Raw genomic sequence first — 52,517 nt, 5'->3', positions numbered from 1 at the left:
CCAGACCCAGTGGATGGACAGCCTCTCCCTAGGGCCAGGCTGGGAAGAACAGTGTGGTGACAATCACTGAAAGCTCTGCTTTGGGAGTACGAGCACAGAGCAGAGCTGGATGAATAGGTAGTCCCATTTCTGTCAGAAGCCCTTGAAAGGAATGAGTTGTCAAGACATTAGGTCCCATGACATCCTGTGCTTTTTTCAGGGGAGGCATGTTGAGGAATGGCTTCTGATCTAAATGTTGAAGTACCAAAAGCAGCAATTTATAAATATTTAACCATTTTATCTTTATTTAGCATGGCTGCAGGCTCTGTTGTAGAACAGCTCACAGACATTAAGATAGTCCATGCAGTTAATTGAAGGAAGCCAGCCTAGGCTTAATGATTGGCAGTCAGTGTAAATTCTTTGTGACTTGCCTGAGTTCATGCAGGAAAAAAATGTCCGAGAAAAAAAACTAGAGCACAAGTTGCCCTCCTGGTACTTTAGCCATAAAACAATGCCATTCTTCCCCTTCCCCCCTTCACTTTCTAACCAGAGGAAAGCTGGAGGAGAGCCTCCAAACAAATAATTTCTGTATGAAAAAGACCTCTGGACACATGAAACTTTGTCAATGCCATAAATAGTTGAACTCCTGTTCTTAAGTGAGGCTTGCAATATTTGTAGCTACTGAGATCTCTGCTTCAGCTTGCTTTCTGGGAGACTTAACACACCTCACTCTGTGAATTCTGGGGACATAATGACATAATTGTCTGCTGAAGTGTTATTGCAGCCAATTTATATCCTACTCAGTGTTTTGCCCAAATTATTTTTATGTATGTGTTGAGGCCCCTAACTTAGCCCATTATACTCCTGCTCCTGTTACACTCATAAAAATAGTTTCCACTGTTGTGGAAAATACTCCACTGTTGTGGAGTACGTGCATCTGAACAAGACCTTGTGTGTGCTTTCACTTTAAAATTAATGCCAGGCTGCTTCTCCAGAAATGGTCATTTTGGAGATGATGTGGCACCTATGAGAAGAAATGCAAATGTGGGTCCCAGCCAAGATGAGTTACTGTGATGATTTTCAGTTTTTCTGGTGTGAAGGCAGCATGTGAGCCTGTTGTGGGCATTGCAGATCACTTCCACAGAAGTGAGATACACAGGAACAGGCAAGGTGAGAAGGAATGACTTCCCAGCAACTCAAAGGGGAAACTACTGCTTCCCCCACCCCCTTGTTAAAGAGTAATTTCATAATGTGATTAATGCAGCAGGACTCAGACTTCACAAGAAGGTGCTTCAGTGACTAAAGAGCACTCTCTTGCCAGCTGTCTGTGGTTTTCTTCCTACAGCCAGGGCCTGCCTAGGGGAGATGAGAAAATGACAGCACGGCTGTCTCCTGTCCCGTGGATGCAGCACTACCTGCTCTGTGCTGACAGGACTCTGAATGCATTGGTCAGTAGGTAGTGTAACCCATGTCTTAATATCACCTGCAGCAACTGAGGAGCAATGGGAGCGTGGCAGTGCTCTCTGCAGCATTTCAGCACACACCATTAGGAACAGTTGCCTAACATGACCCTGGCGAGAGAGCGAATGGCAGCAGTGCAGCCAGTTTAGAGACCTCCCTCCAGCTGTGCCAAGCAGGTGAGTCAGCAGCACTAAGGCAGGTTGTTGGTATCGAGGGTGGATGTTTTCAGTCACCCTGCCCCACTGTCAGAAGAGTTGTGTCATTTCCATGTCACCCAAGTGCAAACTGCAAATTTGCCAGAATGGTGAAAGGATGCACTGAAAACATGTGTTTGTGTGCTCGCTGACAAAACAGCCCTGGCTGGGGCTTTGTCAAATGGGGTCGTGTTTATGTGACTTGGAAACAGCGAGCACAGGACAAAAGAAAAACCAGAACATGGAGATACTAGAGCATTCATTAAAGGCCAAGATATAAGAGGTCCTTTATCCAGGAATCATAATACAGTGTTGATTGTTACCCTTTCAACATAGTGAATGGTAATGGCTTCTGTTAAATATTTTCCAAGTGCAGCTGTTGGAATGAAATGAAGGAATAATCATCATTGTGCTGTTGGGAGATGAATTTTACCTTCACACCTGTTAATTTGTGAGATGATTGGCAGGAGATGTTTGGGGAGGGGCAAAATCTCTCTCACCTTTTTCATCTTTTTTTTTTTTTTTGCAGTCTACAAAGACTCCCTGAAAGGCACTGAGTCTTTTTTATTCCTTTTTCCTCTTTGCTCTGTAGAAACTCACACTCTTGAGGACTGTTGTGAAGTGTGATTGTGTTGTAAAACACTTTTCATCCCTCCCTTGCAAAGCCCTGACTCAGAGAAAGCTGTAGCATCGGGGTGGATCTGGGCAATGCTGCTTTCAGCGCAGCCAGGCCTGATGACAACGTTTACAAAGCACAGCAGTAAAAACCTCACTGGTGATCAGTATCTTCTATCAGCTGTGGAAGTCTTAGTGTCACCACTCTTCGCTGAGCATTGCCATACAGCCCTTGGAAAAAGGGGGGCACAGCTGAAATGCAGAGAAATATTGGTGTCATTAACATGTTTAACTGAGCCTGGAAGGTCTGGTCTACATCAGGCGTTTTGGGTGGTGGAAGTGTTTTATTAAAAGGTAGAAATTGTGCAGGGTTTAATGTTTTGGGTGGGGTTGGTGTTTGAAATAGCACAGATTACTATTCAGTTGTGTTTTATTACTAGTTTCTTTAGTTTTGTGCCCTACAGTGCTTTGCAACTGTCTACTGCAGCAGTTTTCTGTGGAGCTGTGCAGTATGGAAAGCTCTGACTGAAGTGTCTTAGGCCCTTTGGGGGCTGTGGGGATGGAAGGCTGTTTAAACAATCTTTCAAAATGACCTGAAAAGGGGGCTGGAAATGCAAGCTAGGCTTTGTATTTTATTTTTTCTCTTCACCTCCCCCCCCCCCTTTTTTTAGCTCTGCTACAATGTATGTAGAAAACCCTGGGGGGGATTTCTAAAGCATTTCACTCAGTATGTTTCTTTGATTAAAAACTGGCTTTTTTCCCCTTGAGCACAGGGCAACATTGATTTTATTTATTTATGTATTAAAATTGTTTAATAACATGACCTATATCCTGCCCCCTTCAACCTGCTAGAGTGCCTAGTCATCTGAGTTCATTAGCAAATTAAGAATACAAATTAAACTCTATTCCATGTCCCAAGATACACATTTTCTGTATTTTGTAGAATCTTTGGTTTCACCTTCATTTTCAAAGCATATGCATATAACTAGGCATAGGATCCATTTTGCATTACACCACTGTGCTCTTGGCAATATGTTTAACATGTGACACAAACTTAGCCTTGACTAAGATAAACTATTTATTTTGAGGCTCAATTTCCATTTTAGTATTTATATATATATATATATATATATATATATAAAAGGAATTTTGGTTGGTATAATAGGAGTAGATACTGTTATCAAAGCTAAACCTATGTAAAGAATCTGTTCCAATGGCAATTAAGGTGCTTGTGGTTCATGATGGTATCTCCATGCTTATACTTCTTGATGCAGAAGCTTTAAAATTCACTTTGGTGCAGAGATCTAAGAAAACTACGCAAAAAACCCCACTGCTGCTGCTTGAAGACAGCTTTTGGGGTGAAATGATAGAGGGCAGGCCAAGACAAGGTGCTTGTTAGGCAACAAGCACCCATTCTCTGGGGTTTGTTGGCTTTCCCTGGCACTGGGGGAGAACAAGTGAGACCTTGAGACTTGCAAGAGGCAGAATGCCACAGACCATGACAGCAGGGCCAGCCAGGGCTGGCTGTGCTGGGATTGTTTTGATCCCTTACCCCTCCTGAAGCCTCACCTGTGCAGTCGTTTATGAAAAGTGACAAGGACAAGGACAATGGGTGCAGTTTAGCAAAAAGTTATTACTCCGTGAAGGAGGATGGATATGATATATGGATATGATATGATATGATATCATATGATGGGATTGTTTCAAAGGCTCATAGGGAGCACAGCTACTTTGGGGTGGCCCTTTGTGATTACAAAGGCCTCCACCCTCTTCACCCCCATCCTGAAATGCCAACCACCCATTCTTCCTCATCCCATATAAGAAGGGCAGGGAACTCTGGAGCAAGTCCAGAGGACCATGGTGGTGATAGGAGGACTGGAGCACCCCTCCTGTGACAACAGGCTGAGAAAGTTAGGGCTCTTCAGGACTGGAGAATTTTGTGTGAAGACCTCATGGTAACCTTCCAGTATCTGAAGGGGAGCTGTAAGGAAGCCAGAGAGGGACTGTCAGGGTCTGTAGTTGTGATAGGACAAGGAGTAATGCATACAAACTGGAATAGGGAAAAATCAGGTTAGCTATTAGGGTGGTGTCCACTGGGAGGCTGGTGAGACACTGGAGCAGGTTCTCACCCGGAGCAGCTCTGGCTAGCCCAGCCCTGGAAGTGTTCAAAGCCAATTTGGATGCGTCTTCTGAGCAACCTGGTCTAGCAGAAGGCGCCGCAGCCAGCGGCAGGGAATTGGAACTAGACTGGAAAGAGTATAACGTCCGCTCCAGCTCCTTCACTATGGTAGTGCGGTCCCGCCAGGCTCCGGGACGGCGCCGTTCCCTCTCCTCCCTCCCGAGCCCGGCTCCGGGCCCCGCCGCCCTCACGGCCCGCGGGCGGAGGCCCCGCCCCGCGCGCGCGCCCGCCGCGCGCCCGGCCCCGTCTCCTCCCCCAGAATGCCCCGCGCCAGGCAGCCTTTGAAAAAGCGGCGCGGCTCGTTCAAGATGGCGGAGCTGGATCAGCTGCCTGACGAGAGTGAGTAGGGACCGGTGCCCCCGCTCCCGCCGCCCCCTCGTCCCGCCGGGACACCCGCGCCGCGCCTCGCCGCCCGCTCGCCTCCCTTCTTCGCTTCCTCCTTCCCGCCGCGGGCGCTGTGCGGGGCCGGCGCCGGAGCCTCCTCCCTGGCAACCGGGCCGGGCCGGCCCCCCTCCACCCCCCCCGTCGCCGCCGCCCCTCCCGGGCGAGGCCCCGGCCCGAGCGGCGGGCGTAGAGCTCCGTCCCGAGGGTGCGACCCCCGCTGCCCTCGGGGGTGCTGGGGCTGGGCCCCCCGCCGCGTCCGGGCGGCACCTGCCGGGCGGGCGGGGCGGGAAGCGGGAGCCGGGCGGGGCGCAGTGACAGCCCGCCCTGCCCGCGGGGGTCGGGGCAGTGCGGGGGAAGGAGCGTCCTGCCCCTAGGAAGGGGTGAGCTGCCCGGCGCTCCGGACCTGGCTGTCGCCCATGAGGGCAAGGAGGACTCGTGAATTTGTAGCCTGTACCGTGCAAGGTGCGAGTAGCTCGGCGGGGCTGGGGGTCAGGGCGTGCACACGCAGTGTCTAGGGGGCACTGATGAATGCGCAGGGAAGAGCTCCGAAACCCTGTGTTGTGTTGTGTGTCAGCGGCAGAAACCTGGCTGTACAGGAAGACCGCATGTAAACATGTGTTTTCATGCACCTTGAGTGCTGTGTCCAGCTCAGGGCCCCTCCCTCCTAGAAGGACACTGAGATGCTGGAAAGAGTCCAGAGAAGTGCAATGGAGCTGGGGAAGGGGCTGGAGCGTGAGTCTTGAAAAGCAGCTGAGGGGGCTGCTGGTGTTTAGCCTGGAGAAGAGGAGGCTCTGGAGTGGCTTTATCACACTCTACAACTCCTGGAAGGAGTGTGTAGCCAGGTGGGGATTGGCCTCTTCTCCCAGGCAACAAACGAGAGGGCATAATCTCAAACTTCAGCAGGGGAAGTTTAGATTCAACGTTAGTAGGAATTTCTTCACTGAAAGGGTGATTGGACATTGGAATGAACTCCCCAGGGAAGTGGTAGAGTCACTGTCCCTGGAGGTGTTTAAGGAAAGACTGGATGTGGCAATTAGTGCCGTGGTCTAGTCGATATAATGGTGTTTGTTTAAAAGACTCGGTGGTCTCAGAGGTATTTTTTAAACCTCCTTGATTCTGTTATCTCCATAGGGTTTGTTTGGATGTTGTTTTCAGAGAGCACAAGGATTCAATAAGAACTTAGTGTAGCTAAAAAGCAGAGATGTAGCTGTATATGTGGATTCATGCACAAAGTACTTAAGTGTTACAGAAGAGGAAATTATTCAGTGTAAAACATGTCTAGATGCCATCTTGATATGTCCTCTTAGAAACTGTGACTGACCTCCTGCCAAGCTAAAACTAGGGCATTTACTAGTTTCAATAGGTGTGTACAGAACAGGGGAGACATCTTTTGGTGGCACTGTTTTGTTCAGCACCATGCAAGTTCATCAAGATACCAACTCTTTCCATATCCAAAGATGCTCAAAAACAGGTCACTTGGAATGGAAATCTTGCTTCTGCTTACTCAGTGTGGGTCTTTGTTACAGCTCCTACAACTGTCAGGAGAAAAATTGGTTAATGTGCCCACATGGCCGGTGTCACTGTGTTAACTGAAGAGATTTATGGAGGATCATCATAAATTATGGATAGAGCTGACACTCTCAGCTTGGTGCAGCTCAGTCATGGAAGCTGTGCTGCATTTAGAAACTGATTAATACAAGTCATGGACCAATTGACACTACTGTAATTAATAATTAGCAGCCGTTTATTGCTTATTAAATGAACTTTTCCCCGTTCACTAGAATGGACAATGTTTAAGTTACTGTTCCTCCATTTGCCTTGCCCATTTTCCAGAGGAAATACTATGTGTTTCAAGAAATTATTGTGAAGTATGAAAAATAATTTTTTCTCCTCTGGCTTTGATATTGCCTGCAGTGACCTCAGGAAGGTTTGACAGGTCTGTCATTTCACCTGTAGCAGATAGCGAAGTAGAGTGTGTGACTCAGTTTCCCTTAGGATTGGGCTGTGCTGGTGACCCTTGTCAACAGTGTCCGTGCTTGGCAGGTGAAGCAGACACGGTGTGGTTCTTTGTGAAGGCAGTAAGCTTCTGCTGTGCTGACCTTGACCTTAGGGTTTTTTGTATTTACCTAAGTTTGATGCAAGTTGGGGGCGTTTTTCATCAGACAGGAAGCTTTATGTTTTCTGTAGCATTGCTGAACTGCTAGAACTGTGTGAGGAGTGGTTGCCTTGTGCTTCCATTCCTATTCTATCCAGCTTTGGTGATCTGGATGTTTTCAAATTGCAGTAATTACTGCCACACATAGTTCTTTCGTTTCCATTCTTATATTTAACATGAAAATGTAAACTTAGTCCTGACTAATTTAACACTGACTTCATGCAGCTCTCAGTCTGCAGCTGAGATATATAAAGGATATAATATATATAAGGGTTATATATTATATATATATAGTATGTATTTATAAAGGATAATAACAGTAAGCGTTGCAAAATTGGTTTTGGGATATTCTTGTGGTATAGAAGTGAGTTCCAAAAGAAGTTGGAATAGTTCATGACTAAGAGACTGAAATTTGTGCATCACCCCTGTGAATTTTCTCCAACATAGTTTATAGTAGGGTAGCAGACCATACCTGAGTTTTCACATAAAAAGAATTAGAGGTAAACACAGTGCACTTGGTGACCAGAGAACTGACATTTTACTGTATGGTAAGAACCACACAGTTTTACTTTCAGATTGGATGTCTGATGAAGTGGAATTTGTCCCAGAGTATTCTAATAGCACCTGCTTGTCCTCTGGCAGGTTCTGTAATGCAGCTGGGCAGTGACTGTTCCTTAACCCAGGAGTGAGATGAATGTAATGCACACAGTTGTCTCTCAGGATACATGCTTGTTTTATCTGCTGAAGTTATCTGTTAAAGTTTATCTCTAAAGCTGTTATTCTGACCATATAAAACAGTAAGAGGGTTCACGCTAACAGCCTGAAATGGTGTGTAAGTTCATGTGCATTTCTTGTAGTTTGAGGCCTTTCCTGTGCTGCCAGGGGAGAGCCCTATAGTAATTTGGGATGCGGGTGAAGAAAGAACAAATCTGTGGCAAATCCTCTGCCTGAAAAATTCCAGAATATTAAAGGTCCCAATTGCAGAAATACTTCAAACACTAATAATTTGATTTATATTTTGAAGGCAAAAATTTGTTTCTGCAGGCTTTTGGGTTGGTGCCCAATGAGTGACTAATTTTAGTCAATGCTTTTTTTTTTCCTTCTTCTTATCTCCTGGTAACTTTGGAGTGGAGGTAAATGGTGGGCAGCCTTGGTGCTGCAGACCAGATGGCTTTTTCTCTGTGCCTCAGAAGAGGGAAACAGTGGATTGTATTGGAGCATACATAATGCTGCCCTCTCTCCTGCTACTGGTAATAGCAATCTGATTTGTGGGCTGCATGTTTCTAAAGCTTGTGCAGTGAAGCTGAGGGCAAGCTCTGATGTGAAATGAACTTTCTGCTGAGGTGAGGCTCTGCTAAAACAGGCAGCACGTGCAGATGTGACTGAAGATTGTCCTGGTCCTGCTGGAGGCAGAGCTCTGCTGAGAGCAGCACAGGCAAAGCCACATCTTAGTGCATCCTTTGGCACGAGCAGGTCTGAGGGAGAAGGATGCTGGGATCTGCTCTGTAAAAGAGAGAGGGAGATGCTATTTCTAACAAGAAGGTGATAACTCGGGGATCGGGGACACCGGGCCGCTGCCAGCAGCGAAGCACCGGAGTGCGCTGTTCCTGTGCTGTGTGTGGGCAAACTCAAACAAGCAGCAGGTGAATTGGAGAAAGAAGGCAGACTCCAGGGGTAATGGGTGTCAGGGTTCAACTTCTACAGTACAAATTCTGAAGTCATTGTCTTGCCAAATACCATGTGTTGTTACTGTTCATAGCGGCTTGTGTTTTAGGACAGGCAGAAAGGAAATGGGATAAGGATCTTTCTGCATGGGTTTTTTATCACATGGGGGGAGTCTGCAGCATAAGGGCAGCAAGTCAAGCAGAAATTGTTGTCTTTACCCCCCAGCACAACTTTTTGCTGTGGTTCATGGGTCCTCTGCTCTGCTGCTTTCCTAGACAGCTGCAGGAGGTTGTGGCACACCTCTGGCGCTTCCATTTTCCAGCTCCAAGGGGCCGTGAGCCCAGCACTGCTGTGGCCTGGATGTTTGAGACAAAAAGTCAGCAGAACTATGTGAGATTGCAGTATTTGGAAGAAGGCTCAAGGTTAGCTTTGTGGCTGCTATGCAGTACTCACAACTAATAATTTTTGGGATTATTTGTGCTGCCTGCCTTTAAAATTGTATGTTACCATGGTATCAGTGTATTGTCCATTATGAGAACGCAGTTTCAAAAAGAGGGACTTTGTTATTATGGTTATTGTCTACAAAAATCCTGTAGAAGGGTTCACATGACTGGAAAACATACTTCCATCCAGTAATTAAATTAGGATTTGGAAATACACGTCAATTTATTAGTGGCCTCATAACATGAGTAAAAAATACTGATTCATGCTTGAAGTGAAGAGTTAGTGTTTGTTTATTTATTTATTTATTTATTTATTTACCTCTGCAATGAGCCTAAAGTTTTGGGGTAGCTTTAAAAACTCCCCAGAGTCTCTTTTCCCTCTGATGGGTGTTTTTTTACTTTCAGAGTTTTCCTGAATAAGCCTTCCTTGCATTGGCCAATTGTTTGAGATGCTTCCTTTGCTGAAACAACTTGTGCCATGCTTGTGTAGATGAATGATCTCTTGGAGGATTAATGACTCAGTCTATAATAAAGGCTCATGTTTTTTTTCCCTTTTTCTACATGAGTTTCTTCTGTCACACCATTTTTAGTGCTGGCAATGCAGATTAATTACATTGGTTTTTGAGGTAGTCATGCAGCCAGTGTTAAAATAACTGCTCACCTGTGCAAATTTAGACAAAATAGTGTAACGAGCTGGAGAGGAAAGGCTTTACATCATGTATTTGCTGATCTGGATCCTAGAATTTTCTATATTGATTTAGATATGCTTCTTTGTCCCCACACATTAATGAAATCAGTAGCTATAGAACATCCCTGTGGTTACTCGGAACATTTATTTACAAAATTATCAACTGTTACAGATTCATTATTAAACTGAAAACACTTTTACAAACATAATATGCACGTGTGTGTGTGTGTGTGTGTGTGTGTTGCTGTTTAGATTTTCAAATCAGCAGTTGAGAAGCCACATTTAAACTGCTTTACTTCATTTTTGTGCTGAGAATGTTCATCAGGGCATTCACAGCTGCCCATATTGAATCGTGGTCAAACTCCTCCCCTTCAGCTACAGCTCTCAAATGAGGGGAGGCAGTAGGTGCTTGGTTTTAAACTTAAACCTGTCATTTTGAAAAGGGTAAAAGCTTTTGCACTTTTCTCACACACCTCAAAGCTTATCTCCATACCAGAAATACTTTTCTGAGAGTTCATATGGCCTCTAGAGGAGGTTTTTTAAAATTCTTTTTATTTATTGCAATGCTCTGTGTGTCCTCCCCTGAGCTGGGAGCAGGAGGTTGGGGCTGGAGGAAGGATTCCTGGGGGTTGTGTGCTCAGAGGGAGCAGCAGTTCAGGACTGGAGGAGCTGTCCATGCACAGGAACCCACACTGACTGCTTCAGCAGCCTGTGGGTTTCTGAGCCAGCCAGACATGAAAACATCAGGGTCTTTGTCATGCCAGGCTTGGCAGACCTGAGGTGATTTTAACTTCAGTGGCTTTTTATCAATTTGGTTTTATCTGGACTTCCTGAAAATAATTTCTTGCAAGTGGTAGAAAACACATAAATACACTTATTCCTGACTCTTATGAGCTTATGAGCTTCCTGTTACAACACTGTTTAATACCTCATAATCTAGAACACAGTTATTGTTATTGCACATCTGTGGTGCACATATTTTACAGAATCATTGGGGTTTTGTTTTTTAGAGCCAGGAAAGGCCATTATAATCATCTTTGAGTCTTCATTAAACATGCTGATATACTTGTATGTGGAATTTCTGTGCATCAGTTTCAAGCTTCCTTTTTAGCTCTTTTTAAAAATGTATTGAACTTGTTTTAAGACCTTGAGTTACAGGGAGCTCAAGGTGCTTTTTCTTGGTATAGTTACATAAAAGCTGTTAAACTTTGCATTCATTGCTAACCTGAGTTTTCCAATGTAATCTTTTACAAAATAGGTCTAGTTATGCCTTTCCTTAGGAAAAAAAAAAAGGCTGCGTAGCTATTTACCCATTTAAATTATGTTCCTATGTAGATACTAGTGATCAATGCAGATCTTGACCTTCTTTGGGAAGAACAAGATTGGAGAGTCTTAACTTTCTCACAATAAGACATGCCTTTAGATCTTGAAATTTATCTCCTAGATCTCTGCTGAATCTTTTCCTAATTTTACAGACTTAGTCAAGTGTGAGCAGTGTGTTCAAGTAATTAATTTATTAACAACATCTACAGAGCACTACTCGATAGGGTAGTAAGACAATGCAAAGGTAATTTGCAGTTTGCACTGGAGCAGTGTGCCAGTGCAGCTTCCTGAAAGCAGACCTTTGAATTCCTGAGCCACTGCTGTGCTGAGCTGCCTGTGCTTCCTCCCTAGGTTAAGGGGGTTTTTTGCTGTCAGTAATAAGAAAGTCACCTTTGAGATCCTCTGAACCTGGAGGAGCTGGAAGTAGATTTTAGTTGTAATAACCTGTTTGATTCACAGGCCTTATTTCTTGCTTTCCACCCATTTGTTTTTTAAGTGTTTCTGGAAATGAAGTTTGTGTCATTGTCATAATAGATATTTACATTCAAGTGTGTGTGTGTGTGTGTATTCTACTTTAATCTCTGTTTATAAGTAAAATGCAGGTTAAAAAGACTGCTTGTGATTATATGTTTGTTATTCAGAACAGGAGTATACAAGATTACTGGCATTTAGTGTGAGGCTAGTATGTTGTAAATCTAATCATTATTATAAGTAAAATTTTGTATAGTTTTAATAAACTCAATCTATCCTGCATCACTTTGCAGTTTTTATAGTTCTTGAAATGCTTCTATCTGTATTAAATGTTGGCTGGTTTTTATTGTAACACAGTATTTCTTAGCTCATCATGCTAGTTTCTGGTTTAGTAGTATTGACAGTACTGCCAAACTAAATGGAAAAAAAATAGGGAGATGTACCATATTCGTTGGAGTTCAGTGTTGTTGCAAGTAGCTCCTAAATCAGTATAGAAGAACTTGACAAGAAAAGCCATGTTGTGTCATGTTGTTTACCTTTGAGGTAAAATGAAGCTTATGGACATCTCCATTGTCATTTTGGTATCCTGCATGTATTCTAAATCTTTAAGCTACAGAAGTGTTGATGTTATTTTTCTGTACTTTGTTCCAGTAAAATAGTTTAATTCAACTTTTGAACTTCCATAGATCAGGAATATTTTATTTGGACACTTATATTCCTACATAAAGATGCCCTGGATACATTAATTACAGGTCAAGTGAAAACAAGTGAGCAGCCCTATTCTAACATGCATTTATGGAAGATTAACTATCCCATGTGGAAAACTCCTTGGCAACTAATGCTGTTTTGGAGTGCTAATCTTGTAAAGCTAGGAAATAGCACTATAACCTTGTGCTGGCCCCATCATCACTCTCACAGGTGAAGCATCCTGTAGTTAGCAGAGCATCTCAGGAGTTCTGCTGTGAGATTGACACCGCTCCAGATAAAGCTTTGCTGCCTCTTGCTGAGTGTTTCTTTTCCATTGTTAACAGTGTTCATACTCACCCTGGACTGGATTGATTGAACTTGATTCGTATCAGCAAGACAATGAGAAAAAGAGGAAAATGCTTGTATGCTCAGATGAAGTGCCTGAGAGCTCTCAGAATAGTAATCTATTCTGCAAAGGCAGCATCTCCTCTGTTTGACAGTCCTGATGACCCTGCTCCCGTGTCTCCATCCCCACTGACATGTTCTTAAACTGTGTGTACTTACTCCTGCAGGCATTTCCCACCATCCCTTATGTAAATTTGGAACACAGTAGTTCTTCACTGTTCTTAATGGTACCTTTCAGAGCTGTTCATTCTTGGTTGATAGTGGACTACCTTTGTATTTATGCAATCACAGTGTGTGGTGTTGGATTTTTAGCATAAAATGTAAAAAAAAAAATAGTGATACCTTGAACATACAGTTTAGTTTCAAGAGCTGAAGTCTTTGTGACTCAGATCATCACAGAATCATGTTTCTGTACCAGTCACTGATAGGTCTCCAACCCAACAAATAAGATACATAAGAATAATATACATAAGAAAAGAGATGTGAAAGAGGTGTGCCAGTATAGCCCAGGTGTGGCACCATGGTTTTGACATGTAATCCTGGATGTGGTTGCTGTTGTAGATTTGAACAACTTGGGAGATACTGGAGTGGAAGCTCTCTAAGCCCCCAGTGACTCAAAGCTAGTTCTATTTCATATCTTAAACTGTTTTTTAAGCTTTTGGGAAAGAAAGAAATAAATAAAACTGTTTCATTTTCCTGTCTTTTTTTGTATTGACATTTTGTTTTTTAACAGATGTCATAATAAGATAGCAGCAAACAAAATGCTATGATGAAACCTAAGGGATTAGGGATTTTTTTTTGCTGTTGCTGTACCTGTATTCAGTGGCCCTGCCCAGTCCTAAACACTCAGTTCTCTGGAAAGGCACAATAATTCTTTTGGCTCTGTGATACTTCCTGGAATGTATTTTTCTTAGAGGCAAGTATCTCTGGCACTGTGAGGTTAGTGAGGTAAGGAGTTAGATAAATTGCAGCTGCAAGAAATTTCTGGAGCTTTGGTGTCAGAAAGCTCTTGGAGCAGCAATTTCAAAGAGAAGATGAAGGAGAGAGCAGAGAAAGAGAGGGGGAGTAGTGGTTGTCACACAGGAACATAACTGGAAAGATAAAATTGATTTGAGAGAAAAGCGTGAATCTGGGGAGGCATTGTCATGCAGAAATATATTGCCCTATGCTAATGCAGTTGTTTCAAACAGCTCATTCTTAGAGGCACATTTGAGCAATTCCTGATCATGAAGGCCCACTGTAGTCAGGCCCATTTTGTTTTTTCCTGGCCCAGGAACATTGCAGAGGTTCTACAGGTGCAGTGGAAGGGGAGCAGTGAAATTTTTATGTGTTTAGTATACTGTTTGAACAATTTGAGCAAAGTAATGATCCTGCCTGCATTTGAAATCTTAATCTGCTGCCTTTCTGAATAAAAAGATACCACCAGGGGGCAACTAGTTATCCCTCTTCTTCCTTTTGAGTATAAACTACTCCTTTCCTGGAAATCTTGGGCACTGAAAAGCTTTGAACTGGTAGGAGGGGAAAAAAAAAAACCAGAAGGAAAGAAGTAGTGTTTATTAGTTTTCTTGTCAGTTGTAAAATACTTTTGCAACTGCCTGAAACTAGCAGCCACATGGGAGAAGTTTGGGCAATGAAGTCTGTTGAGAATTTGCTGTGTTAAACCCAAGTGTTTAACTTCTGAAGTTGTTGTGTAGGCATGAAACTAAAGGAAAAAGCCAAAATATGAATATGCTTTCAAGATTTATTGGTAATAGACATATAATTCTATGCTTAGTGCCATGTAGGGTGTGCTGGGTTCTCTCATTCAGCTGTGGAAGATTTTAATATTAAATTCCACTTTCTTCCTGAGAATTAATTAAGAATGAGCAGACTCTGCATAGGGTGTATGGTGTGAAATAGTTTGTGATTTATGTGGACTTTTTGCTATATTGCAGGTTCTTCAGCAAAAGCACTTGTGAGCTTGAAAGGTAAGAAATTAATATGTTTTTTTTACTTGTACCCAATCTGACTTTCAGGTGTATTTAGTTTCTGGCTTTGGAAAGTTCAAGAAAATCACAGGCTTTTTTGTTGAAATATGATTTGGTTTGTTGTAGGTATTTGTAGTTCTATAGAATAATATTCCTTGGCAGTTGAAACTATGTATATTGTGGTGTATTTAGACACTGCTCTTCTGGGTGAAATTCCTAAAATGTGTTTTTTTTTTCAAAAGTACTGCCTGGGCATCAAATTTGATGAGAAGATTGGGGTAATCTTTCATCTCTTGAGGATGAGGTACAGGAAGGATTCTTAGTGAGACCTGTACATGTGACAAAATTTACTTTAGGAAGGCATGTCACAATTTTATGGTGTTCTCTGTCAGCAAGTTGTGGGCTAAATCAGAAACCTGCTGCTTGTATTTTTTTCTTTGAAATTATCTTCATGAACATTCATACAAATTTTGAATACTTCTAATGTGCCCAATAATTAAAGCTTATTTATGTATTACAAGGCTTTTGTTACACCAAGAAGAAGGCATGGTCTGTTAAATATGGTGTAACTAATGCAGATTTGTTGCAATAAAATTTTATTTTCTTGTTGGTGTACACCCACTTAATTTTCCAGAACTAGAAGGTGTCTATGCCTTGTAGAGCTTTGCTTTGGCCTTGTCTCAATTACAGCCACAGTTCAACTGTTGAGTTGTGTCAACCTGACAGTGGAAGTAACTGATTCCAGCAAAAGAGGTTTCAAGAAACCTAAACATTGTCATGAGTAAAAAATACTTGTTTATGTTTCTCCTTGTGGTGAAAATCTCCTTCAGTTTTTTAAAATTAGTGTTAAGAACTATTTAATAAAAATACCAAAATCTAAAATCTGTTTGTTACTGAATTCAAAGTTGTTGCAAGTAAATATTTTAGTAATTGATGGTGTTATACTTGGTTTTGGACAGTAGTTATGTTAAAATATGCATATATATATATATATATATATATATATATATATATTAATGATGTACTTTCTTCTCAATAGAGGGAAGTTTATCCAGTTCATGGAATGAAAAATACAATTCTCTGCAGAAAACACACATTTGGAAAAACAAGAATGCTGGTTCTGCAGTGGAAATGGTAAGAAGCAATGAAAAGCTTTGGGACTCGTAAAATACCATACAGTGAGTCATATGTAAAGATCACAAAAGAAGGCTGAGATTTATGGTTTTGTAATGCCCAAATGTGAAGCTATATCCTTCACAAGCACTTTACACAGTTTGCGTAAGAGAAGAAAACATATTTTATAAATGAATAATCAAACACATTAAATTGCTGACCTCGTTCACAATAGGTCGAAATAATTTCTTCTCTGTTTTTTTTTTTTTTTTGTAAAACAAGTGCTGTCTGAAGTATTTGTACTGTGTCTACCACCTTGAGCTTAGGAATCACCAATTCTGATCAACTATTTTTGTATCTCATGAAATATCTCGCTTCTAATTATGGCTGAGAACTGAAGCATAAAGGAAAGGAAAATGCCATAATGCACTTCCATCATTGTGCCTTCTGAGAGGCAGATTTTAATACAAGTAAAGCACTGTCAGTGAAATTTGTGTATTCTGAGAAAATTTCATAGGAGGCCTTACATTAAAGAACAACCCAAGGTGGGGCTATGAAGTGAACCTGCAGCTTCCAATGGCTTGTTTGGTGTTTGGGTTGACCATTTCAGTCTTGTGGTTTGTTTTTGCTTAACTGTTCCTTGTCCTGTCATCTTCTCCCTCTTATTTATTTTGGTAGAATTCATAGAGATGCATATATACACTCGTGTTTGCTATGTGTTAATGGTAGAGAACATAAGGTCTACAAAATGCTGTTCCAGACAGAAATCAGAACTATGAAGACCCTTAATTCCTGCAGTTCATGTCACAGTTTTCAGATGCTTCCCAGGAATGCCCATCATCTCTCAGAAACAAGCCCTATTGCTAACTTAGAAGATCATATGTGCTAAAGACCTGAAGCGATTGGCTGTAATATCTGATGTATGAAAACTTTGTCAGTCTTTAGTTGTGGTGGCTGTAGGCGGTAAAAACACAGAGTCAAACTTTGAATGTAGCCCAGTGTTCTGTAGAAAGGTGGGGGAAAGATCAGAGCATAGTCTGACATGCTGGCAGTGCCCTAAGATGTAATGGAGTAGTTTGAGTTGGCTAAATGCTGAAGGTTTTGAAGACACATTTTTACTGTTGGTTGAAAAATCTTTCCAAAAATGCCTGACCTGGTTGGCCACTGTGGATGATACCTCTTTGCAACACTTGTTATTTTGCCCTGGTGTGAGGCACCGACAGTCCAGAGTAATGAAACACTCCTCTCCTTTTGGATAGTTCTTTGGAGCAGAGTTTGGCAGCCTCTGTTGAGGGTTGTAAAACAGTTTGCTTGGTCTGGATCATGATGATTTGGTTGCCATGTCAATATGTAGTTCCTCTGTCCAGTGTGTGCCTTTCCTGGTTTGTAACGTCTACCAGGAATTAATGTCGTCTTCTGTGTGCTGCATGTGCTTAGGTGTCTATCACATACAGAGCACTTCTGTTACTTAAGTACACTTGTGTAGTTCTTTTTACAAAATATATATAATTTAGAGTAAGGCACATTTCCTGCGAAAGCCCCATGTTCAGATGGCATGGGACAGACAGATTTTTAGCTACCACTGATTTATTTAATAGAAAAGTTCTCTTTTCAAGCAGTTAACCAGTCACAAATGTATTAAATGTCTTTCTAAAGTGCAAAAATACTTGTTAATGAAATTTTATTTAACTATGTTGATTTATTTTGTCTCTGGTTCTTGTGCTCGGCCACAGAACCTTCATGGAAGGAAAAGGAAAAGCTGATTCCCTTCAGTGCTCACAGCCAGTCACAGGTTGCTCTTTTGTCCTCAGTGAAAGCAGGAATCTTTTGTCATAGGGTCACATGATGAGGAATAACTAAATTAATTTTTTTCATGATACAATTCTTGTTTTCAGTCAGCCTTCTAATTCTTTCTGAGCTATGGCAGTACAGAAGTAACTTTCACTTAGCATAAATTCTAAATTATTTTTCTGAGATTGTCACATAACTTATTCAAGATTTAATTTCTTCAGACTCAAACTTCTTAGCATTTTGCTGTGTCGATACTTTCAGTGAGTTAAAAAACCAACAAACATGCATCACTGTATGATGAAATTCTTGCTGAAGTTTTGTGTCAGTGAGAACATACAAAACAAATACAGTGTTTGAATAAACCTTTTTTGATCCAAAATTCAAAACAAATTGTTTAACAGATATACTACTTATAACCAAGGCAAGCTAAGATACACAAGTGTTCAGACACCTAACTCTAATGGAAACAAGTGGGAGTTAGGCTCTAAATACTTCTGTGAAACTGGGCCAGCAGTGCAGTAATGGTTATAGTTAGCACTGGAAAAGCCTGGAATCTTGAAATGCTAGGAGGCACTATTTATTGTGTACCGTGTGCCTGAAAACCAACAGGTGACAAGGGAAGAGACCTTTCTTTTCCCTCACTGTGAATTCTGTGCATGAACAGAGAAATCGGGTTTCTTGCTTGTAATTCTTAATTTTGTTCCATACAGCCCTTCAGAAATTCAAAACGGAGTCGACTCTTCAGTGAAGAAGATGACAGACAAATAAACACAAGGTCACCCAAAAGAAATCAGAAGGTTGCGATGGTTCCACAGGTACCTACATAGATGTATGGAGATATTTTTACCAAAAAGGGGAACAATCCTATCTGCTTTAGTCGAAAATTGGAATAGATTTGCTTTTCAATTTGCATTTTTGGTTTATGAATCTTCTTGTGAAGAAAACTCTTGCTAGAAGTAAGCCACAATTCAAAACAAATTAATATTGTTCTTTCTTACAACTGCTTTGCTCCTCTTTATAGGAGAACCTCTTCTTTGTGATCTTGGACATGAACACACAGAGCTAGAAAGGATTCCAGACTAACTGCCTAAGATGCTCCTGCAATCAGTCATCTCCTGTAGTCAGCATAAATTGATTCAGCTTCAGTTTAAAACTGCCTAAGTTTCTTGCACTGATTGCATAATTGAGAAGGCTGCTATATAATTTAATGTATCCCAGCAAGTTAGGGACTTGCTCTATATTTGTAGCCTAAGTGTTTTCATGGCCAGCTTTACCTTCTTGATCCTAAATACTGTTTCTCAAGTAATGCTAAAATTCTTAGTTCAAAGAGCTTGTTTTATCATCCTCCACTTGATTGTCCACTCCTTGATACAGCACGAAAAAGCAGCTAGCAGCTGAAATTTGTCAGCATTTATTTGCTATGATAGAAAGGATAACATCTCTTAGTCTCAGTGAATTGGCTCTGTAGCACCTTTGTCATCCACATCACTTCTCTGTGCCATCACCTTATGAGGCTGAATTTACCTCACTGAAAAAGTACTATTTGAATACTGTTCTGATTTGCCTTCTGAGCTGTGCTGTGCAGTGTCTGATGTCAAAGGCTTGGCACTCACCGTTTAGCTGTGTCTCTTCTGTCAGAGGTGAGAACCATGGCATTTCTCTTCATTACCATGATTTCTTAAGCGTAGAAAGACTTGGTAATGTTCTAAACCCAGTTCTTTTGTGCTTAAATGTCTGATTCTGGAGGTCCAATGATTGCCAGATAAATATTTGCGAGGGACTGCAGCTGTTGTAGTTCACAGATCTTGCTGTCCCACCAGGCTTTGTTTCCTAGTGTTCCAGTGGGAGAAAGGGGACCTGTATCTAGTGCAGCTGCAGCTAACAAGGTGCCTACCTTATGCTTTATCCTATTACTGCTGCTACTGAAGTCCAAAATACTTTGAATGTCTGGGGAAGGATAACAAGTGACAATGGCATGGGGACCCAGCTAAACCTATAGTCTCAAAAAGCTGTTATTTTTTTGCAGAAAACTTTTTCTTTCTGTCAGCTAAGACAGCCATCCTTAGAATAAAATTACAGGATTATTTTTTAATGGTCTTTTTTGAACATGGGTCTGTCATTATGCAAGACAAGTGTCTTTTCTATGATTTATCAAAAAGCTTTCAAATGTAGTTAAAACTCGATTGCTTGTTTCTCTTGCAGTTTTCTAAGCAGACACTCTGCTCAATGCTTTGGCTGTGTTAAATTCCTCAGCTTAAGAAGAGTGAGCAGGAGTAGAAGCTCTAGTGCAAATCAGGCAGGTACTGTTGCTGGCATCTGACCTGCAACACCAGTTATGCTCACCTGAGTCAGTTGGTGGGGCCTCAGAGATTTGAAGTCTGTATATATTTTAGTACCATGCTGTTACCAATAATGTAGTTTTCAGTGCTGGAAAATGTTTCCATTAAAAGAGCTTTGTGTGTAGATAATGGTATTGATCCTGTTAAAATTTGCTGTCTATTCTGTTTGATTGCATTGTTGATAAAATGCTGTAAGGGTTGTTACAGATCTACAAAAAAAAATTACCATGAAGCAATACGTGCAGACTTTCATCAGGAAAATCTGGTTTATTTGAATACTGAGAAATACTAGATTCTGTTTAACTCTCTCTTTTTTTTTTTTTTTTTTTAAAACTACAAAGAAGTTTAGTACAACAATGTCCACGCCAGAAAAGAAAGTATCACAGAAGATTGGTTTACGACTTCGTAACCTGCTCAAACTGCCCAAAGCTCACAAGTGGTGCATATATGAATGGTTCTATTCAAATATAGATAAGTATGTTTGATTTGTATAATTATCTCTTATTAGTGTAGAAAAAGTAATTTTCTGAAATTGATCTGCATAGTTCCATATATTGGTTAGATTCTCCAATTTTGTCTTAAGTTACTAGTTACTGCAAACTATTTTGTTTGGTGGTGATGGGTGTTTTTCTTTTTTCTAATGAGCAATGTTGTGTGCTCTTTGTTCTTCACAACTACCAACTTCAGAAAGTCTTCTATGGAAAGACTTCCTTCATGTATATAATTTTCTTTTTATCACCTCTGCCTCTGCCAGATTTTATTCATAATGGTTTTAGCATCTGAAACATGAAGATAACAGAACACTTAGACTTTTCTGAACCCTTGCAGCAGTGTTAAAGGAGATAGGAAGGACACTACTTCTTCAAAAAGTGCTGCTTTCCTAAGTGGTGTAAATGTTGGTAATTACATTTTTTTTTCCCATCATCCTGTTTTTATTATGATCACTAACAGATCACTTCAGGCTGTGACTGTTCAGCTCTTGTCCAGATATCAGCATCCTTCTTGGATCTCCTAATGTATTTCCTGGACTGTTTCTGCAGTTTGTGCCTCAGATTTTGGCACTTTTCTCTTAATGCCACTAGCACTGTGGCATGAATAGTTTAAGAGAAATAATTTAATTTCTAAAATTTAAAAAATATTATTGATGAATAGAATCTTAAAATCTACACAGATTGACTAACAGATGCAACACAAGTATTTATTATTCTTAAGAATGGCTTCAGAGTTAACAAGCATTATTTTCCAGAGTGTACAAACAAAATAATTACTGTTTTTCCTTCCTATTTTAATCACAATTGTTTTTTTTCCTTAACTGAGAAGGCAGTCAGCAACAGAAAAACATTTTGGCATATATTCATCAGAAGTAGAAAAATTTCATGTCCATTTTAATTAGTTTTAAATTAATCATCTCTAGGATTTAATTCCTTTGAAATAAGTAGTCTTTTCATGTTTTTCCCTCCTTACTTGAAAAAAATTGAACAAAACAGAGAACCCCAACCCTTCTTATTTCTAGGAGTAATTTTAATATGTGACATTTTAAATAATGATTTTTACAACAGACCAAGAACTTCTAGCTTATTCTTAAATATTGTCTATGAAACTTCAGGTCTATCAGTAGACTAGAATTTGAGTTTAGCAGGTAATTCTGAAATCCTCTTTGATATTTATCCATGTATGCAAGTGTGGTTGGTTCTTGACTAGACCAGGTGCTCATCAAAGCTGTTCAGTCACTCCTCAGCTGGACACAGGAGAGAAAATGTAACAAGAGGGTCAAAGGCTGAGATAAGCACAGGGAGAGACTACACCACTTAATGTCATGGGCAAAACAGACTTGGCATTGGGAAATTAGTTTAATTTATTACCATTCCAATCAAATTAGGATAATAAGAAATGAAACCAAACCTTAAAAACACCTCCCTTATTCTTGAGCTTTATTCCCAGTTCCCCCATAAGCACAGGGGGACAGGGAATGGGGGTTGTGGTCAGTTCATCACCTGTTGTCTGTCTGCTACTCCTTCCTCCGGGGAGGAATCCTCCAAGTCCCATGGGAGCCAGTCCTTTACAAAGTTCTCCAAAGTGAGCCCTTCCCACAGGCTGCAGTTCTTTACAAACTGCTCAAGTGTGGGCTCCTTCCATGAAATGAGCTCCTTCAAGAATAGACTGCTCCAATGTGGGTCCCCAATGGGGTCACAAGTCCTGACAGAAACCTGCTGCAGTATGGGCTCTTCTCCATGGCTCCACAGTTCTGCCAGGAGCCTGCCCCAGCAGGGGCTTCCCATGGGTTCACAGCCTCCTTTGGGCATCCACCTACCCCAGTGTGGGCCCCTCTATGGGGCTGCAGGGACATAGCTGCCTCACTGTGTTCTGCAGAGAAATCTGTGCTCTGGTGCCTGGAGTACCTGCTTCCCTGACCTTGGCTTGGTGTCTGCAGAGCTGTTTCTCTCAGGTACTCTTACATCTCTGTCCTGCTGCAGTTGCACAGGGGTTTTTTCCCCTTCCTAACCCTCTTACTTCAGAGGCACAACCGCCATCGCCAATTGGTTCAGCCTTGGCCAAAGGTGGGTCCACCTTGGAGCCAACTGGCATTGGTTCTGTGGGATATGGGAGAAGCTTCCAGCAGCTTCTCAGAGAAGCCACCCCTGCAGCCCCCCTCTCCCAAAACCTTGCCTTGCAAATCAAACACAGCTTGTAATGCTCATAAGATATGACCATGTTAAGGGATTATAATATAGTTTACTAAGAGACTGCCTATCTTTGAAAGGAAATTTTTGGTATCTCTTTCTTGGAGTGATATGGTCCAGACTTGATGAGAAGCTTAAAAAAGTTTAAATTGTAGAGCTGTCAACTGACAAAATATGTCTCACTGTACAAATCTCTGAATATTTTAATCAAGTTATTGCATCCAAAATTGAAATAATCAAATAAAATGCCATGTCTGCTGTAAGTTTTTGAAATATTTTTACTTCTACAACTGTCATCTGTGGTTATTAGATTATCAAAGCTGTTTCAGTTGGATTCTCTATATGCTACTGCAGTGGACTGTTTGCTGTAAAGTCCCATTGATTTTGGACATGCAGAGACTTCTGAAGTGCTACTTATTACTATAGTGATCACAGGCCCTCGGAAGCAGATGCACCTGTAACTTGCTTACACCATTTTCCAGAGCTTCCAGTCTTGTGTATGCTGTGGGTTTAGGGTTTGCCTGCTTAAGGACAAGAGTTAGTAAGAACTGTCAAATGCAGGTTATCTTTCTCAAAAAAAAACAAAAAACAAACCCACAACTAAAAAAAAAAAAAAAAACCAAAAAAACAAGCTAAATAGTTCTTCTTCATATAGACACCTTATGTTAGCACTAGTAAATATGGATGAAATTATACTGTTGTATACTCTTCCGTGTCTGTTTCCTGAGCCTCACTGCTCATTCTTTTTGTTTTCCTTTCCACTTCGTGCCACAGCTGCAGCGTCCTACTGCAAAACTATTCTCTTCCATTCTTGCCTGAGTCTGCTTATATCTGTGCACCTTTCCTCTCTCCTGCCACCCCAGACACTCAGTTGAAAGCAGTGTTGCTTCCAAGGTCCTCTTTGTTCTGTGCTTGGGTTTATTCCTCTCCAAACCCCAGTGCCCTGCAAAGTGTGGAGGAAAGCAGCTTTATCTAGGATGCAGTTATCCTTTTCTTCTCGCCAGGAGGGATCAGTTTCAGTTGCACACAGTCTTCTATGATTAACCTTCTATTAGATGGGCATACCTGTTGCTGCTCCCTTGTCTCCCCAGCCTAAGAAGGATGTGGTACTGCAAAGAAAAAGGCAGTCATAAAACAGAGATAGAGATGGGTCATAGCATCAGAGAGAAATTCCTGAGTTGTGCAGGTCTGTTCTCTGAACTGTCACTTCTTTCCTACTGATCCTCTGCTTCACCATGGAGTCATGGGATGATACAATAGAAGTCTCACCTGTACAGCTGTAGAGAATGATGAGTTGGTTCAATTTCCTGTATTTTGGAAACCTCTGCTGAGTTACAGTTGAATGAATTGATGAGAAAAGGTACTGTCTGTTTCTCAGTGCCTCATTGTCCTTCCCTTTATTCTCAATATTTCACTCTCTGGTTTCCTTCAGTGTGTTGCAGTATACTCATGACACTGAGCTGACTCTGCTGAAGTTCCATTTGGTGCCTTTATATACATTACAGACAAGGAAGAAAATGTGTATTTCTCTGTAGTAACTACAAAAAGGATCATTTTTAAATGTCAGTGATAGTAAGAGTCAAAGAACAATAGTCCTGGAAACTTCCTGATTTTGTTTTTGGCTGAATTAAAATTTTTCTTTGAATAGGAGTGTCTTGTTCATGTGACTAATTTATATTAATTTTTTTTTTTTTACTGTTTCTGATGGTGGATGTTTTTTGGAATCTTGTGACAAAAGTTTACTAATGTGTTTAACATATGACTAATTATGTTTCAACAGGCCACTATTTGAAGGAGATAATGATTTCTGTATATGCCTGAAAGAATCTTTTCCAACTTTGAAAACCAGAAAATTGACAAGAGTAGAATGGGGAAAAATCAGACGATTAATGGGAAAACCACGGAGGTAATTTTTTCTTTCTTTTCTTTCAGACATTACTTACATGTAGTTTTGATGTTATTGGAATTATTCCTTTTTTAAAAAAATGCATTCGAATAGTAGAACAAAACAGTATCTTAAGAGTAGTAAAACTCATTTTATTGAGGTGCTCTCTGAGCACCTCTCTCCCCCACACACCCTATTCCTTAAATATATGTATCCATGTAGGTTTCATGAGCCTATGCTTGAAATGTTCTCTTCCTGCTCCAGATAACTGAGTGTCCAAGCTAGGATGTGTTGAGGTTGTTATTGTATCTTCTATACTGCAGTGCTTCCTGGCCTGGAAGAACTGGCCAATTTTTCACTAAGTATTTGGTTTTTTGTTTTGCTTTTTTTTTTTTTTTCTCCTGGCTATAACTAGCTCTTCATGGGGAAAACAAGTGTACATTTTCACCTCATTTATTTTATTATTGTTTTTAAACGATTTTATAGGTCTTCAACTTTTCCTAGATAGGCTATTAAGACACATGAAAGATAAAGTTACCCATAAAATATTGTCCATTTTAGAGAAGAAGCCAGAATTTAATGAAGGATATAGGGTATTTTTCCTTATTTAAAATTTTTAAGGGCTTAATTTTTAAGCCCTCTGATTCAGCTCAGTCTTTTCACAAAACCTACACAATTTAGCCTAGGGAAGGCTATGGGATGATCTCATTTTTTGAAGAGAAGGGATAGAGAAGATGGGGCCAGGTTTATTCCAACATTATCTGGAGATAGGAAAAGAGAGAATGGGCACAAGTGAGGTCATAGAATCTTCCATCCCTAGATGTACTCAGAGAACCTCTGGACATGGTCCTGGGAAGCCTCCTGGAGGTGACTCTGCTGGAGGGTGTGGAGGAGATAACCTTGAGAGGTCCTTCCAAACTTGACTACCTTGTCATTCATTATACAAGTAGTGTTTCATAGATTAATCAGTCTTTTATTTCTGTAAATGGCAAATGCTGCATTCTATAAATGCAAACACTGTAAATGCAGAAGTACTGAATCCATTTCTTCTTAGATCACTGAGTCAGATTATATTTTGCATGATGGAGACCATTCACCTTCTGTACCTGCAAACAGAATAAGTAAAAATCACCGGTCAAGGGAAGGCAGCAGAGCCAGATTGAAAGTAGATTCTCATGGAAAGTTGAGCTTAACTTAGCTGGGAGGGTTTTTTGTTTGTTTTGTTTTGGGGTTTTTTTGGCTTTATTTTTATTGTTGTTGTTTTGTTTTGTTTTTTTTAACATGGCTTTGTTTCCATGCTCCCTACTGGGAGAGAAATGGTACTTGGAGGATAAGTCATTAATTTATCATTTGACTTTTGCCAAAAGTGGTTACTTCTCTAGAAGATCAGCTTGCCTCATTCAGCAGTCTGGTGGACCATTGGTAAAGCTTCAGAGTCTTGGAATGGTTTAGGTTGGAAGGGACCTTAAAGATTGTCTTGTTCCAACAGGGATTGGGGTCAGGGCATGCTCTGGGCAGGGAACCCTGTCTGCATCAGATTTCAAAACCCCATCCAACCTGGTGGGTTGCAAACTTCCTTTTGTTTTTCAGGGTTTCTTTGGGTTGGTTTTTTGGTTTTATTTTTTTAAGCCATAGGGAGAGTGGTTTTGAGTTTGATTTGGGGTTTTTTTCAGCTGTCATGAGGTTGTTTTTTTTTTTAAATGAGAGACTCATGCCAAAGGAACCAAAGGTCTAAATGGGCAGGAAATTGTTTTATCTGCATTCTGAAGTAGAAGTATTTGACTGCATAAAGAGTCTAGTTGTTTGTTAATGCAAACTTTTGAGTTACTGCTTTATAGCAACATAAAATAATCATTCCTGTTTTCTTTTTATTTCTTTACTAATATTTTTTTAATTACTGGTAGTCTCTTTCAAAATGCCAAGAGTGGTCTTTGGCCTTAGTTTTAAAAAACTTTGAATTATTCTGAATTATTTAAATGCTTTTTTCAACACAATTTTCATCTACCTGTAGAGCAAAGATTTTTTTTATTTTACCATTCTTTAAGGAATTTCTTCTGTTTGTCCTCATCATATGGAATTAAGCTGTATACCATGTCAACATTGATATCTCCCCATGAAGGATTAAAAAAAAAGTAATTAAGACATTTTGCACGCACAGTGTTGATGGCAGAGGATAATAGTGTCTCTGTGATAGTTATGCACATAGTTGTCATCTTTTGTTTTGTTTAAATAAATGGTAGTATTTTCTTATGTCTGCTGCTACCTTAAATGTCCTATCACACATCAACAGTGTGTTTGATTGACACAGCAGTATTCTTCATGAGAGCCTGCAAAGCTTGTAAGATTCCTGTAGACTGGGGAAAGATATGCTCCAGAAGAAGGAAGTGGTAATAGTTTTGTGTACTCCATGTAGACTTAACTTGGCTTGTGAAATAGCAGTGGATATGAATCAAGCTTAGATCTGCTTGTCCTACTACTAGATGATGGTGATGATTCTTCTGTTAATTCACATTCTCACAAGGAAGGTAAAAACTGAGGAGCATGTTCAACCGCTTCAGAAGTCTCTTCAGAAAACTAATGAGTTTGAAGTTTTGGTCTGTGCCATAGTTTTTTTTAATCTTCATTTTCTCATAGGATGGCATGAAGATGGGATAACCTTTATTAAATGCATTAAGGGAACGTTGGAGTGGAGGTTTCCTTTAACAGAAGCCAGAAATATATTGCAAATACTTTGTACATCCATAGTTTACAGCATTTGGGACTGAGGCTTTTCAAGACCACCCGAGCTGTCAGTAAAACAAGTAGTTGCTGTTGTAGGGACCTTCCAAGGCCAGTGATTAGTATATCAGCATTTGAATTTGTATTTCTAAGACAACAAGCCTAAAAACATTAGGTGATACTAACTGTTCCTCATGTAAGACCCTGGACATGATTAGAAGGACTAATATGAAGTCTATATTGCTTTTTTTTCCCTTTTTTTTTTTTTTTTTTTTTTTTTTTTTTTTTGCTTATTTTGTTGTCTTGCTGTGGTTAGCCATTCTTCTCCTCAAAGCTCTGACCTGCATTTTGCAACTTGATATTCACAGCTCTCTTCAAGCATTATTTCACACCTATTCCTCTCCAGTAGTAAATATGAAGTCAATAGCATCAATAAATGAGAATATCCAAGTAAGCTCTTAAGTTTCCCAACCACCATCCCTCTCTATGTCTGCCAAATCCCTTTGCGGATATTTTAAATTCCTATTGAGGACCCCTGGAACAGTATATAATTCCAGGTAAACACATTCTCTCTACATACTGCTCTTCAGTAGTAAACTGGTGAATGGAACACACACCTACAGCTTCAATCTACAACAGAATTTCTAGGCTGTACAAAGACTAGTGGTGATTTTTGTGCTGATAGTGGTTGGAAAGCCTCATATGGGAACCTTCAGAGCTGTGCATATCTGCATTAGCTGACTGACAAAAGTACCTCACAGCTTCAGTTCATTCTTGCTTATGTTTTTTTCCCATGTCTTGCTTAGGACTAGAATCTCATTGTGTTAAAACTGGGAGAAAACAGGTGGCCTATGCCCTATATAACTTAAAAAACCTGTATAAGCAAGATAAAAGGCAACTGATGTGTGCACATAGAGTGTGAAACTGCTGGTCAGTGTGAAACAAAATGGTCTCACCATCCTGGCAGCTTAGTGTTTACAGTCTTCTTGTACACAATGGCAGGAAGAGAAGTTGTGGAGAAAAGTGAAAGGGCTTTGTGGAATTCTCCCAGTGATGGGTATGCAGAAGACAACCTCAGAATGCTTGTTTCAGCATATAGTAGGACAGTAGTAGAAATGGATTTGGAAGAAGGAACTGACTTCATAGTACTGGGTTGTAGATCTTGAGAGGATTTAAAATAATCTGTGGTGCAGAAGAACCAGCAGCAGAGTGGACAATGACTAAAATAACTTTATAAAATAGAACTTCTTATTGATCAGTAATCAGTATATAACTGTATGAGTTCCACAGAAAATGTTTAATCTGCATTTGACTGCAGTAAAGCAATTAACAAAGGTGGCAAATTAATTGATAAATAACTTTCTGCAATCAGGCAGACTTAAAATAGCATTTGTGCACCTTTTTAAAATTACTTCTTTCATTGACACAAGAATGAAGGAACTTTTTTTTGTAAGGAATGAAAGATTGAGTCCTTAATGACTTTGTGCTTGGTGCTTATCTCCCTCATGAATCTTGCCTATTCAGTAGGTTAGAAATTAAAATTAATAAAAGGTAAGCACTTTAGGAGTGAGCCTTCCATCTTCTGGATTGCATTTTTAGAATTACCCTACCCCCTAAAATGGGGAAGGAGACTACTACAGCTGATCTGATTTTACACAGTAGCCCAAGATCAAGTAAACTTTTAATGTGATCAATCTCAGAACAGATTTTGGGGCTGAGCTGTGCTCTGCACAGGTGCAAGGAGATGAGGCAGAGAAGTGCCCTTTTATGTGCTGAGTCTGGTGCCCTTTCATACTCAGTTAGTTTAATTTGGCTCATAAGCACATGTGAAAGGGATCTCCTGTGTATCAGGAAGTGCTGGCAGCCAGGGCGCTCACAGGACGCTCCTCACGTGCGTTGAACTGGCATCCAGAGCAGACTGGGGCCAGCTTCACCTTTGTTGTGGCTCTAGATAGATTGTCAGCAGAAAAAATCCTGAGAGGCTGTACTTTTTAGATGTAGTAATGCAACAGCTAGTATTCCTGAGTATTATTATAAAATAGACTCCTATTTTAAGGGTGAGGATTCTGAGGAGTAAGATTGTCTAAATGCATTAAACAAGACTTTTTTTTTTTCTCTTGAAAACATCACCCCAAGCTTTTTCTCATACTGTTTTTTTTTTAAACTGTGCCTCTTTATTTGATGTACCTTCACATATATGTGTTTACAGTGATGAATTTAAGTGTAATTTTATCTAATGATATTACAGGTGTTCCTCTGCATTCTTTGAGGAAGAGAGATCAGCGTTAAAACAGAAACGACAGAAAATCAGACTTTTGCAGCAGCGGAAGGTTGCAGATCTTTCACAGTTCAAAGATCTTCCAGAAGAAATTCCATTACCACTTGTAATAGGCACAAAAGTTACAGGTAATTTCTTAAAAACAAACAAAATAAGCAGCCAAGTGTATTTTGCAAAGATTTTAGTAAGATTTTAGTGCACATAATTATAATAAATGTAAGACATCAAAAATTTTATCGGTTTTTTGTTAGTTCATTGAGAAGGGTCCTTGTGAAGATTAGATGATATTTTAAAAACAGTGGTAAGGTTTTGAGGTGCAAACTTAAGTAGATATTATAATTATTATTTCTGCTGTTCAAATTGTAGGGTTTTTTTCCATGTCTAGTATACCTAACAAACTTTGAAGAGAGGGAGATGCTTAGTTTCAAAATATTGAGTGTTTTCTGAGTTTAAAATCTGACCTAATATATAACTTGAACTTTATTTTTCTGTAAATATAACACTACCCTTTTTGAAACAAATAAACAATTGATATTGTAGCATAGTTGAACATGTATGCTAAACATTGCTTTACTGAAAAACCTTACACATAACTGAGGAAGGAATATTGTTGAAAACATTCCACAGGTTTTGTATAGTTTTATGCATATTTGAATTCCTCCCACCTGTCTGATTTTCGTCCAGGTGCTTTTCACTTCAGCATCTCCTATTCAAGCCACTACTGTTCACTGCATTTTTTGTGTTGAACACCATTGCCTTTAGCTCTTGCTGAAGAGCAGGCGTGCACCACAGTGCCTCTCCTCTTAGACCTCTTAGACCTGTATCCTTGAGCTGCCTTCCACACTGGTTTTTTGCTAAATATGCAGTCATAAGAGGAGGTATTCAGAGAGAAATCCTGTGCAAAATTATCTGGAAATTGACTTTTGCCTGCAAAATCTCTCTGTCAGAAGGTATTTGGTATGAAACAGTTTCTTAGACATAAGTGTAGTGTTGAGGATAAGATTTGGGAAATAATTGACCTGCAAACTTAAATTTTATGAAAGATTTGGTAATATTTCTATTAGATACTTATTTTTTCTGGGTTTGCCACCCCCCCGTTTAATCTGTCTTTAACTATACATATAAAGAATTACTTGCAAAAGTTGTAATAAATCTGTTTTTGTTATTTGTATCATAGCACTGTGATGTTTGGTTTCCTGGTTCTCCTGTTGTTTTTTTCAGCCCGTTTGCGAGGAGTCCATGATGGTCTGTTCACTGGACAAATAGATGCTGTAGACACTCTTAATGCTACCTACAGAGTGACTTTTGACAGGGCAGGTCTTGGAACACACACAGTCCCAGATTATGAAGTTCTTGTAAGTATTAATGACACATTCTAAAAGTAGCTGTAATAAGAAAATTGAAGTTTTTAAAATCCACAATCATATGTCTTAATCAAAAACAAGAAAATAAAAAATATTACACCCAGGTGGTATTGTCATAAAGTAGAAGCAAGCATAGCGGATGCATGGGAAATTCCAGGATAATGAACTTTTATTGTTGATGGTTTTACCGACCAGGATAACCCTCTGTGGTTAAAGCATAATGGCTCAGGGTGGACTAATTTACTAGACCAACTATTGTAAGCTGTTACAATAGCCTGAGTTCAATATGAAGAAATACAATGAGTAGTATAAGATCCCAAAGAGAATTCTGCAATGGGATCCTGCCAGGATTTGCAGAAAATGTTCAAGAAAACCCAGGCCTTTGTGATTTGCTGAAGTCAGGAAAGGCCTGTGGAATTGGCGAATCAGTATTATGAATTGACTGGAATTGATTTTGAAATTCCTTGTGCTAATGAAGCTACCTGGGAGGATGTTGTTTTGGTTAAATAAGTGGAGATTATCTCCCACCTCCTAGGCTTTTTTCCTGACATAGAGTCCAGCCTAGACTGCCAGGATTTCTGGAGGACCTCACTTTCTTTTGTATCTTGTGTAGTGCTGGATCTACATAATTCTTCTAGTCTCTCTCATGGAGTTTGGAACCTTTGCTGAACTCTTGTTGTGATTTGTCTTCCAATACGATTTTTGGAAATGTTCATGTAGGTTTTATTTGATGTGATGCCATAACATTTTGAAAACTCCAGCATCACATTAGGATTTTGAAGCTCCTGCCCGGACCAAAAGCAAAATGTTAATCTTTTCATGCCATTGGGTTGGGGTGTGGATAGGCACAGCTAGTCCAGATCCCAGAAATAGATTATATGTTCCAAAAGGACAAAACTTCATCAGGCACTGGAGTGTATCCTTCCTTTCCCTTTCCCTGTCTGACAGAGTAATGAGCCTCATGAAACCATGCCAATTGCTGCCTTTGGACAGAAACAACGGCCTTCACGCTTCTTCATGACTCCTCCCCGATTGCCATACACACCTTCACTCCAGTCTCCAATCACAGTAAGGCACTATTTTCAAGTAGTATTAATCACTGAAGTATTTTTGTTACGTGTTGAAGCTGTTACCTTAAAAAGTTTTTGAGGTTAATTTTCTGACATCATTTAGCAAGATCAAAATTTTAGCAAAACCCTCTAAAAAGCAGCTGTTCACTTAGATGTTTTATCCTTTATAGGACAGTGATCCTTTATTAGGACAATCTTCATGGAAAAACAAAATTTCAGGCACAGATAGTGAAACACTAGGAGGCTTTCCCGTAGAATTCCTCATTCAAGTGGTAAGTATTAACTGTAGCTCTTAATTTTGTTGTTTATTGTCCTTTTGTGTTTATTCTGCCAATTCTTCTGCAGTTCAATGACCTTCTGTTACTTTATGACAGATATGATAATAGCCAAATTAACTTTTGAAGAGGTGTTCATATTTGTTTTTATTCTCCCTGCTTAATTTTCTCACTTGTTTATAACCTTTGAAATATGCTGCCTTTCAGACCACAGAGGTCTTCAAAAGTGTCTTATTTTTCCCAGCTCTACCATTTTGTGTGAAAAAAGGTATTATTTCTGCGTGCAGACTTTAAAAAAACTTCTTTATTTATTTAAAAAAATACTTGCATTGTGCAAAGAACATTTGCCTATATGCATTATCATGTACAATTTATGTTATATAATGTTCTATCCTCTTGAATAAGAAAAGCAGCACTCATTTCCATGCGAGTAAACATTCATTTTACAGATAACACTACACGGAAAATACCTTTTTCACCTTTACAAAATAGTTCCTCAGTGGTTTTTGTGCACCAGTTCAGAAGAACACAGACAACTAATGTTAGGAAGCTGGGGTTCACTGAATATTAAAACACATTGAAGCATTTTCCAGGATGATGGAGGAATGTAATTGCTCGTGTTGGCTTAGCTTAAGATCTGTGATTGAAATGTACAAAAAGGAAAGCAGTTTTGAACATGCCAAAGGAGATTGGAATGATTCATGTTTAAAATATTAAGAACTGAGAAATAAAATGCCTCTCAGATTTTAATGTCTGTGTAATTGGTCAAAAGAACAAATTAGTGTCTGTAGCTCACATGATACACGAACATTTGGGCCATTCAACATAATGAATTTTATTTGACAGAATCATCTATTCAACTTGTCTTAGAGGAGACTTGCATGAAGCTGATTTTGAAAAAGGTGGCATGGCATCTAGCTTAGCTAAGAAAATTTAAAATAGATGTAGTTGCATATATATATATGGTAAAATTGAAATACATAAAATACAGTCTTTATGCAGCTGAAGTGGATCTGCAGCTGTCTGCCTGTTTGAGTCACAGAGTATGATCAGTGAGACTAGGTAACTAAGGTGAACTGAGCATTACAGTTACTTAGTACATCAATTTGATCTGTTTATTATATTGTTTCTGCATTTTAAATATGAAAATTTGTGATTTGTCAGTCACATTTGGTTGTGTATTACTACTCAGTATAAGGAAATCTTGAGTTTGACAAGCACAGGCCTATTGTTTGTATTGCAAATGGTGGCATTTTATAAAGATACCACATTAATATGTATTTTTGCTTGAAGATTTTCAAAATGCTTTGAACAAAATCAGTCCACAGATTTTTGGCATTTGTCTGTTTGAGCAATGACAAAAATCACAGGGTTTAAACATTTATGGAAATATTTGAAGCATATTTTTAAGAATCAATTTTTTAATTAGAAGTTTGAGGAGGTACTGAAATTTGTTGTTGTGAAATACATGAGACTGGTTAATGCTGATTATTGATTGTGCTGTATTCACCAGTCCAGATGTGTTTTTATGTTAAGGGTTGCTGCTCAGGATGTTTTAGTCTTTCTGTTAGAGTGGTACTTAAAGTCAAATCTGTTTTTCTGATTTAATGTTGATTCAGGAAGTAAATGCTCAAAAACTGTTTGATTCCAAGAAGACTTTCTGGAAAACTATCCCCAGGCAGTTATTTATAAGATGGAAAGAAACAATTTTATGGGAAGAATTTTAGACAAAACAGAAAATACAGAGTACACTTTGAATAAGATTTCAACCCAGCCCTTTATTTCCCTTATCTGAAATTTGGAAGAAGAGGAATTGAATCCAAAATCACATGCATACAATGACAAATAAATGTTAGGGGTATTCTCTTTATGTATAGATTGAAGTTGTAAGCAAACACTGGGACTTGTAATAACTATTTTAATCATTGTTCTACACTGTCTTAGTTTTTCTAGATCTTTATATTTATTATCTGAGACTAGATTAATGTATTAGAAGACTGGCTCAAAAATTAGCATGATATTAAGAATAAATTCAGCAATAAATGAGAAATATTTTTTTCCAAGTCTTTAACTCATTATGTAACGTATCCTTAAATATTTCATATGAAACTGTATGGCAGGTCAGTCAAAATCAATGGATTGCATTTGCACGTTCTTACCAGTATTTAAATTTGAAGGATGTTTTTCCAAGTATTCAACTGCACGTTGGGTTTGGTTTTTTTTTCCTTTCCTCCCTGCTTCCTTTTTTGTTTTGGGGTAAAAAATCTGATTGGAAGGCAGCGCTGTAGGACAAAGCAGATGTTGGCAGAGTCGCTGCATGCCCGGTAGAGGGAGTGTGGTGATGCAGCACGGGCACAGCAGCGACCTGGTATCTGCATGTGGGGAAAGGGGGGAAATCTTCCCAACTTAAATGCAGGAGGAACAACCTGATTTTTGGCTGTTTTCTCCTTATGAAAATTTTGAAAATATTGCATAGTAAGTTATCACACACACTGCAATTTGAAACGCTCAAATTTTGGGACTAACAAATGAAATCAGAAGTGAAAATTTGAACATTCTGGTTGGGTTGTTCCTTCATTTATTTTAATGTGGAAAAGCATTGTACTAAAAACTTGTTTCCAGTTTATTGAGAGCTATAAATTGCAACAGTAAACAGGATGAGTTGTGATGAAAATAAAGCTTTTAGGAAAGAATTTCTCAAGACAAATTGAGACTATTCAAATAGACTGGATTATAACATTCACTGGCAAATGAAAATGGAGGTCGATGTAATAAAATGTTCCCGTGAGAAAAAGTTGGTGGACATGATAGATACGGTGAAAATCCTTAGAGTCAGATTATCCTGATCACTGGAATATATCTTGGAATAGGATGAATATAATAGAAAATCCAAGCTCATCAAATGGAGAGCTAGCACTGTGCATCCTCACATGTCTGCATGTCAAAGTAGAAGTTAAGAATCAAATGCCTTGCAGATTCGGAGAATAAATTATATATTCTGCATTTATTTGGGAACTCATCAACTTCATGAAGAAGAATGTGTTAGGCAGTTGCTGGATGGTGATGACAGCAGAGCTTGACAAGTAACTTTTTGGCAGCAGTGGCAGATGGTGTACAGTGCTTTTCTTCCTCCCAGGTGTTTTATTGGCACCATGAACACTTGTGTGGTGTGTTAGAAACTAGATCAGAGAGACAATCCAGCTCACAAGTAGCAATTTTACTTTTCTTTCTTGCCCCTTCTGACCTTGTTTTTTGACACTACCTCTTCTGTGATTGGGTTTTTCATGCAAAATGCAAAGAGCAAAAATGCAAGTGCTGGCTCAGCATAGGCAGTGGGGGACAGCAGCAGGACAGAAATGAGCAGATGAAACTGGGAGGCTGATAATCCATGCAGTGTTGCCTCTGTGCCTCTGACCATGGCTCGCCATCCATTTGTAAGATGTATCTGGCAAAATACTTGGAGTATAAAGAAAGAAGTATTGATGCCATTTTACAGGTTTAGTGTCCAGATGTGTAATTCAGAGTAGTGTTACAGGCTTCTGTGCTCACACACAGGAAAGATGGCAGTGAACAGAAAAAGATACTAAAAGGGCCACAAAAGTTTAGGAGATGAGGAGCCCTTTAAAGGAGTGGAGTCTGGAAAGGCTTGGGTTGTGATTAGTCTGGTGGAAGAACAGTGGAGAAGAGATGCTTTTATTGTCTCTGGATAAACAGGGCTAAATACAAGGAGGGAACACTATATTTAGCTGAAAACCAGCTTTGGCTGTTTGGCAATTTCAAACAAATGGCTATGAAGTAAAAAGAGTCCATTTAGTATGGAAATTCCCAGAATATTCCTCATTAGCTGAAAGAGATCCTGGAAAAATTTTCTAATTACAATTTGTGAGGGCAAGTAACCTGGCTGCATTAAGACTGAGCTTAAAAAAATCACAAAAGGGATTGTGTACAAATCAGATGTGTGTTGAACTCGGAGTTCCCATTTCTCCCAGTCACGTGTTTCACTGCTAGGATGCAATTAATCCCTCTGGAATTTATAAAACCTGAAATTTTTGCTCTGTTCACTCCACTAATAAAGTGTTGCTGGTCTTAATGAAGCTAGGATTTCTCTTATGGCCCTGGAGTACAAATACTTTGAGGAGTGATGAGTGCGTTGAAAGTGCTCCCAGTGATTTCCACTTCAGCTAGGTCCCCAGGGCAGGAGACACAGGGTATTCCCATTACAAAAGAGGGAAATGGAAAGCCCAGAGTTGATCTGTACAAAATAGATCTAATCTCTATACCAGGGTTTACTGCAGGAGTTTTACACAAAGGGCTGGTGCTTGGTGGAGGGCACATCTGAGATGTCTGGAAAAAAAGGTGTAGTAAAGTGAATGACACTAATTGTAGTACCATGACTGTAACACTCTTCACTCTCCTTCAGCCTATAAAAGAAAAAGGTTCTTCAGCCTCTAGCTGGCCATAAATCAGATTAGTTTTCCTATAGGGAATTTCAGATGATGGATTTTAGCACTCATCAATTTAGGGCACTTGGAATCGCTTTAAAAATCTCTTGGAAATCCATCATTTAATTGTAATTAATTTTTATTTCTGCTTGACCAACAACTGAGAAATGCATTTTAAATTATGAAAGAAAGAGGTATGGTTTTTTATCTTGAATTTCTATGGCATTTCAAAACTGTTTAAGGACCTATTATTTCTAAGAATAGTTCCTTTGTTTTAGACCAGGTTATCGAAAATCCTTATGATCAAGAAGGAACACATCAAACAATTGAGAGAGATGAATACGGAAGCAGAAAAGCTGGTGAGAATGTTCTCTTTTCAGTTATTAAAACAGGATATGCTTTAAAAGCTAATGCACATAAATTTAGTTAGGAGTATAGTCTAAATAAAACCTGTATTTTATTGGTTTCTATGATATGAAGTGTCTTTATTATTTTTAAAGACAAGTCAGAGAGGTCAGTTGTTTCAAATATGATTCTCCTTTGAAAGCACTGTGCTTTGGAAACTGATTAATGTTAATGTCAGGATAGCACTGGTCACTGAACACATTAAGTAAGGAAATAATACTGTGTACCTTGAGAATTTGGTGTCCAAGTTTATATGGTAAGGTATTTATGCTAAAACTGTTTTGCAGATGGTAGATTCTTATTATCTCAGCTTTCTGGTTAAAACAGTTACTAATTTCAGAGATTTTTGTGTAAAGCTCTGAGAGCCCTTTACTGGCTTTTAAAGTTATAGTACCACAGCAGCTACAGCATAATTAGCAACAGCAGCAGAATAGTTTTTCTTGCTAACTTTATCTAATCAGCAGTCGGTAAATCAGAATTGTAAGAGTTGCTCTTCTACCACCCATGGCTATAACTTAACTTGAGGAAGCTCTCAGTCTCAGCCTTCTGCCAGCATCCATCTAGGCTGTTGTCTCTGCAGCGTACGGAAGGTTTGTGGAGAAGGGTCCCTTTTATTTCTTGAAACAAAACAGCTGATATTTTTTTTTCCATGTAAAATATTTGAATGTTGAAATATGTGATTTATTGGGGTGAGATTTCTATTTGTGCCTTCAATGATCATGTGCATTCTGTTACTCTGCTTCCTACTGCCCCATCCCTGTGTCTCTGTAATTTTCTTCTTCTGTACTATGGTGGTGTTCTTCAAAATCTTATCATTTCAGTTACTGTATTATTTTTCCTGTACATCAAATGTTTTGTCTTTTAAATTTGTGTGTTAGTAACTAAACTAGATGCAAAGAGAAGTAAGATTCAAACATATCATTGCAACCTCTAACTCTGATAATGAAAAGTTACCAACTCTTAATTTTTTTTTCTTAGAGATTTGTACTTTTGGGTAGATAAGGAGATCCATAGAAAAGACAGTATCCTTCCTCTAGCAAGAGCCCGAATGTTAGCTCGGCTATGAAGTCATAAATTACGTGTTTTGTTGCTTTTAGTGGTCTCCTTGTTCCTTGAAATTGAAAGAGCAAAAAATCAACTGAGAAGGAAACTGAGTAGATTCTAACTTTGATACATTTTAGCTCAATTGTAACCTGCTAAGGACTTTGAGATACTTTGAAATTCTTCCCTGCTCTGTTTCCTTTTGAAAACCGGCAATCATAAAGCAATCCCATTATATTCAAGGCTGTCCTGATAAAAATAGGGGGTGTGATACCTTTCTATTGGATCATATTCTTAGCCCATCTTCTAATCCTCTTTGTCCCTTGGCAACCCCATCTATGTTTGTGCCACTGAGTTTGTGTTGCTTCTCCTTTAAATGTTGCTTCTCCTTTAAAATATATTCTCTTTGAACAAGAATCTTTTTCCAATCTCGGTTCACTTCAACATCAATAACATACCTGAACATGAATAAAATTGAATCCTTTGAGTTCATTCAGGTGTACTTAAATTGTCAGACTTTGGTAATAATTCATACATTTGTCATTTGGTAAGAGTACCACTGCTGTTTGGTTTTAAAATAATCCCTTCATGAAGACTTCTGTTTAATGATTGATTCAATATAGAAATATTGGAACTGACCAAAATCAAAAATGATATTGAATGTAGGCCAGTATTATCTGGCAATAATAATAATAAATTTACACAAGTCAGGGGATGCCTTCAGAGAAGCTATTAATGTATACAACTGTACATTTTTTGTCTCATTTTTCTTGACATCACCATACTGGTCTGGGTTGCAGCCTAAGAACAAATTACTGTGTACATAAAACAATAAACATTTGGATAAACAAGTGTAAATTGAAAGGACCTGCAATAAAAGCAAGGTAAAGGTAATGCTGGTTGTCTCAGAGAAGCATCTATATCCTTGGTGACAGAGGTGTTACCTGCTTCCATCTGCTGGAAGCCATCCATCTTTTATCAGTTTAGCTGTTCATCGGTGTTTCCAGGTCTTGGGTTGTGCCCAGGTCAGAAATAGTGTTGGTGCTAAGAAATATTTCTCTTGCCCTTAGCCTTTCCTCTCAAACAGGGAATTCATAGTTGTCTGCAGCTTTCATAGCTGTGCTGGAGCAGGTCAGTTTGCTCTAAAGGAACTGGTCACTGGAGAAGGTCTGAAAGATTTTTATTCTTTTGTGTTCCAGAGCTGCAGAAAGTATGCTAAATTCATGCTGCTTTCCAGTGAATTCTGAAATTGTGGTGTTAGTTTAAAGCCCTGTTAAGTTTAAGTTTACTCATATTTGTAAATCCCTGGAGATTATTTCAGTGATTAGGTTTAATGGGGAACTTTGAACTGAACTAATAATCGAAACTCTTTGCATTTTTGACCAGGATTATCCTGATGGAGGCTCTTGACTTTGCAATTTGCTTTACCTTGTGTGTGAAATCTATAGCTACAAGTTTTGATTGTAGGAGATAGCTGTATCTCAATCCTATGGCTGGGACTACCTCTAGCTTCTCTTGCAAGAGGCAATTTGGAGAGGAAATTTTACAATATATTGTATGTTTTGTTTCAATTTCATAAATATCATCCAAACAAGGTTAAGCTGTAGTCTGAAAAGAGTGTAAGAAAAAAGGTACTCTATTTTGGTATTTATTCTTTTTGTGGAAAATCATGCTTACAAAATTCTATTACCAAATATAAGCTCTAGTAACTTTCTTTTTTGGCAGAACTGTTAGCTGTAACAGAAGGTGTGTAGCTCTGAGTCATCCTCAAGTGACCAATAATTTATTAGCCAAATGTGCCTCCCATCCTGCAGCAGAGGTGGTCGAGGCCATATTGTCCTGTACTATTCCTCTGCTGGCAGGATAGTTCTCTGCTCAACTAGTAAGGAGAAGCCATACCCAGGTACTGGAGGAATAAGCAGGTCATCTTCTGCAGGATTTACCAGCATAGATTGTTGTAGCATTTCAGGAAGGGAATAAAAGCACGGTTGGTACCTACACAGTTTCACTCAGAGTTACAAATAGTAATACTGCATTTTAATGTTAACATTTTCCTATTTGACACCGGGATTTCAAATATCTCAGTATCCTTTTCAAGTAAAAACTCCTTTTGATGAGTTCAAAATCTGTAACTGTACAGTTTTGTGTTAACTTTAATCTCTGCGTTGTGTTTTCCACAGAAATCCTATTCCATGCCAATCGGCATCGAGTTTCAGAGGAGATATGCAACTATTGTTCTAGATCTAGAACAACTAAACAAAGACTTAAATAAAGTTTTGCATAAAGTTCAACAGTACTGCTATGAGGTGAGATTTTGCTGGAATCTCTGTGAACTTGGTGGCTTTGCTCAACCTGAATAGAAAACAGAATAATTTCCTGGGAATAGGGTGCGGGTGGGGATCACTCTGAAATTAAACTATTGGTAGCTGTGTCGGATTCCTTCTGTGGAATTTGAGCTGGCTTTGAGCAACACTTTTCCTGATACCTGTGGCCTGTTCTTAAGGAGACATAAAGAAAACCCACTGTATTATATGCACACAAACTGTCTTTGAAATGATCTCATTTCACACATCCACCAAATGCAAATGATTCATGCATGTTATTCACAAATATGTGAATATATGCAAATAATTTCTCCTCTTCATATTTCTGCAGCTTGCTCCTGACCAGGGCCTCCAGCCTGCTGACCAGCCCACAGATCTGAGGCGCAGGTGTGAAGAGGAAGCTCAGGAGGTCGTCAGACAAACAAATACCTTGTCAACGGGACAACTCTGTGTGGAGAGTGAAAATTTAACTGATCTTATCTCTAGACTTACAGCAATATTACTGCAAATTAAGGTAAAAAGTTTGCACAAAATAGCTTCTCCCATACCATACATAGTGTTAAAGCTCTGCCAGTTTTTGTGCTGAACTGTGAGAACATTTTTGTTTTGTTCAACAGTGTCTAGCAGAAGGAGGTGATCTGAATTCCTTTGAATTTAAATCACTAACAGATTCATTAAATGACATCAAGAATTCATTAGACTCCTCAAATATCAGGTATTACTTTTTGACTATTTAATTCTTAATTGCACACTTTGTGATAGTTCTTACTGTATTTTAGAGGTGAACATTGATTATAATTAAGGAGTTTAATTTAATGGTAACTTCTGCTTATATGAAGGGACCCATATAAAAGGTGGGCTTCTTAAAGGGAATGTGAAATGAGCAGTTTTCTATTTGAAACTATCAGTGAAGTAACGTGTTGAAAAAAAGTTTTAAAGGGCTAAATTGGTGCAGCAACTTGTAGGCTTTCTTGTTCTTTATTAATTTATGACAACTGAAAACTCATCTTAGAACATTGTCAGCTTTTGAAATCCCAGTAGTAATACAAGTTTTTTAAACCAGAGAACAGTACAGTGTCAGTATTCTTTTAGCATATTAAACCTCTTGTCTATAAAATTCAGAATTAGAGGTTCTGAGAATTAGAGGTTCTGAGAAGCTTCCATTGGCAAGATTTTATGCTAAGAAACAGAAGAGCAGCCGTATTGTGCCAGATCAAAGGCCAATCTGTTCTAGATGGACCATTTTTTCAACAGTTATCTCAAGCAGCTGCCTGAGGAGGTATCATAAAAATACCAAGAATTTGGTAGCAAGAGCATAGTGATACTTGTCTGGAGTACCCAGCACCTTCCAGCAATTTGTGACCAGCATTTTTTGCTGCTAAATTATGTCATTTAGAAAATAAACCTAAATGCTAAATATTTTTTTATACCCTTGCTACTTGTATTGCTATGTAATAACATGAGGCTCACATGTGATTTTCAAATTTTCTAAAGATAGTAGGATAGCCTTTTGATTTCAGTATAATTATTGAGAAATACTGTTTTGTAGCATTTTTCATTAGGAAAAACAAAATCAAACCTCAGACATTAGTGGAACTTCTTTATAATCAGCCCTGCAAATTGCATGTTGGAATTGATTCAAGTAAAGGCTGATGTACCAGCAAAGACAGTGATGATGTTTCCGTTTCACAGTACTTATTTTGTCTATTTTAGCACCTCTTCATAATATTTTAATTTTACTAACTCTGGTCATGTTAAAACCTTACTTTAAGTGCCCAGGTCAGTGACTTTTGATTTCTTGCAGCTGTTTTTGCAAGTTGTATTTTCCCATATTTCTCTGTCAAGTTGTATTTGTAAGTACTGTTCTTCAATTCAGCTGAATTTTTGTACAGGCCAGGTTCACTTCTTCATTTTTCACCTTAGAGATATTCAGACATATCTCTTACATATGGGGTTCAACATTTATTTCTTTCCTTCTTTTTCTCTTCCTGTAGCTGTTTTCAGAATAACGTTGAGATCCATGTGGCACATATTCAGAGTGGTCTGAGCCAGATGGGAAACTTACATGCTTTTGCAGCTAATAATACCAACAGAGACTGAAAACTTCCTTTCAAGTGTACAGCAAGTAGTTCTGGAAAATCTTCCTTTCTATACGCTTCACCAAATACCCTACTGCCAGAAGATAAGGAACGAGAACCTCTCAGAAAGGACCCTTTTAAATATAATATATCTGCTTCTTAAGGAAACCAGCATTACTGGCCAGCGTTACATTAGATTTCTCCATTTGTTATTCACATGCAGTAGTTTTGCAAACTGGTAGTCTCTTAGTAATTGCATTGATTATAGTAAACTTGAAAGCATACTTTCATATAATTTGAGCTTAGTTTTTAAAAGTTCAGATTAATTCTGCACACCTCTTGCTGTTGAATCTCCTGGTATGTTAAGAAGTGCTGAAGAGGAAATGGCATGAGTTAGTAGCCTCATGGCAGGTCTTTGTTGTGTAAAGCTACACCTCTGTGTAGCTCTTCAGAGCTGCTAGGTCAGCCCTTGGGAAGCCCAGGCATTCCTGATCTAAGGAAGCAGCAGCAGGATACAGCCAGCAAACATAAGCTGTAAACTGGAGGATGTTGGGCAGGTCTATCGATCAGTCAATGTCTTGTTGGAACTCTTAATTTATCATAACTTATAGAAGGAGTCTAATGAAGGAATATAAAAACGTAACTGTAAACCAATATCTTTCTGGAAAGTTGTGGCTTTTCCCTTCACAAAGAGCAAAAGAAGTGCTTTAGGTGGTATTTTATATAAGTGACTGGTTAAACATTGTTTTTCCGAATTCTTGTTTGTTTTGCACAAGTTTTAAATTAGATGACTGGTTATTCAACTATACCCACCATATATAAATATGAAGATTTTTATAATTAAAGATAACCAGTGATGTAAACTGCAAAAATAAGAAGTGATAACCTGCCTATACCTTTTGGAATGTTAATCTTGTAAAAAGTGTGTATTGATTTGTTTAAATAGTCTTGTAAAGCTTCTGTGTAATGAATTGTTTCCAGGTATGGATTTTCAGAGATAGCTGTAGAGGTGTTTTTGATTCTTTTAGATGCCTCATTAAATAAGGTCTTTTATATGTTAATGTATAAAGAATATGTAAACAGGATTATTTTCAATTTTAAAATTTTGTATAGTTTAAAGATGCTTCTGTATTCTGTGTTGGTATTGTGCCACTGCAAAACTTTAGTGCAGAGTTTATATTTAGCTAAATTTGTTCTGTTAATTAAGAGAAATGCATAAATCTTTTATTCTCAATGAAATTTGTAACTGAATAAATTGACCTATGAGAGTTGATATATTTCACAAAAATGCAAAATTTTTTGCAGATGGTCTCGGGTCATTTTTTTAAGAGAAGCTAATTGCTGAAAATGAAATGTTACAAGGACGAGGTGAGTAGCTGTTTTAAAAGGTATTTTAGAATTTTGCAAGGGATACTATAAAATAATGATTAAAAGTAATTTAGCTGAGTTGCCCAGGAAAACTTAGCTCTCATAATGCAATAGAATATTGTAGTGGTCCCTGCAGTTGCTTTTGTAATGATGTCATTCGTTATTTTGTGGTGTTGCCATCTGTTTGATGAAGACAAAAAGGAGTCCTCTCCCTCTGGCCCTTTCATGTAAATAGAGAAATGTTCCAAAGCCTGGTTTAAGGTACATAAGTTCAGTCAGACAGGAAGTAATCTGCTCTACAGCTAACTCAGGAAAAAGGAACCATTCCCTTGTACCCCTGTGCTCACGTGCCTGAGCTCCCTCTGCACACCTCTCTGATCCCATCCTGCTCTGTTGGGACTCAGGCTCAGCTTGTGCACCGAATGCTTTTGAGGAGCAGGATTTCCCAGTGTACAACACCAGGAGGGTAATCTGGCCCTGTTCATAGCAAACATCCCAAACTGAGAGGGAGACAAGTTGTAGACACTAGTACATACCAGAGGATTTGGGAACCTGCTTTTCATGACAATCCAACTGGACACAAAATAGGATAACCACCATTGCGATAACCACCACACTCCAATCTCGACTCTGATTCTTTAGGTATGATGATCTTTACATGTGGATACTTAAATGTGCTCTCCAGCATGTTTTCTGTTGATGTAGGTTTTTTCATTATTGCAGGGTAATATATCATAGAAAGATCTGTTGTTTGTGAGAAGCCGTGTACTTCCACATGTCATTTGTCCCACTTAATGTAGGCAGTGTGAATATACACATCATTTCTTTTCTCTGAAAGGCTGCATTCTCCTTGGGTACTGATGTGTTGGGTCAGAGCTAATGTTTAATTTTGGTGACAGTTAAAAATGCAGCTGCTTTTGCTGAGTGTGCCCCAAGCATAGCACGAGTCTCAAGAGCTCATTGCAACTGCTGTACCTAAGTCTGCAGGAGCAGAACATGTTACTTTGATTTATTATAATCAGTAAATTTGAATTTACCCTGAGCCCCCAAGAAACCATGGTCTCAGTTTCTGTCTCTTCTGAAAGTGCTTCACTTCTGGGCTTTTCCTGATCCCCAGCATAGCACCCAAGTCCACTTGGGACAGATGGTGTGTGAAATAGGTTGGTTGGTTTTTTGGTTCATATTTTTTTCAAGGATAGCTCTGGGGTTTTTTTGATGGATGATTAATCAGCAACCTTGCCATGCCGCTTCACCTTGCAAGCTTGTAGTCCAACCAGTGTTTAGCTGTCCCAGATCTCACAAGCACAGGTATGTTATGGGGTAGGACTGAGGCATTTTGTAAATTGGTAACCTTATTCTGTAGGGTATGATTCCTGATACAGGGTGTTTCTGCCACCAGTACATGGGTCATTTTTCCTGTGCTTCTGGCTTTCAGGTGCTTTTCCATAACTTACAGCTTGCTCTGCTAGGCTCTGAAGTACTATTTTGTAAGCAGGAAGAATTTGCCTTATCCTCAAAATATGTACAGAGTTATGTATCCTTCCTCAATAAATTGAGTTAGAGGAGAGACTTCTGTTGTTACTGATTTTGCTGTTCTCAGTGCAGAGCCATTCAGCCAATGATCATGTGGACAGCTTCTGTGTAGTCCCTGCCTACAGCTAAACCACCCTTACAGGGTCCACAAAACATTCCCATTTCTCTTGGTTTAAGTGGCAGACTGGAGGCTTTTGTCTGAACACTTGAGATTTGGGGGTTTGTATTACTTAGGCCAGACATTTCCATTTTCATTTAGGGATGGGGATGGTTGTTTGGGGCAGATTTAAGACAAATGCTGACAGAGAAAGGTTTAAGGCGGAGTTTCTGAAACCTATTCTTCAGGCCCCTTAGGTCTCTCATCTACATCTAAACTGCAGCCGTAGCTCTCCAGGATCTGGGACAAGAACGTGCAGGTGTGATATCTACCACTTCTCTACCCCACCATCAGCCAAGGTAAGAAACCTCACCCCTGCACCAGGTACACACACAAGCAGATCAAAAATGTAACCTTTATTTTATTTTCCTTGGTTGAAGAACCCTGACAGACCATCTCTCTTTTCTAAGACCACCCCCCACTCCCAAAACACAGTGGAGATTTGGGTTAGCTTTTTGGCTAAAGAAGGTTAAATAGATATACTAAACATGATAAAAGAAAGTTTTAAATACAGTGTAAAAAGATGCCCTCAGCTGATGGAGCCGACCCGTATCTTTCTTAAATAAATAGTTAAAATCAATTACTACCGGATAAAGTGCAACAGTGGCAGAGCAGCAGTGGTGAGGTAGCGCAGTGTGTGACCGCTCGTCCCCCGAGCAGCGCACCGCGGGCCGGGGTCCAGCGGGAGGGCTTCGCAGCGCGGCCGGGGCTGCGCCTTTCACCTGCCCCCGCCTGGGCCGCGTCCCGCCCCGGCGGCGCTCAGAGGGCACGGAAGGCGCCGAGCGCGTTCTCCTCCCACTCCGAGCCCGACTCCGAGTAGCCGCTCGTGTCCTCGGCGTCCGACACGGGCGAGTACTGCCCGCAGAAGGCGCGGGCAGGCGGGAAGGGGCCGGCGGCGCTCCCCGCGAACGGCGCGGGTTCGGCCCCGCCGGGCTGGCCAGGCGGGAAGCCCTCGAAGCCGGGGCCGGGGGGGAAACCGGGGGCCGGCGGCCACGCGTATGGGGCCGAGCCGTCCTCCGTGCGGGCCACCCCGGAGAGGGCGCAGCGGGGCCGCTCCGGGGCGCGCAGGGCGGCGAAGCGGGGCGGCCGCGGGCAGCCCGGCGGCGGAGCGGCGGGGCCGGGGCGGGGCGGGCCCCGCTGGCGGCGGGACTTGGCGCGGCGGTTCTGGAACCAGACCTGGGGAGAGAGGGCGGCGGTGAGCGAGCGCGGCGGGGCGGCCCCGGCGCGGCGGGCGCGGCACAGCCCGCGCCCCTCACCTGGATGCGGGACTCGGGGATCTGCGTGGCGTCGGCCAGTTTCTCCCGTAGGTAGATGTCGGGGTACATGGTGTCCTGGAAAACCAGCTCCAGCGTCTCCAGCTGCGCCGCCGTGAAGCTGGTCCGCTTCCGACGCTGCGAGGCCGCCGGTGCCCCCTCCGACGGCGCCGCCGGGGGAAGCGCCCTGAGGGCGGGCGAGGCCGGGCCGGGCCCGCCGCCCCCAGCCCACCGGCCCGCGGGGAAGGCGGGCGGCTCCGCCGGGGGCGCCCCGAAGCGCAGCGCGGCCATGGCAGCGGCGAGGAGGGGGCCCGGACGGCCCGCCGCGCTTTATAGCCGGGGAGGGGGCTCGGCAGGGGCGGGGGGTTCGAGGGGGCGGCGCGGCCCCGCGGGGAAGGTGAGCTCCGGGCACCCCGCCGGGCCCCGGGCTGCCGGTGGGGTGCCCGACTGCGGCGGCCCCTGCCTTGCTCAGCCCAGAGGACTCAGTGATGCCCTCCCTAGGCGTGCCTGTCGGGGGTGCGTGATGGCTGGCAGCCCTCGACTTCCCGCCCGAAACATGGACAGCAGGAGGGAGAGTGGGGGCTTTGCATCCGCACGCAAAACAACTGGGTGTTGGGAGTTTGGCACCCCGGAGAGAACCCAGAGCAGCGGCTGGATTATTTCTGATACAGCATCTGACTGAGCTGGTAGGATTATAGAGTTCACTCCCTCCAGCTATTGATGTGGAAGTAGGTGCTCCCAAGTAGCTGACTGCTTTGGCAATGGATCGCGCATGGTGTGAGACATAAAGAAGACAGAAGTTATCTCTTCTCCTGGCCGAGACTTGCTCCACTTGCAGTGCTTCGCTGCCAGCTGTGCGGGTGGTATACAGCTTCCTGCTGTGCCTGCTGCTGTAAAAACATCTCTTTCTTTTTAATATGCAAGCTCAATGCACCTGGAGAGCCACAGCAGCTCAGGCAGGGCAGAGGCAGACATTGGTGTCATCACCTTTTCCACTACTTGCCTTTACACATCGTACTCGCACATCCCGTGTGCTTCTGCCGTAGCTGATTCCCAGACAGAGAGGTCTCTGAAACCTTCCCTCACATCCCAACAACACCAAGGCACTTTAAATGGTTTGTCCTCATTTTTCTTTTTATAACTGCCTCCTGAGAAAAGTTATTTCGTACAGAAAACCATGTTGAAATTGTTCAAAGCTGGTTTTGGTAGTTTTGTTCCTAAAACATTTGTACCTTTGTGCTTTTACATATGCGGCGGTCCAGGTGCTTTCATGACTGAAGTTTCTAGGTTGTTCCCAAAATCTTGAGCTGTAGCCTGCAGACAGCCGTCAGAGAAATGAAACTTGTACAATGTTCTCAATTAGCAGTGTAATGAAAGGGCACAGGTGAGTGGTGATTCAGAAAGCACAAGACAGCATTATTTAAGGTTTTTAGTGAAAAATTCATGGAGGGTTGAATCACCCTGCAGATTCTATGCAGATATAGAAGATGCCACAGGTGGCAGCAAAAGAGTATTATTCTAGGTTATATTTACATGATGAATGTTTTATTGTATTTTACATCAAATAATATTCCTGAGAAACATAGTAGAGGTTTCTTTTCTGAAAGATTTAATCCTGCTTGGAATTATTCCATTATAAGGATATAGTTTCTAGGATTTGGTTAAGGTTGATTAAGTCTGCCAGACAGAGAGCAGGTTTTTGAGGAAATGTGTTTTTTCACACACATACATGTGATTTTCTTTCAGCAGCAGCCCAGGCTTAAAGAGCTGCTGGCACCACAGGCCCCCCACTGTTCACCCCTGTCCTGATGCCTTCCCTTTAGCTGAGCAGTTATCCACACTGTGTGATTAAGGAATTAACCCAACTTAAATTAACTGTACAGTAGTAACAGTTGGGGGTTGTTGGTTGGGTTTTTTCAATCCCGATCTGGGATTCCTACCTATGGGTTACCAATACCCCCAGGGTGGCTGTACAAGTGTGAGGATACTCCCAGATGGAGCAGGAGGGAAATGAGGGGATCCCATCTGGGGTTCTTCTACGACTTCCCCACCTGGATCTGATTCTGAATTAGCAGAGAACAAAACTGAGAAAGACCGCCCAGAAGCATGGTGGTTTTCAGTGTCAGACTTCCCATTAAGCCAACTATCAATGTATATTGAACAGATACCCAGGAAAGAGTGAGTACTGGCAGCTAATAGACCTGTTCCCAACTCATAAATCTGGAAATGGGCTAACTCTTTGATCTCTGACTGCTGTGACATCCTTCAGGCCAAAAGCCTCCTCGGTTCCCTTGCCCTTTATGGTTCCAGAGGTGTTTCAATAGCTCTGTATGCATGACAGCAGCTGGCACGCTTCCCTTGATGAGAAAAAGAACAGTGAGGCTTCCCAGGCCTGAAAACTTTCATGGGGAGATACAGATGTAAGCAATTATGGACTTTTTTAAAGTCTACATTGTTACAATGGAAATAAAATTACTTCCCACACTGCATTTTGTGGCATTCCATGTTGTCCAGGGTGGCAGCATGACCTGTGGCTCTGCTGTGTGGAATAAGAAATGCTGTGTGACTGAATTGTGGGCAAAATGCTCTCTGTGCCCTTGGTGCAGCCCAGGCACACGGGCCCCAGGGTGTGGGGCTCACACTCAGTCTCTTCATTACTTGGCTGCTGACAATTGTATTTTCTAGCAGACATAGCTGTGAGTGGATGAGACTGCTGTGAGCAGGTCAGGCCGTGCTGCCTGCCTGCAGGTGCTGACTTCTGTTTATTTCTAGTCTGCCTCAGTTTCCCTGTCTGGGCTGGCTGGCTATTACCAGCATGTTCATATACCTTGGTGATGAGTTCTTTTCTGCTTACCAGTGGTATGTACTTTTGCAAAAACAAAGCAATTCTGGAGCAAGACCAGAGCCCAGGAATCATATTTTCCCTTTCCTATTGCTCAGACCATCACACACTAATTTTGTCCATGGCGTCCTCATGGCCACCCTTCTGTATTGGATTGGTTTGAAACAGATCTAAGGTGGAATAAAAGCAAGGGGGCTAGTACTGATTGTAAAGGAGTGTTCTGTCAAGTAGACATCAGAATAGGAGGCTTCTGTCTCCTCCCAGGCAAGCAGGAAGGCATGAAAGAGAGCTCTTTGCTTCCTTCTGGCAATTCTCTCCCCTCCCAATGCTGGCATACTTCTCCCCAGCTCCCACAGAGTATCATCCCAGTGATGTCCTAAAAGCTGTGCCTGTGGGGTAGTGCAGTGTGCCTTCTGCAGCAAGGAAAAAGTGCTGTGTCTGGATTCAGTGGAGTTTCCTTTCCTTGACAAGTAGTTTTCCATCCTTCTGTGCCCCTTGTAGTCTGACAAGGAAGTTTGCCTTGTAGGTGCCAGCATCTGCATAGGGTAATACCCAGGTAAGGGCTGGAAGCATTTAGAAGACATACAATTATGTCTCTTCCTGTTTTGTAGATTTGCTTTTATTTGGGTCCCACCAAGGCACAAAGGGGGATTTTATGTCTTCCCTTAAGAAGCAGGAGCTGTGACAGAAGTCCAGAAGTGGCTTGCTTTTTGAAATTAAGATGGCTAAAACTGAGAGAGCTATCTCTAAGGGAAAAGCAGCCTGCCTTGTGTTGATATCAAAAATTACAGGCCACTTCAGAAGCTGTTTATATTGATCTTCACTCTGTTTGTCAGGAGAGAAACTTCTTTTGCTTTTGTCTGTGCTGGGAGTGCCTCAGCACTGAGAAGTCTGTGCCAAGAGGACTCACAACACAAAATGCATCTCTGCCTGCAATAAAATGGTTTTAAGCTTCAGCTAGGGAACACGCTCTCACATCACTGATGCCAGCACTGAGCATCCAGCAAGGGTAAGACAGGCTGTGAAACACCAAAATTTTGGAGAAGCAGGGGGACATAGGCCCTGTGGTGAGTTTTCTAGCTAGCTGGCTCTTCAGCCTTTTGCATGTAAAGCTGGGGAGGTTCTCTCAGGCTCTTGGGGCTACCTTTTAAATGTGCAGTTTAAGATCCTGCCTTATGTGACTTGAGGAACTAGAGCTTGGGAAGCATCCCAGAATGCATGGCAAGAGTAGGCAGTAGTGTGACACCCAGTCCTCACTTTGCTGACAAGACAAACACACCCCTTTGAGTAACTAACGTGTTAGTTTTTTAGTTAGCAGTTAGCTCTGCTGCTCAGTCCTGGAGGGAATGGGACACCAGGGGTTTTGCCATGCAGTGATTTGCAACCAGTCTTGGCTGTGTTCAAACTCCTCTGGCTTGTCAGATGTCATATCCCTTGTTCCTTGGGACTACGCAGGGACACAGTTTTTGCACAGTCTTTTGTCATTCCAGCAAGGTTTATTGTTGTTTTTTTTCTTTTTGGTGGCTGTCTTCAGCATGAATTCTCTGGTCACTAAACCCGAGACTAACGTTTTTAGTAGTGGAGATTTAGTAGTCTCTTGTCAACCTGACTAAATTTACAAGGATTCGGTATCTCGGAGATCTCAATTTCTACATCAGTTTTAATTGAAATTGGCCCAAAAGTTCAAGTCTTATCACAGAATCATAGAAAGGTTTGGGTTGGGAAGGACCTTAAAGATTATCTAGCTCTAACCCCCCTGCCATGGGCAGGGACACCTTCCACCAGACCAGACTGCTCAGAGCCCCATCCAACCTGGCCTTGAACATTTCCAAGATGGGGCATCCACAGCTTCTCTGAGCAACCTGTGCCAGGGCCTCACCATCTTCACAGTAAAGAATTCTTTCCTAACAACATATAATCTAAACCTACTCATAGTTTGAAGCCATTTACCTTTGTCCTGTCATGACATGCCCTTGTAAAAAGTCCCTCTCCATGTATTAGGAGATTGACCAGAAGAAGGGACAGTGGTCACACAAACCTGATTTCATTAATTTATAGAAAGTTTAAGAAAAATTAATACCACATTTTTGCTGTTAAGACTTAAGTTTAAGCTGTCCCTGGATAGCTTGTACCTGAAGAAGTAATCCCTGGATAATTATCTCACAAACTAAATTAATTGTAGTTCAGACACATTTTTATGGTTGCATATATAACTACATTTGCTCCAGAGTTTCCGTTGGCAGCAAAATACCATATAATTTCCAGCTTCTGTAGCAGGGCCTTGATAGCAGAAATTGTTAATACATGCTAGGCTTAGGTTTTGAGGTTTTTTCATTCTGCCTAAGAGGAAATCTTTATAGGAATATTTAATTTCCCTTTGATTGCTTCTAGTCATTGTGACAAAGCTATTTACAACCTCCAAATGCTTTTAGAGGTTTACCAGGTCTTTCCAATGTACAGACACAAAATCTATATATTGAGGCCCATCCAGGCTTTTAGGTACAGAGTTCTGAGATCTTACAATGATGTCATGTTTTTAATTTAGAGTTGTCATTTTTCTTATCCTCACAGCTTTAACAAGGAGTAGCTTTACCGGGATGGGCTGTGTACAGTCTTCATTCTGGCATGGTCTGCAGATGCTCTGAAATACATTCCTGAAAGGCCTAAGCTGCCTGTCCATTGTGGATATTCAGCTGTGTTCCTGAGAGTCCCTCCTTGGCAGAGTCCTCTAGAGGGAAGAGGGGGCTTGCCTTGCTGGTCAGCCCAGGGAGTGTGTTCGCCTCCAGCTGGGACACAGTGAGGTGGATACACCAGTGTCTTCCTGCAAGGTCAGAAATGGGCTTTGGCCACACTCCAGGCTGTCCCAGTGGGCAGTGGCTGCCTGGGCACTGGGGAGTGAAAGGGAGATGGTGCTGTCACAGTGTCCTGGGTGTGACCTGTGACC

General features: G+C 40.6%; 2 protein-coding genes across 5 annotated transcripts; one reads left to right on the top strand and one right to left on the bottom strand.

Annotated features, from left to right (window-relative positions):
- The first annotated feature begins 4,688 nt into the window (after positions 1-4,688).
- On the top strand, positions 4,689-43,532 carry LIN9 (lin-9 DREAM MuvB core complex component). 4 transcript variants are annotated; one of them, XM_062489330.1, is made up of 15 exons: positions 4,689-4,767; positions 14,584-14,616; positions 15,656-15,750; positions 18,231-18,335; positions 20,201-20,334; positions 24,321-24,446; positions 29,392-29,549; positions 30,643-30,776; positions 31,734-31,853; positions 32,026-32,127; positions 36,851-36,931; positions 40,199-40,324; positions 40,674-40,856; positions 40,960-41,057; positions 42,337-43,532. In XM_062489330.1, exons 1-15 carry the CDS (start codon positions 4,689-4,691, stop codon positions 42,440-42,442), a joined length of 1,680 nt encoding a protein of 559 aa, XP_062345314.1. In that variant the 3' UTR covers positions 42,443-43,532. The 4 variants fall into 4 exon arrangements, with proteins under 4 accessions (XP_062345314.1, XP_062345317.1, XP_062345316.1 ...); XM_062489333.1 differs by lacking the exon at positions 18,231-18,335; XM_062489332.1 differs by lacking the exon at positions 32,026-32,127.
- A 2,705-nt stretch (positions 43,533-46,237) lies between these two features.
- MIXL1 (Mix paired-like homeobox) lies at positions 46,238-47,022 on the bottom strand. Its single transcript, XM_062489329.1, has 2 exons — positions 46,735-47,022; positions 46,238-46,654 (listed from the first exon to the last, which is right to left on the bottom strand). The coding sequence occupies exons 1-2, from the start codon at positions 47,020-47,022 to the stop codon at positions 46,238-46,240; spliced, it is 705 nt and encodes a 234-aa protein (XP_062345313.1).
- Between the last annotated feature and the right edge of the window lie 5,495 nt (positions 47,023-52,517).

The sequence above is a fragment of the Cinclus cinclus genome, chromosome 3, assembly GCF_963662255.1.
Source record: "Cinclus cinclus chromosome 3, bCinCin1.1, whole genome shotgun sequence".
Classification (NCBI taxonomy): Eukaryota; Metazoa; Chordata; class Aves; order Passeriformes; family Cinclidae; genus Cinclus; species Cinclus cinclus.
Note: the sequence above shows the minus strand (reverse complement) of the source record. Positions and strands in the feature narration are given on the sequence as shown.

Bases quoted from the DNA above. Each gene is read 5' to 3' on its own strand.
- LIN9 (XM_062489330.1), top strand. From the start codon at position 4,689: ATGCCCCGCGCCAGGCAGCCTTTGAAAAAGCGGCGCGGCTCGTTCAAG. The intron at 24,447-29,391 runs GTAATTTTTTCT...ATGATATTACAG, and splicing joins TTAATGGGAAAACCACGGAG to GTGTTCCTCTGCATTCTTTG. The intron at 32,128-36,850 runs GTAAGTATTAAC...CCTTTGTTTTAG, and splicing joins TAGAATTCCTCATTCAAGTG to ACCAGGTTATCGAAAATCCT.
- MIXL1 (XM_062489329.1), bottom strand. From the start codon at position 47,022: ATGGCCGCGCTGCGCTTCGGGGCGCCCCCGGCGGAGCCGCCCGCCTTC. The intron at 46,655-46,734 runs GTGAGGGGCGCG...CTCTCTCCCCAG, and splicing joins TCCCCGAGTCCCGCATCCAG to GTCTGGTTCCAGAACCGCCG.